The sequence below is a fragment of the Nomascus leucogenys genome, chromosome 8 (assembly GCF_006542625.1).
Source record: "Nomascus leucogenys isolate Asia chromosome 8, Asia_NLE_v1, whole genome shotgun sequence".
Lineage (NCBI taxonomy): Eukaryota > Metazoa > Chordata > Mammalia > Primates > Hylobatidae > Nomascus > Nomascus leucogenys.
Genome location: NC_044388.1, coordinates 2,979,170 through 3,048,391, shown reverse-complemented (window position 1 = coordinate 3,048,391; position 69,222 = coordinate 2,979,170). Strand labels below are relative to the sequence as shown.

Here is a 69,222-nt window from a genome sequence, read left to right as displayed (position 1 = left end):
GGATTAATCCCAGATCAAATGTTGGGTGGAATCGCAGCTGCTGCAGCTGCTGGTGGCTTAACCAGCTGTTCCCTGGGCAGCTGCAATGTTCACCCCAGGCCTGGTTCTTAGGGTGACAGCTCTATCTCAGCTTGAGGCCTTCAGCTCCAAGCTAAGCCAAGGCACTGCTAAATGGATGGCTGGAAAGCAAAAGAGAATAGCAGAGAAGAAGTACCCAGTTCAAAGGACTTCTGTTTGGACATCATATGGTTTGAAATCAGACAACTGTGTTCTTAGGTTTTGCAGTCCCAAGGAGAGATGTTAAGACACGGTTTAGGTTTCTGAGAGAAGCAAAGCCAGGGCTGGTTGTATCACCTTCATTTCTGTTCCGTTCCTATCCTATCCTATCCTGCTCCAATTTCTCTACACTGCTCCCACCATCTGCTCCCATAACACACTCCATGTAGGAGTGGGAGCATTTCCTTCTTGTGATTGAAACTAGAGAAAGGACATTCAAATGCTCAACTGAGGACCAATCTACATAGGGATAAGGGCTATCTAAAAAGTCCTATCCGACCAAGTGTGGTAGCTCACGCCTGTAATCCCAACACTTTGGGAGGCTGAGGCAGGTGGATCACCTGAGGTCAGGAGTTTGAGACCAGCCTGACCAACATGGAGAAACTCCGCCTCTACTAAAAATACAAAATTAGCCGGGTGTGATGGCACATGCCTGTAATCCCAGCTACTTGGGAGGCTGAGGCAGGATAATTGCTTGCACCCAGGAGGCAGAGGTTGCAGTGAGCCAAGATCATGCCATTGCACTCCACCCTGGGCAACAAGGGCAAAAAAACTCCATCGAAAATAATAATAAAAAATAAATAAGTAGATAAATAAGGCCTATCCAATTGCTAGTTTCCCCGAATAGCTGGGATTATAGGCACTCACCACCACGCCTAGCTAATTTTTGTATATTTTCAGTAGAGACAGGGTTTCACCGGGTTGGCCAGGCTGTTCTCAAACTCCCGACCTCGGTGACACGTCTGCCTCAGCTTCCCAAAGTGTTGGGATTACAGGAGTGAGCCACCGCACCCAGCCATGTTTTTTGTCTTTTGTTGTTGTTATTGTTGTTTTGTTTGTTTTGAGACAGAGTTTCACTTTTGTTGCTCAGGCTGGAGTGCAATGGCACGATCTCAGCTCACCGCAAACTTCGCCTCTGGGTTCAAGCCTGCCTCAGCCTCCCGAATACCTGGGATTACAGGCATGCGCCACTGCACCCGGCGAATTTTGTACTTTTAGTAGAGAGGGGGTTTCTCCATGTTGGTCAGGCTGGTCTTGAACTTCCTACCTCAGGTGATCCGCCCACCTCGGCCTCCCAAAGTACTGGGATTACAGGCATGAGCCACCGTGCCTGGCCTCAGTTTGGCTTTTAAAATGCAAGTTTGATTATTCCTCTCAGCAGGATTATTCCCTTGCTTCAAATATTACAATTGCTTTTCATCTTTAGGACAATATTCAAAATCCTTAAAGCAGGCTGGATGCACTAGATCATACCTGTAATCCCAGTGCTTTGGGAGGCCAAGGTGGGAGGATTGCTTGAGTCCAATAATTCAAGACCAGCCTAGGCAACATAGTGAGACCCCATCTCTACAAAAAGAAAAACAAAGTTAGTTCATGCCTGTAGTCCTAGCTACAAGGTACTCAGCAGGCTGAGGCAGGAGGATGGCTTGAACTCAGGCATTCCAGGCTTCAGTGAGCTATGGTGGCACCACTGCACTCCAGCCTGGGAAATAGAAGACCCAGATCACATCGCCCTCTAGCTACACTGGACTTGCTGATGCTCCTTTGATGCTCCTCAGATTCATCTTACCCTTGCTCCCCAAATCCAGCCTTTTGCACATGCTGTACCCTCTTGCACAACTCACACTCACCTTTCAGGTCTCAGTCTAAATGTCACTTGTTACCACATTCAACAACCTCTAACCATTTATGCTTGTCTTGCCAGATTAACTATAAGAGCCATGGGGAGAAGGGATTGTGTCCCTGCCTGCCTCTATTGTCCTATCTCCATCACACAGCACAATAATTGACACATAGTAGGCACTCATGAAATCTTAATGAACTGAAAATAACCTCCTCTCAGGGAGATGCTTATTTGTATACATCCACCAAGTCACATAAAGAGACAACAACAATGCTAATTGGCCACAAAATTCCTTGCAGGGAAATAGACCCTGACCACCTTCTTTCCCACGATAGCTGCCTCAGTCTTCCAACCAAAGAGGAAAGTTCCCTCCAATATTACACAGACCACAAAAGCACAGTAAAAAACATGTAGGCAAGGCCTGGTGGCTCACGCCTGTAACCACAACACTTTGGGAGGCCAAGGTGGGAGGATCACTTGAGCTCAAGAGTTTGAGACCAACCTGGGCAACATAAGAAGATCCCATCCCTTTTTTTTTTTTTTTTTGAGGCAGAGTTTCGCTCTTGTTGCCCAGGTTGGAGTGCAATGGCACCATCTCGGCTCACCGCAACCTCCGCCTCCCGGGTTCAAGTGATTCTCCTGCCTCAGCTTCCCGAGTAGCCGGGATTACAGGCATGCACCACCATGCCTGGCTAATTTTGTATCTTTAGTAGAGACAGGGTTTCTCCATGTTGGTCAGGCTGGTCTCGAACTCCCGGCTTCAGGTGATCCACCTGCCTCGACCTCCCAAAGTGCTGGGGTTACAGGTGTGAGCCACCATGACTATGCTTTTTTAAAAAAACTTAGAATAAAATAAAATAAACATGTAGGCCAGGTGCAGTGGCTCATGCCTGTAATCCCAGCACTTTGGGGGGCCAAGGTGGGAGAATCGCTTGAGGCCAGGAGTTTGAGACCAACCATAAACAACATAGTGACACCCTGTCTCTACAAAAAATACAAAAAGCCAGGTGTGGTGGCATGCACCTATAGTCCTAGCTACTCAGAAGGCTGAGGTGGGAGGATCATTTGAGCCTGGGAGGTCAAGGCTGCAGTGATCCATGACTGCACCCCTAAACTCTAGCCTGGGCAACATAGTGAGACTCTTTCTCAACAAATAAATAGCTGGGCACAGTGGCTCACACCTGTAATCCCAGCACTTTGGGAGTCTTAAGCAGGGGGATTGCTTGAGCCCAGGAATTCCAGACCAGCCTGGACAGCATAGTGAGACCTCATCTCTACCAAAAAATCAAAAAATAAGGTGGGAGGATCTCTTGAGCCTGAGAGGTTGAGGCTGCAATGAGCTGTGATCATGCCACAGCACTCCCACCTGGGTGATGGGAATAAGACCCTGTCTCAAAATAAATAAATAAATAAATAAATAAATAAATAAATAAATAATTTTTTCTTTCTTTAAAAAAAAAAAAAAACGCCCAGCGAGGTGGCTCACACCTGTAATTCCAGCACTTTGGGAGGCTGAGGTGGGCAGATTACTTGAGGTCAGGAATTCAAGACCAGCCTGGCCAACATGGTGAAATGCAGTCTGTACTGGCCGGACGCAGTGGCTCACACCTGTAATCCCAGTACTTTGGGAAGCCGAGTTGGGCAGATCACGAGGTCAGGAGATCGAGACCATCCTGGCTAACATGGTGAAACCCCGTCTCTATTAAAAATACAAACAATTAGCCAGGCATGGTGGCAGGCCCCTGTAGTCCTAGCTACTAGGGAGGCTGAGGCATGAGAATGGCGTGAACCTGGGAGGCGGAGCTTGCAGTGAGTGGAGATCACGCCACTGCACTCCAGCCTGGGCGACAGAGAGAGACTCCATCTCAAAAAAAAAAAAAGATAAAAGAAATGCAGTCTGTACTAAAAATACAAAAAAAAAATTAGCGGGGTGTGGTGGCGGGAGCCTGTAATCCCATCTACTTAAGAGGCTGAGGCAGGGGAATCACTTGAACCCAGAAGGCTGAGGTTGCAGTGAGCCTAGACCTTGCCACTGCACTCCAGCCTGGGCAATAGAGTGAGACTCCATCTCAAAAATAAATTAATAAATAGTCAAATTAAATAACCATGTGAAGTTTCTAGGTCAGAAATACTCATTTTTCAGCTGGGTGCAGTGGCTTATGCCTGTAATCCCAGCACTTTGGGAGGCTGAGGTGGGTGGATCACGTGAGGTCAAGAGTTAGAGACCAGCCTGGCCAACATGGTGAAACCCCATCTCTACTAAAAGTACAAAAATTAGCTGGGCTTGGTGGCAGATGCCTGTAATCCCAGCTACTTGGGAGGCTGAGGTAGGAAAATCGCTTGAACCTGGGAGGCGGAGGTTGCAGTGAGCTGAGATCGTGCCATTGTACTCCAGCCTGGGTAACAAGAACGAAACTCCATCTCAAAAAAAAAAGAAAAAGAAAGAAAGACAGAAAGACAAGAAGAAAGAAAGAAAGAAAGAAAGAAAGAAAGAAAGAAAGAAAGAAAGAAAGAAAGAGAGAAAGAAAGAAAGGATCATTTTTCAAGGACAGCTGATTACTTTCACTAAGTAGAGACCCTGTCTCAGCACTGGTCTCTTTCTGCCTCAAATATTTCTGGAAGCTTGAACTAGTTTGCTAGAGCTAACATAACAAAATACCACAGACTGGGTGGCTTAAATAACAGAAATTTATTTTCTCACAGTTCTGGAGGCTAGAAGTCCAAGATCAAGGTTCTAGCTGATGTGCCTTCTGAAGAGGGCTCTCTTCCTGTCTTGTAGACAGCCACCTTCTCTCTATGTCCTCACATAGCCTTTCCTCAGTGCATGTGCTAGAGCGAGTACTCGAGCACTCTGGTGTCTCTTCTTATAAGGGCACTAACCCTGTAGGATCAGGGCCCCACCCTTATGACCTCATTTAACCTTAATTACTTCCTTAGAGTCCCCTTCTCCAAGTACAGACACAGTAGGGATTAAGGCTTCAATATATGAATTTGACCTGGGGGGAGGAGACACAAACATTCAGCCATAACAAAGTTCCATCTTCCCTCTCCTTCTGTAGTCCAAAAAGAGCTAAGGGTCTTCTTATGCTTTCTGTGTTGGCGTACCAGCCTGCCATAGATTCCTGCCAGAAACCTGTATCAATATATGTATTTCCTTAACTGGATGGCTAGAGAGCTTTAGTTAGGGAGCCAATGAAAATGAGAGAGAAATAACTGTTAGAAAGCTGGGAGGACTTTACAGTGACTCAGTGAAGGAAATGAGAAAAAGTGAAAAACAGCTTAAGGTCCAACAAGCTGGGGCCCCATTCATCAAGGTGGTCTTATTTCTTTTTAAAAAAATTATTTATTTATTTGTTTATTTATTTTGAGCTCTTGCTCTGTCACCCAGGCTGTAGTGCAGTGGTGTGATCATAGCTCACTGCAACCTTGAACTCCTGGGCTCATGCAATCCTCCCATCTCAGCCCCCCAAATAGCTGGGACTACAGGCATGTACCGCCACACCTGGCTAATTTTTAAAATTATTTTTTGTAAAAGGCCGGGCGCGGTGGCTCACGCTTGTAATCCCAGCACTTTGGGAGGCCGAGATGGGCGGATCACGAGGTCAGGAGATCGAGACCACGGTGAAACCCCGTCTCTACTAAAAATACAAAAAAAAAAAAAAAATTATTTTTTGTAAAGACAGGGTCTCACTATGTTGTCCAGCCTGATTTTTTTCTTTTTTTTTTGAGATGGAGTCTCACTCCATTACCCAGGCTGGAGTACAGTGGCGCAATCTCGGCTCACTGCAACCTCTGCCTCCCAGGTTCAAGTGATTCTCCTGCCTCAGCCTCCTGTGTAGTTGGGATTACAGGCTCCCACCACCACGCCTGGCTAATTTTGTATTTTTAGTAGAGACAGGGTTTCACCATGTTGGCCAGGCTGGTCTTGAACTCCTGACCTCAAGTGATCCTCCCACTTTGGCCTCCCAAAGTGCTGGGATTACAGACATGCACCTGGCCCAAGTCTTATTTCTTGTTACTCCTGTTTCATTTTGCCACTTACTGGCTGTGGTGACTTAGCCACGTGACTTAAGCCTCTCTTTGTCTCAATTTCCTCTTCTGCAACACCATCTCAGATGGTGATTGTGAGGATTAAATGAAAATGCAGGTAAAGGCCAGTGTGGTGGCTCATGCCTGTAATCCCAGTACTTTGGGAGGCCGAGGCGGGTGGATCACCTGAGGTCAGGAGTTTGAGACCAGCCTGGCCAACACAGCGAAACCCCGTCTCTACTAAAAATACAAAAAATTAGCCAGACATAGTGGTGGGCACCTGTAATCCCAGCTACTCAGGAGGCTGAGGCAGGAAAATCACTTGAACCTGGAAGGCAGAGGCTGCAGTGAGCCGAGATCATGCCACTGCACTGTAGCCCGGGCAACAAGAATGAAACTCCGTCTCAAAAAAAGAAAAGAAAGAAAGAAAAAGAAAGAAAGAAAGAAAGAAAGAAAGAAAGAAAGAAAGAAAGAAAGAAGAAAGGAAAGAAAGAAAGAGGAAGGAAGGAAGGAAGGAGAAAGAAAGAAGGAAGGAAGGAAGGAAAAAGAAAAGAAAAGAAAAGAAAAGAAAAGAAAAGAAAAGAAAAGAAAAGAAAAGAGAAAATGCAGGTAAAATATCAGAGCAGGGCCTGGCATATCTTAAATTGTCAGTAACCATTAGCTACATATTGTTACACTTCCAGTCTTCTGCTCTGAATAAGTTGCACAGCTTCATCTCAGATTCTGAGTCCTTGCTCATGATGTTCCTCTGCCTGAAATGCCCTTTCCAGTCTCCTCCGCCTACACATGCTTCAACATCCTAGTCAGGCCCTCCTTTCTCCACAAGGCCTTCTCTGTACTAATATGGCATTTACCACTGGTTCAGCTCATCCGAATTAAGTAACAATGTTAAATATTTTCTGTGTTTATGTATACTTCTCCAGGGAAGAAGCTGTTTCTTAACCTTTTGTGTTTTTCAGTGGGGAATACAGGGCTACACTGCAGATGTTCAGTAAATCCTGCTTGAAGAAAGGAAAGAAGGAATAGAAGACTGGATTCTGGGCAGATAAACAGGTCACCTGAAACTTTTAGGCAGTGGTTCTCAACTCTGATTTCTCAATATGCAGAGAGGTATTGCCAGGGTGATCACAAAATGCTTCATAAATTCTCAAAACAAGATTACTTTTAATTATACTTCTTCAGAAAAGTAGTTTCAGGCACTACCTGGACCCCATTATGCTTTCACCTCCTTGAGTACTGAGCTCAAGGGTCACAAAGGTGAGGGACATGAAGAGTCAACTTCGATATGTAAGGAAGTCTGGACTACTACAGAAATGCTGCTAGTATACCTCCAGCTTCTGAAAGTGCTGTGACACAACCCCAGAAAGTTTGCACGACTGATGCTTTTAGTGGAGTGGTGAGGAAAGAAGCGATCGGAAGGCAGCAAAGTCAGTGAGAAGTGGCCAAAGAATAGAAAACATTTACTGAGTGCCTATTCCACATCCAGCACAGTCCTTGTCAACCATCCTGTCACGGAGGTATCATTATCCCCAGATCTAGCTGGCTTCTAAACCGAATCATCATCGCCTATTTTGTTGATGGTGAAAGGTGCTGCAATTGGGAGGTGTTGCATGGCCAAGTGCATATGTACACCTGCTGCACCGAGATGGTGCACATTGCTGCTTGAAGGCAAGTCATGGATTTTTTTTTTTGAGAGCTAGGAGGGGCCTCAAAGGAATAAATATAATAAAGGGAGGAAGTGAGGGTTGAGAGGTAAGCCTCAAGCCTAGAAAGCTACTTACAGGATGTAGTTTAAGGGAAATCAATGAGTTCTCCTTGTCCTGAAATATCTCCCTAGCTAACTTATTACAGTGCTAGGAATCATCACCGTTATGATTTTATGGTTAAAGTTTAAAACTTTAAGATATATGTATTACTGCTGGGCACAGGGGCTCACACCTGTAATTCCAGCACTTTGTAGGGCAAACACAGGAGCCCAGGAGTTCAAGACCAGCCTGGGCAACGTAGCAAGACTCTGTGTCTACAAAAAATACAAACATTAGCCAGGCATAGCGGCATGCACCTGTAGTCCCAGCTACTTGAGAGGCTGAGGTGGGAGGATTGCTTGAGCCCAGGAGTTTGAAGCTGCAGGGAACCAAGGTCGCACCACTGCACTCCAGAGTGGGTGACAGAGCGAGATCTTGTCTCTTTAAAAAATACATGTGTATATATATATATATGCATTATCTGATTACCTGGGAAGGGCAGTAAAACTAAGGGGCCCATCAACGTAGGAAAACTAATTCATTTGTCGGATTAGTCATCACCTGTGGTGACATGACAGGAAGGCACCGGATCTGATAAAAAGAGACAAGGGCAGGTTTAGAAAGTAGGAAAGGTCCACAGCTTGGGATGTGTTTCTGAGGCACGGAAAAACAAAGGTGGCAACAGAGCCTCAGCGTGGGTTGAGGGCAGCGGTGGGTGGAAGGACACCAAAGGTAAACTTGGCCTGCTTCCAAATATTGCCTTTCTCAAGCACTACCTGGAGCCCTATTATGCTTTCACCTCCTTGACAATTGAACTCAAGGGTCATGAGGGTGAGGGACATGAGGCGGCAACTTTGATATATCAGGAAGTCTGGGCTACTACAGGTATACTAGTAGGGCGTCTGCAGCTGCCAGGAACCACAGAGCTAAACTAGGCAGGAGGGATGTAAAAGTGCCATGGTTTGGAAAGACTTTCCCAAGGAGAAGCAGGTGGACTCCTTGACAGCTCCTGATATGTGTGACTCAGCGCTGGCAGCTTAACAAGGCCCACCCATCATCTCTCCCTCCTGGGAGCGGGCTCCTTTGCGCAGGTCCAGTACACCCTTCCATGTCTGAGACCACTTTCCTTCCGTTTCAGAGAACCATATGCATAGGCCTAGAATTCTCTTGAAGGCCACCAGAGGGCGGTGTATAGCAGGGACCCTGTGCGGTGGGAGCGCACAGCGGCTACCGGCGAGGGAAAGCTCCGGGTGGTACCAACAACCCCCGACTATTTCCTCCTCCCCGCCTCACCTCCACCCAAGACACTTCCCTTCTGGAGCAGCCCAGCTTCCTCCAGAGCTTCCATTCCTAACTCAGGGGCACCTGCCTGCCTGGATTCCAGGTGTCTACTGCGTTGGAACCTAAAGGTTCCAAAAACACCCAGGCTAGGGAAGTAGAGCTGGTGATAATGGGAGAGGGAGGAGGAGGCGCTGAAGACCAAGCCAATCAGGGCCAGCGATCAGGAGGGGAGCTCGGGTTGTGATGCTGATATGCCCTTGTTTAGGGAATCTACTTCCCCCACATACACCCAGGCTGAACCCATTCTCTCTCTCTCAGCAGCCCTTCAGTAAGGAAATATTCCAGCATGTTACCGTGTCCCCCTTCCTTTTTCAGGCCATAACTATGTGACGATTGCAAATTATTAGCCAGATTTCCCATGGATCATCAGTTGGCCCAGTGGCATATCAGAAAAAACATCCACCCCATTCAGGCCCTGCTACCAGGGTAGGATGGGGACCAGGACTACTGGCTAACTATAGGGGACTAGATGCTTTCAGTATCAGTACTCATAGGGGCCTGAGCCCCTGCTGGAGCCCCTATAAACAGAGAAGGGGTGTGCACAGTCTTTCCCACCCGGGACAACCCTGGCCCCTTCAGCCGCAGGAGCGAAATGCTGGTCCCCTCTGGGTGGGAGAAGGAAACAGCAGCCTGGAAAAGGGTATGACTCTTGTGGGCTCTGTTGCTTATGGGTTGGGATGCCCCTTCTGAAGGGAGGAAGAGGGTCCCAAAGACCCTGCTGAGGAAGGAGGGGGAGCCGGAAGTAAGGTGTTAACTCAGGTTGGCCACCTTTCTCCCCCTCTCTGGAGGTGAATCACCCTCTGAATGGAAGTGTTTTCCAGTAAGCTCCTGAAAGCCTTCCCTTTATTAGCCCACCTTGTAGGAAAATGTCAGATGTCAGACTGGCTGGCTGTGTCAGACAGTGTTAATGCCATGCCCCAGCCCCTCACCTTGGCAAGCTGGGCAAGGGAATCATTATATTACAATTTATAAATAAGAAATAAAATAAAATTATCGGGTGGGGCTGAGGCACTGGGGGAGAGGCTAAATAGTCCTCTTTAAGGAGTGCGCACCATCAGCCCTACCTACCTAGGACCCGGGATCACCTCCTCTCAGTACGAGGTTGCCCCTAAGCCAGGCATAGCCCCATTTTCTCCCTCCCCCTCCCTCTCCCTCCCTTCCAGTCGGCATCGTCCGCTGCCCACACCCCCATGTCTCAGCCAGCAGGCCCTCGTTTCCTCGGGCGCTTCGAGGTTTCTATGGCTGGGACGCTCAGCCCAGCAGCTCCTCCGCTAAGCGGTAGAGGAGCCGAGAGTACCAATGCATGCCAGTCGGCTGGACGGCCCCGCCGGGGAGCAGCGCCCCTAGCGCGTGCAGCAGTCGCAAGGGGGCAAAAGCGCGGTGCGCCCACTGGTGACTCTCCAGAACCGCGTAGCACGAGGCCAGGACATCGTTCACCAGCAGCGTCCCGTGCGCGGTGAGCGGCGCGAACACGCCCACGGCTTCCTCCCGCGCCACACGGGCCACGCGCGCTGGCCGAAGCGCGTCCCCGCCGGGCGCCAGCACCGAGTCCCCAGCGCGTAGCCGGCGCGCGAACACCGGTGCAAAGTCGCCTGGCGCGGGCGCCGGCCCTCGAGCGGCAAACACCAGGTGCCAGGGCGTGAGCAACAGTTTGCGTGGGGGCCACTCGGTCTCCACAGCCACAAATGAAGCCCGGCGCTGCAAGTCCCGGTCCAGGAAGAGCAGCACCGGCGTGGGCACCACCCGGCCTGACGCATCGGCCGCCAAAACCCAGTCTCCGCGGTGCAGTTCCCGCAGCCCCTTCGGCTCGCCGCTCCACAGGCGCACAGTTGCATTTCCCGGAAAGCAGCCGCCCGCCCGGACCGCCAGTGAGTTATCTGCAGGGAACAACCACAGGGAGGATTGAATCAAGACCAGCGGTTCCAGAATGATTCTCACGGCCAGCGCAGATATCGCCAGTCATGGACAACACAATTTCCCATTAATCTGACTGGTCCCGACCTGGGCATAAAAGGAAGGGTGGTTTTTCTTTCTTTTCTTTTCCTTTTTCTTCTCTTTTCTATGTATGTATGTATTTATTTATTTATTTTGAGATAGGGTCTCGCTCTGTCGCCCAGTAGATGGAGTGCAGTGGCGCCATCTCGGCTCATTGCAACTTCTACCTCCCGGGTTCAAGCGATTCTCGTGCCTCAGCCTCACGAGTAGCCGGGATTACACGCATGCACCACCACGCCCGATTAATTTTCGTATTTATAATAGAGACGAGATTTCACCATGTTGGCTAGGCTGATCTCGAACTCCTGACCTCAAGTGATCCGCCCACCTTGGCCTCCCAAAGTGCTGGCATTAGAGGCGTGAGGCACCGTCTCGGCCTGGACGGGTGCTTTTCAACACTAAAGCCCGCTTGGTCTCCCCTAGGGTGGCAACAGGACTACTGCAGACTCAGTTTCCCGGAGGGAGCCCCCTTTGGGCGGATTTTACCACCCTCCTCCTACTGTACCAGCTTTGACCGACACGTGGACGTGGTTGCGGGACTCGTAGTAGACCCAGTCGAAGCCGGCTTCCACTGCGAGGCGCGCCAGCAACCCATACTTGTTGCGGTCGCGGTCAGACGTGGTGATGTCCAAGGCACGGCCTTCGTAGTGGAGTGAATCCTGAGCGTGGTGGCCGTCCTCGTCCCAGCCCTCAGTCACTCGTAGGCGCACTCCGGGCCACATGTTCATCACGGCAATGGCCAAAGCGTTCACCCGCTCCTTACAACGCTGGCGGGGAATAAAGGAGTCAGTCTCCCCACCACCACCCTGGGGGCAAAAGGGACTTGGATGGGAGGGTTGATTCTTTGTTATTCCGGCCCCACTCCTCCCCCTCCCAGCTTTCGAGTGTCCTGGAGAAATGAGAATCTGAGTCGATGGTAGTCGCCAATCTGCACTCCGTTCCCAGGACGTCGTTGGAGAACTGTGGGGTCACCTCTGAGGTTGAGAGGGGGTGCCCATACCCAGCTCCTTCCCCATTTTTAATGTCCGTCCCTCACCCCTATTGGTTCTGGGACAGCGGCTCAACCTGGGAAAAGGCCAGAGTTAGGAGGGCGAATGGAAGCGTGGTCAGGGAGGGCCTGGTTGCTCCCGGGGAGCCCCTGTTTGAGCCTGGCCCCCGCCCCAGGCACCAGCTCCCCTCCCTCCGCCTGATTCATCTTTTGTTTCATTGCCTTCCCTGGCACCGGGCATCGCTTCCTTCCTTCCTTCCTCCTCCTCCTTTCGGCCCCTAGCATTAACCCTTCGTGCTCTGGGTGCCCCCCACAGAGGTGCCCAAGAGGAGCTGTGCGGGATCAAGGCTGCTGGAAAAAGGATTGGGGTAGCGGGGGTTGCGCGAAGTACAATGGCCATTCTCCGGGATGACTTAACCGAGCGAGAATCCTGAGCCCAGGCCGGGGACGCGCTGGGAGAAGCGGACTCAGCAGCTCCGGCCACAAAGGCGCTTTTCAGCCGCCCCGGCTCAGGGAGAGGAAAGGGCAGAAAGCCGCGCCCCCCAACCCTGCTCCGTCCGGCTAGGTCCCCTCCCCCCCGCGCGGCCAGTCTTCCCAGTTCCAGCTAAGGCTCTGCCAGTCCGGAGAACCCCTATCTCTCCCATCTCTGCTCTAGATGCAGCCCAGAAGGGCGTGGGAGTAGCACCTGAGAATAACGGTCTCCTTGTGCGGATCTGGGGAGCCCCCTGCAGGGTGAGAGTGGAGAAGAGGAAAGGAAGCTGCGGCTGGAAGCCGGCACCTGGGGGAGTGAGACCACAGTTATCTTGGCCGCTCCAGCCTGGGAGCGGGAGACCTTGGCGCGCACCATAGCAGGGACACCGCGGGAGGAGGCGCAGAGGGACAGCTTCCTTTTTTTCTTTCCCCTCCGACCTCTCACCTCGGACTTGGTTTTCTCCTAACAGAAAGACACTTTTCCCCTCTCCTTCTCTAGTCGCCTCCACCCCGCAGAGTTGGGGGTGGGTGGGGGGAAAACAGGAAAAGTGGTAGCTCCTTCCAACTTTGTCTTTTCGTCCCCTAAGGAGGCCCTGAGGCCCTGACCTGCGGGGGCAGCAGCCCAGTGCAGAGCCAACTCAATGGAGGCCTTTTGCAGCCAGGGTGTGGGAGATAAGTAAGACTGAGGGGGATCCCAGGCCTGTCGGAGCCCCTCCTGAGCCTGTCCCTTGTTCTGCCCACTCTGCTGCAGGTGGCAGGCAACCAGAGGAAAGGGCCACAATGTTCCACGGCCAAGGAGGAAAGAAGGAATGCCCCTTTTCCCGTCTCTAGGTAGGAGGAAGGCTTCAGGGCAGAAGCAAAAGGAATTATTTCTCCCCTGGACAGGTTTTCCTAACAAAGTAACCTGGAAAACTATGGCAATTAATCAGAGGAAATCCGTACCCCTCCCTCTCCCCCCACCTCCCCACTCCATACACAATTAGGTGGTGTAATGGAAAGTATATAGGGCTTAGAATCAGGAGTCCTGAATTCTAGTCCCAGCCATGCCACTTTAAATTGTAAGAGTTTAAATTGCTTTTCCTCCTGGGGGAAGTCCAGCTCTCAGATGTAAAATGAGGGTGGCAGTGGGGGTGGGGAGGGTTGGAGGAATGTGATCTCCCAAGTTTTCTTTCAGTTCTAACATTCAAGATCACCGGCCAGGCTAGATGAAGTGGCTCACACGTGTAATCCAGCACTTTGGGAGGCCGAGGCGGGAGGATCCCTTGAGCTCAGGAGTTCAAGACTAGCCTAGGCAACATGGCAAGACCCCGTCTCTACAAAAAATAAAAAATAAATCACTGGCCAGAGGTGGTCCTTCTCTTCCAAGGCATTGTCCACCTCACTCCAGGTGGTTCCAATGCTCAAAAATGGTAGTTGAATTTATCCTAATTATGTAATTTCAAGGAAAGCCCCTGAGATAGGCAGAGCTTGGAAGACTTAGGAGCCCTCTGATTCTCAGGTGGGTCCATCTGTTATTCTCACAGGGGATGACTTTTTAACTTCAAGATTATCGTTTAGACCCTGGGATAGCCCTAGAATAGACCCTAGAATAGATGTGTCCTGGTTCTAGGACACGTTTCCCATGCCAAAAGCAATGTCTGCCCAGCCCCTCCTCAGGTAGATGGTCTGGTGACCTGACCCTTGGCCACCCCTGTCCCAGCCCTTTTCAGTCTCTTCTTTTCGGCCCACAGAGCTTTTCTACAATCAGGTCAGGAGCCAGGCTTCTGTCTGCTGCCTAGCCAGCTCCTGGCCCCCAGCTCACCCCAGCCCTTCCTGCCTGGCTGGGTGGCTGACCCCCGGTCCACGCCTCAGCCATTTCCCGTCTCGCCTGCCGCCATCCTCCTTTCCCCGCCCTCGCTGCCTCCCCCAGCTTCACTCTCACTAGTCAGTCCCTCCTCCCCTCCCCATCCCAGACTATTCTAGTCGGGATCCCTCCTAACCATTCTGTCCAGCCAGCAAGGATTTTTTTTCCCCTGGGGCTGGCGACAAGGGTAATCTCTAAGGCTAAAGTCTCTGTAGGTGAAGCTGGACTCACCCTCCTGGGCTGCCATAGGAAAACGGAGGAGCTGACAGTGCCCGGGCGCAGGTAGGGAGAGGCCCTCCTTACCTCAGTCATCAGGCGGTCGGCACCACTGTTCTCCTCATCCTTGAAGATGATGTCGGGGTTGTAGTTGGGCACGAGGTCCCGGAAGCGCTCGGAGCCCCTCGCCACCCTCCCCTCGGCTGGCCCACTGGCGCCCAGGGTCCGCTCTGGCACGCCGGGGACAAATTGCTTGTAGAGTAGCGGCACGAGCTGCTTGCGCGCATAGCGGCGCCGGCCAACCGGCCCCCGGCCCGGCCCGCAGCTCTGGGCTGGCAGCGCCAGAAGTGCCAAGCAGCATAGGGGCAGTAGATTGGTCAGGAGAGCCATGGATACACCGGACCTCGGCCAAAAGGGAGCGTTCTTGTCCTCACTAACTCTCCTGTCAGTTAGGCATTTCCACAGGCACCAGAGAGGGCAGCAGGCAGAGCTGCCCCCAGAGTGCCCTAGAGCTCTTGTGGCTCCGTGCACCTGGCTGCTGCTAGCTCTGCCCACGTGCCCCGGGAGCGGGGAGGGTGGGGGTGTCTAGGACCTGCTACTGACAAACCATCATAGCAGGGAAGGGGGCTCGTGGGTCAGTGCCAGCCCAGCCCGTCTCTGCTGCAGGACTCTGGTGCTGCCAGAACGCCCGGACTCCGGACTCCGGACTCCGCCTTAAGTGGCCCCTGGCCCCGCCCTCCGCCCTTCTCCCAAGACCGCCCCACCCCCTCCCACCCGGGCGGGGGATCTAGCCGGTCACTGCTGGTCCATTTTGTGACTGAAGTGTGTCCCATCCTGGAAACCAGGCAGCCACCTGCCTAGGAAATCCTTGTAGCTTTACAGTCCTTGGCTGCCTAAACATCCTTCTACCTCCAAGCCTAAACTTGGAACCAAACCACCCTCCTCTGATACTTGAATTGGAATTTTTACTCTCTCAAAGCCTACCCTGGCAGGCCATGCCCTCCGCTGTCATCCAGGAAGTATGGGTTCCAATTTCTGCCCAAGACCAGCCAAGCCCTTTGGGCATACAACCAGAGCCTCCCTTCTCTGTGGTCCTCCCCAGATCTCCCCGACCTTCCATCTCTCCTCACACTCAGCATTAAGCAGGACTGGGAGGCGAGCATACCAGGGGCCCATTTCTCTACCAACTTTACAGTCTCCTTTGGAACTTCCCCAGAACGAGGAACAGAGCTTGGTACTTATTGTCTGGTTTAGGACTTCCAACTTTTTTCCCCTTCTCTTCTTTGCCAGGCATCTAATAGCTGCTGCTTTTCAAATGAATAACTTGTCAGTTGGAAGCTGCTGAAGGGCAGTGGACACTCAAAAGTCTTTGTAAGAGGTGAGGATCACTTCCCTTAACCGTCCATCTAGGCACCTCTCCAGCTTTCTCCCTCTCTGGACTCCTGGGGCTCCATTTTCAGCCACTCAGATCTCATCTCAGAGGCACCACAGCCATTTTCTTTTGTTTAGAAGTCATTTCTTCTAAGAAGCCTTCCTTCATGTCCCAACACTGCCCACCTGTGTTCCCTCAAGAACCATTACTTAACTGCAGTAGTAGAACAGTATTAGAATTATCTGACACCTTACTAGACAAAGCAATCTTAAGCACACACGTATTTATCATGTATCTCCAAGGTTAAGTGCCTACTCTACAGAAGGGTGCTTTGCAAGTATTTGTGGAATCTACACTTTGTGTTTCATACTCACCCTCCCCTCACCCCCTCCTCACCCCACTCTATGGCTAGTACTCATAGCAACTTTGTGTGTGTTAGAAAAAACCAGGCCAGGCACAGTGGCTCACTCCTGTAATCCCAATACTTTGGGAGGCTGAGGCAAGGACTGCTTGAGGCCATGAGTTGAAGACCAACCTGGTCAACATAGTGAGACTCCGTTTCAAAAAAAAACATTAATTAGTGGGAGATGGTGGTACATGCCTGTAGTCTTAGGTACTCAGGAGGCTGAGGAAGGAGGATCACTTGGGTGCAAGAGTTCAAGGCTGTAGTGAGCTAAGATCATGCCACTGCACTCTAACCTGGGTGACAGAGGCCCACCCCCCTCCAAAAAAAGATGGCTGGGTGTCGTGGCTCACCCCAGTAATTCCATCATTTTGGGAGTCCAAGGCAGGTGGATCACTTGAGCTCAGGAGTTCAAGACCAGCCCAGGCAACATGGCAAAACCCCGTCTCTACTAAAAATACAAAAATTAGCCAGGCATGGTAGCATGCGTCTGTTGTCCTAGCTATTCTGGAGCCTGAGCTGGAAGAATGGCTTGAGCCCAGAATGCGGAGGTTGCAGTGAGCTGAGATTGCACCACTGCACTCCAGCCAGGGTGATAGAGCCAGACCTTGTCTCACACACAAAAAAAAAAGAAGAAAGAAAAAAGAAAAAAAAAGCACCCCTTCCTCAAGATGACTGACATTTATGAGAAAACTATCATAGTAACTATCCACACAATGACTATGAGGTGAATAGTGTCCCTGGAAGTTGTGCAATACACAATCTGTATAAGCCTAAGTTTCGCGCTCTTACTCCCAACATAGCACATGGGCTCTTCAAGAAACTGATGGCCTCTAGTAAAAAGCTAGATTCTTCTCTCAGGTAGGAAATGAAAATCCTTGTCAGCCAGCCACTTATTTTACTCTATATCCAATAGTTAAGCCAGGGAGGATAGGGCTGAAGGTGTGAGTGTACCGGGGGAGGTTATCCTACTCCTATGCCCATGTCCTACCCCCAATACTCAAGGTACAGAAACAAGGCCATGGATATAAGGAGGATTCAGGGGACAAGCCAGCTTTAAGCAAGGCTGAGGATGGAGGAGTTTCCCACTGCCCAACTGCATGGCCTAACACCAGATCCAAGTCCCCAAAGGATGCTAATAATATAGATGAAGGGGAAGGAAAAGGATGGTGGGCAGGACACCTCTGCTTCTCTTACTGGGCAGAGGCTGGGCTGGTGGGAGCAAGGCTGTTCAAATACACACAGAGACAGGCACTTTAAAAAAACAAAGCAAACCCTGGGATCAACTTTATTGCTGACGGGTGAAGCCTCCTCCTCCCTATCCCCTTGGTCTTTCAGGTGGTCCAAAGCCCCTCCAGGATAGCACAGTGCTAAGGCTCTGCTGGGCCAGAGGCAAGGGAGACAATCTATCTCCCCAGCCTGCCCTGGCCCAGCCCTTTTCCTGCCCCCACCCTACCCTATTGCACATCAAATCATGTAAACATGGCTATGGGCATGGCCCAGAACAGCAGTGAGGCAGATTGATGTGTAAACAGATTTGGGACCAGGGGCTAGACCCAGTCACCCAGCCCTACCCCATGCTGAGGCCACAGTTAAGTATGGAAAGGCAGGGGGTCCTGGTCCCAAACTCTGGCTCAGATTATGCAACAGTACAGATGGCTCTGCTCCCCTCTGCCACCCACCCTCTCAGATTCCAGGTCCTGAGGTCCAACTAGCCTTGGGCTTCCCTCCAGGCCTAGGCAGCAGATGGTAAGTGTCCAGTTTTTTCCTTCCCATCCCCAGCTGGAGGTCACTGGTGCTGGGTCTTCTTCCTAGATGCCCTGGGGAAACCAGAGACGGGCAGCGGCAGTCTGTCCAGCCCTGGAGAAGAGGAGGAGATAGGCAGTCAAAAGCAAGTCAAAGGTCCAGTCCGTTAGGGACCAGGCAGCCAAGCCACAGAATGTGTGGATGAGGTACGTTACCCACAAAGCAGGAAGCACACCCTCTCCCCTGCTGGGGTGACCCGTGATCCAGAGGGTCCTAGATGACTACCACCCGCCACTAGCCTGCACCCTCACTCCCTCTCACCGAAGGCCCGGATCAGCTCTGCCCGCACAGCTGCAGTGAAGGTCTTCACCAGACAGAGTGTGGTGAGGCCTGCAAAGGCTGCGTTGTACAGGAACACAATGTAGAAATTGCCCAGCCAGTTGAAGCGTCCAAAGTCACCCAGCAGGTCAAAGCGAGTGAGCCCTGAAGTACAAAGGCCAGGTTGAGAGGTGGGCTCCCCAGGCCCTTTTCTGCTACCAGCCCAACTTTCTGCTGCCTCCTGGTGGCCACATTTCAACACTGCAACTGATAGGTTGGCCTCGCCCAATTCTAACCACCCAAGCTGTCTCAAGAGCAGTTCCGGACTGTTCAAAGTGTCAGCAGCTAGGCTTGCTTCAACTTCGCTTCCAGAGTCTGGTATCTTCTCCTCCAGTGAGGCCTCCTCTGGCTCCTGGTGTCCCCAGGAACTCCCAGGGCCTACTACTTGTTCCTGGGCCTGGAATAAGCAGTTCACCAAGTTTTTTTTAGTAGACAGAACAGTGTGGTTGCTGAGTGCTCAGACTGATCAGGCTGCTTTGGTTCATATCCCAACTCCACCCCTAACTAGCTGTGTGATCTGGGGCAATTTCCTTAAATTTTCTGTGCCTCAGTTTCCTAAGAATTAAATGAGACAACACACATAAAGCACTGTCTGTGCCAGGCACTATTCTAACATTTACTGGTCCCCTCACAATATTATCATAAATCAAAAAACTCTGCTCCCCACCTTTAAATATTCTTACCTGCATCCAACCTAAAGGAACTAACTGGAAGAGCCACAAGCCTACTTTCTTACAAATTCTCCTGGCATAAATACAAATGGTAGAGTGGAAATAATATAACGTTAAGAATGAAATAGAGCTGTTTTTTGTTTCGTTTAATTTGGTTTTGTCTTAAGACAGGGTCTTGCTCTGTTGCCCAGGGTGGAGTGCAGTGGCACAATCTTAGCTCACTGCAGCCTCAAACTCCTGGGCCCAAGCAATCCTCCTGCCTCAGTCTCACATATAGCTAGGACTATAGGTGTGCTAATTAAAAAAACTTTTTTTTTTTTTTTTGTAGAGATGGGGTCTCACTATATTGCTCAAGCTGGCCTAGGACTCCTGGCCTCAAGTGATCCTCCCACCTTGGCCTCCCAAAGTGCTAGGATTACAGGCATGAACCACCGTGGCTGGCTCACAGCTGATTTCTTTTTTTTTTTTCTGAGACAGAGTCTTGCTCTGTCACTCAGGCTGGAGTGCCATGGTACCATCTTGGCTTGCTGCAACCTCCACCTCCCAAGCTCAGCAATTCTCATGCCTCAGCTGAGATTACAGGCATGTGCCACCATACCTGGCTAATTTTTGTATTTTTCATAAAGATGGGGTTTCGCCATGTTGGCTAGGCCAGTCTTGAACTCCTGGCCTCAAGCCGATCTGTCCACCTTGGCCTCCCAAAGTGTGAGATTACAGACGTGAGCCACCAGGCCTGGCCCCAGAACTAATTTAAATATGAAATCACATATAAAATACAGAGGATGATGTGGTATTTAGGGTGAGGTAGGAGGGCGGCTGTTACCTCTGCAGCTCACATACTACCTTGGGGTGAACTAGTTACACTCTTGAACTTTTTTTTTTTTTTGAGATGAAGATTCACTCTTGTTGCCCAGGCTGGAGTGCAATGGCGTGAGCTCAGCTCACCGCAACCTTTGCCTCCTGGGTTCAAGTGATTCTTCTGCCTCAGCTTCCCGAGTAGTTGGGACTACAGGCATGCACCACCACGCCTGGTTAATTTTGTATTTTTAGTAGAGACGGGGTTTCTCCATGTTGGTCAGGCTGGTCTCAAAATCCCGACCTCAGGTGATCCACCCACCTTGGCCTCCCAAAGTGCTGGGATTACAGGCATGAGCCACTGCGCCCAGCCACTCTTGAACTTTTTAACCAGTTAATTCTAGATATAGCTCTAAAGGCAGGAGGAGTGAGTGTATTATGTGACACCCCAGTGTATAGAGAAAGCACTAGCCTGGGGTTCAGGAGACAAGGGTCCTAGACTGACTTGACCTTGCCTCAAACTAGCTGTATAATCTGGGTTAATCAGGTAGCTTCTCTGTTTATCATCTTTCAAATAGGAATATTTACTAGATTATTCACTCAGGAGAAAGATTTAGAAAAAAGCGTGTTCCCTGACCAAAAAGTAGAAGTAAATGAGAGGCAGTGGGATGTAGCAAATGTAAAAAGTATGTACTGGCCGGTGCGGTGGCTCACGCCTGTAATCCCAGCACTTTGGGAGGCTGAGGCGGGCGGATCACCTGAGGTCAGGAGTTCGAGACCAGCCTGGCCAACATAGTGAAACGCTGTCTCTACTAAAAACACAAAAAGTTAGCTGGGTGTGGTGGCGGGTGCCTGTAATCCCAGCTACTCGGGAGGCTGAGGCAGGAGAATTGCTTGAACCCGGGAAGTGGAGGTTGCAGTGAGCCGAGATCGTGCCATTGCACTCCAGCCTGGGTGACAGAGTGAGACTCCGTCTCAAAAAAAAAAAAAAAAAAAAAAGTATGTACTTTGACCCTGAAGCTCAGTGTAGGCACTTTACAGAGCCTTGCTTTCCTCATCTGTATAATGAGGATAATACCTACTCATGGGTTTGTTGTGGGAATTAGAGAAAGCATGTACATAAAGTGCCTGCTTTGCATCAGTAAGTACTCAAAAAAATCCAATTCCTTTATCTCCTCCTTTCAATACTTACCCAGGGTTCGAGAGAAGACAGGAAGTGCTGAGCTTAGGACCAGGAGACAGACACAGTTCCCAATTATCTGGATGGAAGCAGGGAAAGGAGAGGTGAGGGTGGAAGAGCTGCAGGCACCTAGTGCCCATCCACATCCCCCGGGAGGCTTCCCTTACCCCCTCCCAGCTACCTGCGTCATGGCGGTGTCGTGCCATCTGGGCCGCAGGCTCCGGAAGAGTGGAGAGCTATAGAAGCCCACAACTGAGGACACCATTAGGTAACTGCCACTGCATTAAGGAAGAACTGGCTGGCTTCTAAGAATTAATAACTCATCTCAAAGGGAACAGGCTCTCTCCCAGCCCACTTCCTTTTTTTTTTGAAGACAGGGTCTCACTTTGTCACCCCGGCTGGCTGGAGTGCAGTAGTGCGATTTCAGCTCACTGCAGCCTTGACCTTCTGGGCTCAAGCGATCTCCCACGTCAGCCTCCCACGTAGCTGCGAATGCAAGCACGCACCACCACGCCTGGCTAATTTTTTGTACTTTTTGTAGAGACCGGGTTTCACCATGTTGCTCAGACTGGTCTTGAAATCCTAAGCTCAAGCAATCCACCCGCCTCAGCCTCCCAAAGTGCTAGGATTACAGTTGTGAGCCACTGCACCTGGTCTCTCTTTATTTTCTTCTGATCAGATTCTGCTGAACCACCAGCCCTCCTTTCAAAATTAAGTCTTTTCCTTCTTTCTGAACCCGAGGTTGATGAAAACTTGCCCCACTTCCCATCAGTGTTGCTCAGAGTCCTAAAGGAGACAAAGTCCAAGAAGTGCTCTGTCTAGAGTCCCAGGAGACAGGTTTGCTGAACAGAAGCAATGATGGGTTTCCAGAAGGATACAAGATGAGTACAACCTGAATGACAGCACCAAAGGAGCCCAGCTTGGAGAAGGAGACCTGGCCTAAGGAGGCACCCTGAGGAGTGGGGCAGTATCACTGTGAGCATTCCCCACCATCAGCACTACCCAGCACCCAGCCTTCCCACTGTCCTTAGCTTCTGCCTCCTCTCCCCAGCTGTGCTTAGGCCCTCCCCAAAGGATATGGTGGGAGGGCAGCCTGGTACCTGCATGCCTCGGGGCATGGCAGCCTCATCGATGAGCAGCTCCAGGATGTGGATGGCCACAATGAGCACAGACAGGCCCTGTGTGAGGCAAGGTCAGACTCCCATCCCACCCCTGACCACAGCTGGACCCAGAGCTAAAGGAATGGGCAGAGACTCTGGTCTAACATTTTCAGTTTCCAAGACTAGCCCTGCTTCCAATGAGCTGTATGGGACCTCATCAAGCCTGCTATTAGCAACAGAGTGCCTTTGAGGATATCATAAGATACATCTCCTCTAGGTGGAAGGATTGCAAAAAGGCTGAATAGGAAAAGGCATCTCTCTTCCTCCAACTGATGAGATCTATTCCCGAGTCCATAGGGGAATTGACTGAATTTCAGTGTTTATTATTCTCATGCCAGGGCAAACCTGCACAACTCCTCACTGGCCCTGTGTGACCTTGGGCACAAGTCACTCAACTCTGTCTCTTCATCTACAAAATGGGGATTGATGTGCTCAACATTTGTGCTCAGCACAGGCAGGACATAAAAGTAGGCACTCAGTGAGAAGCAACCACTATTACTGATGATAACCAGGTCCCTGCATTGCCTCCCCTCTCCCTGAGAAGGCCTCAAGTACTGAGGGTCCACTCCCCACCTCTAGGGCTGGTATACCCACCGTCAGCACCAGCAAGCACAGCATAGCCAGGGGGTAGCCCAGGTTCCGTTGCCAGGCTGAAGCCTTCCGCCGCTTCTCTGTGCAGGGATGGGAGGCTGTCAGCAAGCACCTGGAACCAGGGGCTACTCTCCTTGGGGAAACCCAGGTATCCCAAGCCCTACCAAGCCACATACCCAGCAGGACCCTCTGTGTCTGCAGAGCCAGGACCTGTCTGTGTAGCAGCTCCATGTCTAAAGGCAGCCAGCAGGAAGTAGGATCTGAGGGCAGAGAAGATGGTGTTGCTCTCAAGTCCTGCAGTCTCTGCCCAGGCCAAGCCCACCACCCCAGCAGGGAAGAACTGCAACTCACTACAGATCCTGCGGGTCAGGGCTGCCTCCTCAAAGGCTGAGCAGTACAGCTGCTCCTCCAGGTCTTCCAGCAGCTAGGGGCAGGGGAAAGGAAGAGACTAATTGTCAGAGGCTCCCTGACCCAAAGGCCCCAGGAGAACCCTGTTCTTCCCAGGGCTCCATAGTCCCAGGCCTCCCCCAGACCCTCATTCACCACCCTGTGGCCCGCAACTTTGCTCAGTCCCTCCCAATTGCCCTGTATTCTGCCCTGCATGTCTGGTGACCAGCTCTGCATGATAGAGGCACAGAATACAGGAACCAACAAAGGCTGTAGCTCTCTGCAAGTTGTGTACTACACAATCATAGGGTTGTTTCATTGTTTGGTTCCAGCTCTGCAGGAAGCTCACCCTGCAGGGTCAAAGAGCAAGGAACACCACATACCCGGGGCTTGACCAGCAGCTTCCCAGTGACGGAGAACATGCGGGCGAGACCCAGTGGAGTACACACTGTGGGGACAAGAGCCAGTCACCTGCCAGACCCTGCTCTCCACCCCTTCCCTAACATGCCCCTCCATTCCCTCTCCTGCTAGCCTGGTTACTCTGGTCCAAGGACCCTGCCCATTCCCTCCCAGACCCTGTACACTCACCCAGGAGCAGCAGAACCCCAAGGAAGGAGATGCATGAGTAGAGGTAGGGGAGATAGTACTCCCAGAAGTCTAAGGATAAAAAAAAGAGGCATGTCAGCTCATCTCTCCTTGCTTACTGTCCCCAGGCTGACAGGCCTCAGAGTCTAGACAAGGGCACAGTCCCCACAGGGGTTAGGCAATTAATACAAATGAAGAAAGCTGGCCAGCATTAGCAGAAGAGGGAGTGGCAGGGCCTATAGTAAACTGGAGATCCTAACCCCTAACTAAAGGGTACAACTGCTATTTGGCCCCCATCACCAGGGACTAATGTAGCCAGATCTTCTCCTTGTCAAGCAAAGTTAGATATCTGGATATTAATGTGAAACCTCCCAATTTAAAATGTTAGCAACTGAATAATATATATTTTAAAAACCATTGCATGGGCCCAATGAAACATTTCTGCAGATTGGATTTGGCCAGATGTCTATCAGTTTGAAACTTCAGTCTAAGGGAGAAGGTGCCAACATTTTCCACTTTAGAAGGTTACGGTCATTCCAGGCAGGGGGACATGAGCCAACTGAAAAGCCACGCAGCCTAGAGGAAGCTGGGCCACTCACCATAGAGTGACTCTCGGCTGGCCTTGTTGTCGTCCACAATGGCTGACGCCACCCACACCATACCTAGCACCAGCAGAGTGAGGAGCATCAACATCACCACCGTCTCATAGACCCGGCCCAGGACACCCTACGGGAGGAGGCAACAGGTGAAGAAGGTTAACATCAGGGCAGTGTGGGGACATCGGAGATGGCGGCCGGCCTGAGGGAACCAGAGAGTTCTGGATTCAGCAGATAAGAGAGAGGGTTTTCCTCTTATTCTGCTAAGTTGCTCTGTCTTCCCACTCCCCAGTCTAAGGTCACCCCACATACCAGGTGTTCTTCATTTGCATCTCCTTTCCCCAGACCTATTCCTTGTCGTTGTGTGCTCTGGGAGGCTGACCTCTGAGGTCTGCGTCCCACAAGCTCTTTGCCCTCTGGTTTCGCATCCAGCAGGAGAATGGAAGGTAGAAGAAAGGTGAGTGTATGTTTCCTGTGAGTCCTCCCATGTCTGCCACAATGGTTTTGGCAGTGATTATGACACTAATACAACAGCTCTTCTCTGGGCAGCTTCACATCCCTGGCTTCAGCTATTAGTGGATTCTAGAAATCATTTCCTCCCTTTGTCCCTACGGGCCTAACGGTGGTAATGACTTCCTACTGTCACTAGAGCCTCAAACTTCCTTTAACTAAACCTCTGCAAATAGCCTCTTTATTAAAATCTCTTCAGTTGAACCATGTGTGTGGAATTCCGTTTCCTGCCTGGATGCATATCCCCTACTTACCTTTCTGGAGCCAGCAAAGCCCTCAGACTCAGTGAAGAAATATGCAAAGGGCATAAGGAAGATGAGGGACAGGTTGGAGAAGAGAAAAACAAGGTTCCAGAGGCCTAGAGCAAAAAAGGAAAAGCAGAAGTGGTCAGTAAGGGGAGCAGCAACCCACAAGAGGCTGATCATTTGCAGGAGAAGCAGAGTGGGAAGGTGCGACATATGACTGATTGGCGCACGGCTGCCTAAGTCCACCCGACTCTATCTGCTCTCTGCTCCCTATCCCCACCCCAAGCAGCCTCCAGGAGCCACACACCATGGATGAGGGAGCCGTTGAGCCACTGGATGTAGTAGTTCCGAGGCAGGGAGAGCAGCACCTCATTGCTGATGATGGAGAAGGGCAGGAGCAGGACAGCACCCAGGGAAACTGCCAGGGTAAAGGTGCACAGCTCGAGCCTGGGCAGAGAAGGGGACAGTGTCCTTGCTTAGCTCAGCACTCACTACCCTGTGCTGAAGAAGCCCCATTTGTCCTGAGGGTACCTGTGGCTTCCAGAACCAGCTGCAGCAATCACAGAGCTAAGGAAGGAGCTGTCCAGCTGGGGTTCTATCCACTCCTGCCCCACCCTAGCTCTTTACCTCCAGGGAAGCCCCAGCTCATGGGATGGGCACAGCCTCGGGCATTCATGGGAACCTGGTCACCTGCCATGTCACATACCCAGGCTGTCCCCAGGAATGTGGTCCTCCCATACATGCCTATAAGTTATGCCAGGTATGATGCCAAAACTAGGGGCCTGGCTTCTCTTCTTTGCTCAGGGATATGGATTTCTGAGCTTACCTCTTTTTTTTTTTTTTTTTTTTTTTTTTTTTTTTTTTTTTTTTTTTTTGAGACGGAGTTCCTGTCCCAGCGGAGTGCAGTGCGCGATCTCGCCACTGCAGCCCCCCCGGTCACGCCATCCCTGCCTCAGCCCTCCAGTAGCTGGACTACAGGCCCCCCACCCCGCTATTTTGTATTTTTAGAGACGGGTTCACCATGTAGCCAGGAGGTCCGATCCGACCTCGATCCCCCCCCGCCTCCCAAGGCGGATACAGGCGGAGCCCCGCCCCCTGAGCTACCTCTTTAGCCCAGATAAGCACAGGGTCATCCCATATGGCTATGCCCTGCGCGAAGGCATGAGGGCAAAGGAGGACAAGAGGGAACTGAACCCTAGCTTCATAGCCAAGGTCCATGCCCTGGGCTGCATACACTGAAGACGGGCACTTCTATCTCGTTGGTCCATCAAGGGTGGAGGGCTGCCTTCTGATCTATTGACTCAAAGGAGTCATATCTCTATCTTTCTCTGTATGTACTAGTGAACACTGGCAGCCTGGAATATGGGCCTTTCTCCCAGAACCAAGCATGCCCCTCCCTCAGGGGTTCCCACCTTCCCCACACCCTGCTCTTTTTCCATCAATCTGCATCCCCACTCCACTCCCTATTGGTGGCTGGGAGGTGAAGCCAAGCTGGAGCCATTTCCGGTGACTCAGGCCCCAGCGGATGTTCCTGGCCATGAGGCTCCTACAAGCTCCTGGCCTAACCAGGAAGACAGGAACGGCAGCTTTTCTGAGCGTCCCCAGGGTGAGGTAAAGCCAGAAGCCAGAAATGGGGTGGAAACAGAAACTCTCTCTTCACTGTGTGAGACTTCCCCCTTCTCCCTCCAGCTCCAGGCCTCCCTAGATCCCAGTTCCTAAAGACCACTGATGTTAGGTGCTGAGGCAGGGACACTTACGCAATCTTGTTGACGGTGGCATCTTCATCATCCACTGTAAGAGACAGAGGCACGGGGAAGAGGCAGGAGGACATCAGGTGGCAGCTCTGAGGCCGTTGGTATTACAATGTGCTCCCTGCCCCATCCCTGCCCCCTCAAAGAAGGCAGAGCTGAACAGGAGGCTCCAGGAGACCACACATTATGAACTCCATAGCCTGTTCTCCAGCCAAGGTGGCAGCTTAAAAATCAGTGGTCCCAGGTGAAGAGAATATAGGCCAGACATTCCTATACTTCTTTCCTCCTCCCTACATCTCTCCCATCACAAGTTCCTCTTTTTTTTTTGAGACAGAGTCTCGCTCTGTCGCCCAGGCTGGAGTGCAGTGGTGCGATCTCGGCTCACTGCAAGCTCCGCCTCCCGGGTTCACGCCATTCTCCTGCCTCAGCCTCTTCGAGTAGCTGGGACTACAGGCGCCCGCCACAACGCCCGGCTAATTTTTTGTATTTTTAGTAGAGACGGAGTTTCACCGTGGTCTCGATCTCCTGACCTCGTGATCCGCCCGCCTCGGCCTCCCAAAGTGCTGGGATTACAAGCGTGAGCCACCGCGCCCGGCACAAGTTCCTCTTTATATGCTCAAAGTATTAATATAATAAACAACTAGTCTGTGAGGTTGGTTACATCAGTGGCTGGGTCCAGGAAAGTGAAAAGAGAGGAGGGGGAAGGGGAGATTCACAGAGAAAGTCCCCAAGGGAATTACTCTAGGGTAGCTGCCTTGTTGGGTGGGGACTCACCCTGAGCCATCCTGAGAGGAGGAAAGGCTGGAGCTAGGAACTGGGGCAAGTGTGCCCACACCCCCAATTACACAATGTCTAGGGAAGGAAAGTTGCAATCTGAGCATACTCAGGCTCCCCATAAAGAGAAAGGCCACCATCACCAGGTTCCCCAGTCATCAGGGAGGTCTCTGGTCCTGGCTGTGGGAGCACTAGGAGAGGAGATGACACAGAGTCTGTGCCCGTAATGACATTCATCCAGCAGTTGCCCACTTCAGGTTCACAAAGGGCTTTCACATTAACCATTTCCTTTGGTCCACACAATGGAGTAGGTAGACATCGTTATGCCCATTTTGTAGGATGAAACTGAGGATCAGAAATGTTATATGACTTGCCCAGCAGACACTTCCATCTAGCCGCCCTTGCCCCTGTCTGTGCAGAAAGGGAGGCTGAAGAGGCAAAGGCTCCAGAACAGCCTCACACAGCCACTGCTCCTTTCCCAATGGGCACCATAGGCCCATTCCCCTGAGGTTCGCCCATGGCAGCAGGGACTGTGGCAGGAGGGAGGGAAATTAAAGTACCTGTGGTGAACTCAGCAGGCTTCTTGAAGCGGGTCAGGAAGATGTGGCAGAGGATGTACAGTGTCGCAAACAGAAGTGTTGATATCTGTAGCAGAATATGAGCTGGAATGAGAAGCTGTAACCTTCAGCACACTCCACAGCCCCAAGGGCCTCTCTGTTAATTCCATGGCCATCACTTCCTCAAGATAAGGCTCCATACTTCCAAGGGTTCTATCTGGAAGTATGTTCTGTTCTGATCCCCCAGGTACTTCCTTCTAGTCAGGGCCCCAGGGGCCTCGAAGAAGGGCCAGACAGGGGCTGCCCCATGCACCTGGGGAAACACCACCATGCCCAGCCCTACAAGGACTTCACTGGGAAAAAATAGCTTCAGCCCAACTCTGGTTGGTAAATGGGCAAAGAAAACTCCTAGAAATGCACATGCACACGCATTTCAAACCAGCTACAGAACCAGAGGGAATTTACTCTGAGCACATTATTGGGAATGAAAACAGGTTTGAGGGGAGGAAGATGTCTGCATTGTCCTGGCACCCCATCGCTACCCCACCCTCCTACCTCCACTCACACTGCTGCCTTGACCCAAAGTAGGTGTCATGTTTCTAGACCAAGTCACAACTTCTATTCCATGCTTATTCGGGGGCCTGAAAGATCAAGTCTGCTCTGGGCCAAACCAGAGTCTCATTTAATCCTCTACTCCTAACAGTGGGCTTTAGCTGGGGCCCAATATCTACAGTGCTTCTAGAGCTGGCTGGACTGCCAAGTGACAGTGATGGTGGAACTCAGCCAGGTTAATCTGCATATTCATTCCTACTCTACCCCAAGTAAGCTGCTGCTGCCCAGAGGAGGAGCCATTGGCCAGCTTGGCTCTATAATCAAGAACAGAGAGTCCTGGTCAGGCACGTGGCTCATACCTGTAATCCCAGCACTTTGGGAGGCCGCGGCAGATGAATCACTTGAGGTCAGGAGTTCGAGACTAGCCTGGCCAACATGGTGAAACCCCGTCTCTACTAAAAATACAAAAATGGGTCTGGGCGTTGAGGCTCACGCCTGTAATCTCGGCACTTTGGGAGGCCAAGGTGGGAGGATCATGAGGTCAGGAGTTCAAGACCAGCCTGATCAACACGGTGGAACCCCGTCTGTACTAAAAAAACAAAAATTAGCTGGGTGTGGTGGTGCGTACATGTAATCCCAGCTACTCAAGACGCTGAGGCAGGAGAATCACCTGAATTCAGGAGGTGGAGGTTGCAGTGAGCCGTGATCGCGCCACTGCACTCTAGCCTGGGTGACAGAGCAAGACTCCGTCTCAAAAAAAATTACAAGGCCGGGCGTGGTGGCTCACGCCTGTAATCCCAGCACTTTGGGAAGCTGAGGCGGGCGGATCACAAGGTCAGGAGATCAAGACCATCCTGGCTAACATGGTGAAACTCCACCTCTACTAAAAATACAAAAAATTAGCCGGGGGTGGTGGCGGGCGCCTGTAGTCCCAGCTACTCAGGAGGCTGAGGCAGGAGAATTGCTTGAACCCAGGAGGCAGAGGTTGCAGTGAGCTGAGATCACGCCACTGAGCTCTAGCCTGGGTGAAAGAGCAAGACTGTCTCAAAAAAAAAAAAAAATTACAAAAATTGGCTGGGCACAGTGGCTCATGCCTATAATCCCAGCATTTTGGGAGGCCAAGGTGGGAGGATCACGAGGTCAAAAGATCGAGACCATCCTGGCCAACATGGCGAAACCCTGTCTCTACTAAAAATACAAAAATTAGCCAGGCGTGGTGGCATGCACCTGTAGTCTCAGCTACTTGAGAGGCTGAGGCAGGAGAATTGCTTGAACCCGGGAGGCAGAGGTTGTAGTGAGCTGAGATTGTGCCACTGCACTCCAGCTCTGGCAACAGAGCGAGACTCAGTCTCAAAAAAAAAAAGCCGTGTGCCTGTAATCCCAGCTACTTGGGAGGCTGAGGTACAAGAATCACTAGAACCTGGGAGGCGGAGGTTGCAGTGAGCAGAGATCACGCCACTGCACTCCAGCCTGGGCGACAGTGAGACTAGGTCAAAAAAACAAAAACAAAAACACCAGAGAGTCTCAAGAAGAGAATTTATTGTGTTTGAGATAGGCCAAGAAGACAAGATCAGTCTCACGGGTCTTCCAGTCTCCAGAAAGGGCTGACCCCACAGGGAATACACATACAGCTATCTATACAAGGAGGGAACAATCCACAGAGACGCAGGAGAGCCATCAATCTAGAACAAAGTCATAGCTTTTGACATTAGGGAAGCAGAATAGAAGGAGCCACTCAGATTGTAGCTGCAAGATTTTTATAGCCTGTGTTCTGCCCTGGGCTTGCGTAATAGCCAGGAAGGTGGGAGGGCTCAAAAGGTCAGGTTGGAGTTCCACGCAGTTCCAAGAAGCTAGGTTGCTCTCTAGCCTCTAGATGAGAGCCAGGTGGGGGAGGCACCATAAGTCTTCAGGCTACCCTTAGCCAGCACTGATGTTCTCAGCTCATGGGACTAAAGGACTGGGGAGACATCCAGGAGGCTGCTTCTGTCCAAGGTCTCATCCCTCCCCGTTCTCTAGGAATGTGAGCCTCCAGCCTGACACTGTCTCAAGGCCTGGGTGTGCCTCTGCAACATGCCCAACCCACCATGTGGACTGTCCACCAAGAAACACACAAGGAAGGCTTGCCGAAAGCACACTTCTACTGGAGTTGCACACACAGACTAATATACTTTCCTGTCCTCACAGATAAGAGCAGACCTAATTATGTCCTGGCTCAATTTACCCCTCCAATCAGGCTGCCCAGGGCTGGCTAGAGCTCAGCCTGAGAAAAATGAAGGGAATGACCCCAACAATGGGTTCCCACACTTACTAACATTTCTTTCTGTTTTTCCAAACCATTCCCTTTCCATTTACTATCTGGAGATGAGGGTTGCCCTGGGGAGCTCTGGGGAAGGAAACAGGAGAAAGGAGAGAGGTGAGAATTCAAAGCAAGGTTGAGAAAGATATGACTCCCTAAGCTCCACTGGGTACCCCTACCCCAGAATTGAGTAGTCCACTTCTGTGCGCAAGGTTCAGCTGTCGCTCTAAGTGGCAGGGAGGGCTTAAGGAACAGCAGCCAGGTACCCTCTGAAGCCCTGGGAGGACCACTCACTGGGGAAACCCCGGAATGGCTGAGAGGCTGGGAACCCAGCCTTGCAGGGTTTCAAACAAACACTAATGAGAAAGAAAAAAGACGGGGGAATACTTGGTTGTTCCTCATCTCTACATAATTAGGATCCACCCCAGTAAGACTCCTTTCTTCCAAAGCAGGAGATGACCCAGCAAGTCCCCAGGTTCCTCCCGTCTGCCATCCCTACACCTCCCCTCTTTTCTGGAATCAAGCTCAGTGTGACGACGTCTCCCCTTCATCCAACGTCAGCTGAGTTTGCCCTCAACCCAGTTTGAGAAGCAAACCCATCCTTCCCCGATTATCAGACTAAGGCGGACTCCGCAGGCTCTCAGACCCCGGACACCCCCAGCAGGAAGACGCGCTGGGTGAGGGGTGGGAGGGAGGGGCAGGGGAGGGGCGTGTGGGGGAGGAACGGAAACGACGGCCTTTGTTTATCGCTCAGGGACCCAGCTGATCCCATCTAGGGGATCGCTAGCCGGGCACCCGCCCTTCTGTGCGGACGGAGGCCTCCGTCGCTCGCCGTTGGCCCAGGCATGGTTTGACGGCACTCTGAGACCAGGTGGGCTCAGACCCCAACCTCCCCGTCTCCCGCAACCCCCGCTTCTCCCCGCCGCGGCCCCGCACTCACAATACACTCGCGGATCCTCTCGTGGAATAGCTGTTCTCGCACGGATAGCACTTCGTAGTCAGGTGCTTCCATACTCTGCTCAGCATGACTGGAGCCGGGGTGCCTCTGGGCCCGGGGAGGACGAACGGGGAGGAAGCCGCCGCCGCCAAGCACCCGGACCCAGCCTAGGAGCCTTTCCTCGCAGCCTGCGACAGAAACTCGGGGCAGTCTGGGGCTCAGATACAGTCGTCCGGACGCCCCGCCCTTAAAGGGGCAGGCACCACCCGCCTCGTTTTAAAGGGCTCTGTCCTCCCTTTGCTCCCCCGCCTTTAAGGTCGGGTCGCGCTCACGTTTCAACGCAAACACCCGCCACTAGGCTCGCTACGAGGAAGCGCCGCTGAGGTTCCATCTTTTTAAGCGATCTAGTGACGACACAAGGGATGGGCGGGTTCCTTCCAGGGGGAGGAACTCATTGGCTCCTGCAGAGCTGCCGCTCATCGCTGGAGGAGCGCTGATAGGCTCGCCTTGTGGAGGAAGGCGGGATCTTTTGGGCCTACCGCTGCTCATACTAATAGAGCAACTGTCTCTCTTATCTGGGAAAAGTGACGGTTCCTGGATTTTAGTAGCAGCCAAGATTTTAGTTTGACCTTGGTTAAATGAGCCGTTTGAAGCAGGCCAGCCAGGCAGGATGTGAGGGCACCCTAGGGGTTCTGAAAGGTACCGCTGCCCAGTAACCGATGTTCTGTAGTAGCATTTTCTGTGTTTGTGTTGGGGTGCCCCTCCCCACACCCCCACCCGGCTTTCCCGCTGCCAGGAGTTTTCATTCAGTCATTTTTGTGGAAGGCCTAGTGTGTGCTAGAACAAATACTGAAAAATACTGGAGAGAGGACTACAGAAATACCCTGCAACTTTGTGAAGAAATGCCCACAAGGATCATTGAAGAGTGGGGCTGAGTCAAACATAGCTAACCACTTACTATGTGCCATTCACTTTATAGTCGTTATCTCAGCCATGTTACCCAGGCTGATCTGGAACTCCTAGCCTCAAAGTGATGGGCCCCCCAAAGTGCTGGGATTACAAGGCGTGACCCATCCAGCCTATTATCTCATTTTTAACATCACAACAACCCTTCAGAGGAAGATGTTGTGATTCGGCTTTTATTTATTTATTTATTTTCGAGACGGAGTTTCGCTCTTATTGCCCAGGCTGCAGTGCAATGGTGTGATTTCGGCTCACTGCAACCTCCGCCTCCCGGATTCAAGCGATTCTCCTTTCTCAGCCTCCCGGGTTCAAGCGATTCTCCTTTCTCAGCCTCCCGAGTAACTGGGATTACAGGCATGCGCCACCACTCCTGGGTGATTTGTATTTTTAGTAGAGACGTGGTTTCTCCATGTTGGTCAGGCTCGTCTCGAACTCCCAACCTTAGTTGATCCGCCCGCCTCGGCCTCCTAAAGTGCTGGGATTACAGGCATGAGCCACCACGTCCGGCCAAGAGTGTGTGTGTGTGTGTCTTGGAAGTAGGATTTAGACGAAGGAAGACCTTTTTTAAAGTTATCTATTTTTGAGACAGAGTCTCACTCTGTCGCCCAGTCTGGTGTGCAGTGGTGCGATCACGGCTCACTGTAGCCTCCAACTCCCAGGCTCAAGTGATCTTCCCATCTCAGCCTCTTGAGCAGCTGGGATCACAGGCGGGCACCAGCACACTTAGCTGATTCTGCCATGTTACTCAGGCTGGTCTTGAACTCCTGGGCTTAAGCTGTCAGCCTGCCTTGACCTCCCAAAGTTCAGGGATTACAGGCGTGTGCCAACAGACCCGACCTCCTCTAAATTCTTAAAGCAACATCCAGCTGCATAGTTCAGTGGGCAGTTAAAAATTGGCCGTAGCCCGGGTGCGGTGGCTCACGCCTGTAATCCCAGCACTTTGGGAGGCCGAGGCAGGCAGATCAAGAGGTCAGGAGATCGAGACCATCCTGGCTAACAAGGTGAAACCCCATCTCTACTGAAAATACAAAATTAGCCGGGCGTGGTGGCGGGTACCTGTAGTCCCAGCTTCTCGGGAGGTTGAGGCAGGAGAATGGCGTGAACCCGGGTGGCAGAGCTTGCAGTGAGCCGAGATTGTGCCACTGCATTCCAGCCTGCGCAACAGAGCGAGACTCCGTCTCAAAAAAAAGAAATTGGCCATAGCGTCCCGCGGTGGCTCACGCCTGTAATCCCAGTACTTTGGGGGGGCTGAAGCGGGCGGATCACGAGGTCAGGAGATCGAGACCATCCTGGCTAACAGGGTGAAACCCCGTCTCTACTTAAAACATAAAAAATTAGCTGGGCGTGGTGGCGGACGCCTGTAGTCCCAGCTACTTGGGAGGCTGAGGCAGGAGAATGGCGTGAACCTGGGAGGCAGAGCTTGCAGTGAGCCGAGATCGCGCCACTGCACTCCAGCCTGGGCGACAGAGCGAGACTCCGTCTCAAAAAAAAAAAAAAAAGGCCGGGCGCAGTGGCTCACGCTTGTAATCCCAGCACTTTGGGAGGCCGAGGCGGGCGGATCATGAGGTCAGGAGATAGAGACCACAGTGAAACCTCGTCTCTACTAAAAATACAAAAAATTAGCCGGGCGTGCTGGCGGGCGCCTGTAGTCCCAGCTACTCAGAGAGGCTGAAGCAGGAGAATGGCGTGAACCCGGGAGGTGGAGCTTGCAGTGAGCCGAGATCGCGCCACTGCACTCCAACCTGGGTGACACAGAAAGACTCTGTCTCAAAAAAAAAAAATTGGCCATAAGGCCGGTCACGGTGGCTCACGCCTGTAATCCCAGCACTTTGGCAGGCCGAGACCGGTGGATTACCTGAAGTCAGGTGGAGACCCTAACCCAGCGCTAGAGGAATTAAAGACACACTCACAGAAATATAGAGGTGTGAAGTGGGAAATCAGGGGTCTTACAGCCTTCAGAGCTGACAGCCCCGAACAGAGATTTACCTAACAGCAAGCCAGTCATTAGCATTCTTTCTATAGATATTAGATTAACTGAAAGTATCCCTTATGGGAAACAAAGGGATGGGCAGAGATAAAGGGATGGGTTGGGCTAGTTAACTGCAGCAGGAGCATGTCCTTAAGGCATAGATCGCTCATGCTATTGTTTGTGGTTTAAGAACGCCTTTAAGCGGTTTTCCGCCCTGGGTGGGCCAGGTGTTCCTTGCCCTCATTCCAGCAAATCCACAACCTTCCAGCATGGGCGTTATGGCCATCATGAACATGTCACAGTGCTGCAGAGATTTTGTTTATGGCCAGTTTTGGGGCCAGTTTATGGCCAGATTTTGGGGGGGCTTGTTCCCAACAGTCAGGAGTTCAGGACCACCCTGGCCAACATGGTGAAACCCCATCTCTACTAAAAAATACAAAAATTAGCTGGGCGTGGTGGTGGGTACTATAATCCCAGCTACTTGGAAGGCTGAGGCAGGAGAATCACTTGAACCTGGGAATTGGAGGTTGCGGTGAGCTGAGATCGCACCATTGCACTACAGCCTGGGCAACAAGAGCGAAACTCCATCTCTAAAATAAAAATTGTCCATATATGCACTGTTACATAATATTTGTCCTCTTGAGCTGTTATTTAAATATTTTGTATTGTTTAACTTTACCTTCATTTGTCTTTCCTCTTTTCCTCCTGTCTTCTCTTCAAGAATTAGAAACTTATATTTGGCTTTTTTTTTTTTTTTTTTTGAGATGGAGTTTCGCTCTTGTTGCCCAGGCAGGAGTGCAATGGCGCAATCTTGGCTTACCGCAACCTTTGCCTCCCGGGTTCAAGCGATTCTCTTCCCTCAGCCTCCAGAGTAGCTGGGATTACAGGTGCGTCCCCACGACTGGCTAATTTTGTATTTTTAGTAGAGACGGGGTTCCTCCGTGTTGGTCAGGTTGGTCTCCAACTCCTGACCTCAGGTGATCCGCCAGCCTCAGCCTCCCAAAGTGCTGGGATTACAGGCGTGAACCACCGTGCCAGGCCCATATTTGGCTTCTAATTCACCCCCTTCTTTTCTTCCCCAAAACTTAATCCAGTGCAGTTCTTATAATAAACACTTAAACAGGGCCGGGCGCTGTGGTTCACGCCTGTAATCCCAGTACTTTGGGAAGTTGAGGCAGGCGGATCACCTGAGGTTGGGAGTTTGAGATCAGTCTGACCAACACGGAGGAACCCCGTCTCTACTAAAAATACATAATTAGCCGGTTGTGGTGGCACATGCCTGTAATCCCAGCTGCTGAGGAGGCTGAGGCAGGAGAATTGCTTGAACCCAGGAGGCAGAGGTTGCGGTTAGCCAAACTCGTGCCATTGCACTCCAGCCTGGGAGCGAAACTCCATCTCAAAAAAAATAAAAATAAAAAAAAGACCAGCCTGGGTAACACATGACCCTATCTCTACAAAAAATTTATGAAATTAGCAAGGCGTGGTGGCATGTCCCCTCAGTTCTAAGATACTCAGGAGACTGAAGCAGGAGAATCACTTGAGCCCAGGAAATCGAGGCTACAGTGGGCTATCATGGCACCACTGCATTCCAGCCTGGGCGACAAAGTGAAACCCTGTTTTTATTTTTTAAAAAAAAAAAAAAAAAAAGAAAGAAAGAACGAAGAAAGAAAATTTCCTGCCTACTCTAAGACTACTTTCAGGGTGATTTTGTTCCCAGGACTTTCTGGGTCTTTGGAAAGAGCTTATTTAGCTATTTAGCTAACTCTTTTTTTTTTTTTTTTTTTTTTGGCTCTGTCACCTAGGCTGGAGTGCAGTGGCTCGATCTCTTGTAACCTCTGCCTCCTGGGTTCAAGCAATTCTCCTGCCTCAGCCTCCCGAATAACTGGGATTACAGGCACCCGCTACCATGCCCAGCTAATTTTTGTATTTTTGGTAGAGACAGGGTTTCACCATGTTTGTCAGGCTGGTCTCGAACTCCTGACCTCAGGTGATCCACCTGCCTCAGCCTCCCAAAGTGCTGGGATTACAGGCATGAGCCACCTCACCCAGCCAGAGCTCATCTGACTCTGAACTATAACTTTTTTCTTCTCTCTGGTCAAAATAGGACAAATTTCTAGAAATTTTGGAATATCCCTCTTGTCGAGGGTGCCAGGGAAACCAGAAAACCAGGAATTTCCTAAGCAAGTCCTTCCTGCATCTGAGAACTTTTTGATGTTGTCGTTGGGAGTTAGGAGAAGAAGAATTTTAGAAACACGTTGGCTGGGTGCAGTGGCTCACGCCTGTAATCACAGCGCTTTGGCAGGCCGAGTCGGGCAGATCACCTGAGGTCGGAAGTTCGAGACCAGCCTGACCAACATGGAGAAACCCTGTCTCCACTAAAAATACAAAATTAGCCAGGCATGGTGGCGCATGCCTGTAATCCCAGCTACTTGGGAGGCTGAGGCAGGAGAATCACTTTAACTCGGGAGGTGGAGGTTGCAGTTAGCCGAGATTACGCCATTGCACTCCGGCCTGGGCAACAAAGATTGAAACTCTGTCTCAAAAAAAAAAAGAAAAGAAAAGAAACATGCTTTGAGGGATTCAATTCTAATTCTTCCTCCCTACCTGACCTCTCCAACAATATTTGAGAGAAGAATTGTAATGAAAGATTGGCTTGAGACAGCAAGAAAAAATTTGTGAAATTATAGACTCTGGGAATGGAGAGGTATATTAGAAGTTATCAGGTCTACCTGTTTGTGCTTCATGACATAGACCAGGGGTCCTCAACCGCCAGTTGCAGACCATGGCCTGTTAGGAACCGGCCCACACAGCAGGCGGTGAGGGGTGTGCAAGCAAGCATTACCACCCGAGCTCCACCTCCTGTCAGATCAACAGTGGCATTAGATTCTCATAGGAGCTAGAACTGTGTTGTGAATTGTGGAGCTAGGTTCGGTGCTTCTTATGAGAATCTAATGCCAGATGATCTGAGGTAGAACAGTTTCATCCTGAAACCACCCCTCACCACACACACCATTCATGGAAAAATTGTCTTCCACAAAACCGGCCCCTGGTACCAAAAAGGTTGGGGACCACTGACCGCTGAATAGATGGCATACTGGTTCGTTGTTGGTGCTGGCTAATTTTTAGAAAGTGAACTGCAGTCTTTTTTTTTTTTTGAGACAGGGTCTCTCTCTGTCGCCCAGGCTGGAGTGCAGTGGCACGATCTCGGCTCACTGCAAGCTCCGCCTCCCGGGTTCCCGCCATTCTCCTGCCTCAGCCTCTCCGAGTAGCTGGGATTACAGGCGCCCGCCACCACGCCCGGCTAATTTTTTTTGTATTTAGTAGAGACAGGGTTTCACCGTGGTCTCGATCTCCTGACCTCGTGATCCGCCCGCCTCGGCCTCCCAAAGTGCTGGGATTACAAGCGTGAGCCACCGTGCCCGGCCGTGAGCTGCAGTCTTATTCCCCATCTTTTGCTGTGCCCTCTGTGGTTTTGAGGAATGAATCTACTGCCATTTCTAGAACGCAGCCCTGCATTGGGTTTCTCTTTTCTAAGCTAAACATCCTCAGTTCTCTGAGATACTCTGCCTAGTACTCCTTACCTCTCCTCAACCCTTGGAGAAAACTCCATTGTCTATATTCCTCTTGAAGCCCAGACTGGATAAGAGATTACACAGGCCAGATGCAGTGGCTCACACCCGTAATCTCAGCACTTTGGGAAGCCAAAGTGGGTGGATTGAGCTCAGAAGTTGGAGACCAGCCTAGGCAACATGGCAAAACCCTGTCTCTACAAAAAATACAAAAATTAGCTGGACATTGTAGCATGCCTATAGTCCCAGCTACTCCGGAGACTGAGGTGGGAGGAGTGATTGAACCCAGGGGGTGGAGGCTGCAGTGAGCCGAGATTGTGCTACTGCATTCCAGCCTGGGAGTCTGGGCAACAGTGCAAGACTCTGTCTCAAAAAAAAAAAAAAAAAAAAAGACAATAACAAAAAAAATCAACAACAACAACAAAGAGATTACACCGGGTGAGCAGTGAAGAAGATGATGGGAATACTCACCTGCCTAGCTTTGAGCACTGTTATATAGAAGGAATATCTAGAGTGACAGCTTATTCTGGCAGCTGGGTGACAACCCAGCTCGTGGCACACATTGATTTGGTCATAGTGAGGCAGCAGAAGTTTCTACATGCCAGTATGATGAGATGCTAGGGCCAGAGAGGCTGAGGGATCTTTTTTTGGTTTGAGACATCTTCTTGATGAAGAAGTTTTATTATTTTATTTTATTTATTTATTTTTTGAAATGGAGTCTGACTCCACACATAGGCTGGAGTGCAGTGGCGTGATCTCAGCTCACTGCAGCCTCCATCTCCTGGGTTCAAGCAATTCTTTTGCCTCAGCCTCTTGAGGAGTTGGGACTGCAGGCATATGCCACTGCTCCTGGCTAATTTTTGTATTTTCAGTAGAAACAGGGTTTCACCATTTTGGCCAGGCTGGTCTTGAACTCCTGACCTCAAGTGATCCTCCCACCTCAGCCTCCCAAAGTGTTGGGATTACAGGCGTGAGCCACTATGATGAAGAATCTTTAGAACACAGAAGAAGCCTTCCTATCCACTTCCATTTGATGTCTCTATCCACCTTTTACTGTCTGCCTGAGGCCCCTTAGAGCTTTGGACCCGGGCTTAGTCTGAAAGTGGGGAGGAAGTAGATGGATAGTCATCTCCAGCTTTCAGAGTTAAAAATGTTTTTTTGTTTGTTTGTTTTTTGTTTGTTTGTTTGTTTGTTTTTTGAGACAGGGTCTTGGGGTCTTGGTCTGGCACCTAGGCGGGAGTGCAATGAAGCAATCTCAGCTCACCGCATCCTCAACCTCCCGGGCTCAAGTGATCCTCCCACCTCAGCCTCCCAGGCAGCTGAGACCAAAGGCATGTACCACCACACCAGGCTAATTTTTAAATTTTTTTTAGAGACAGGGTCTCACTAGTTGCCCAAGTTGGTCTCAAACTCCTGGTCTTAAGTGATCTTCCTTCCTTGGCCTCCCAAATTGCTGGTACTACAAGTCTGAGCCATTGTGCCTGGCCCATTTGACTAATCTTAAAAAACAAAAACAAACAAAAAACTGTGGAGCATTTATCTAATGGATTTTTTTTTTTTTTTTTTGAGACACAGTCTCGCTCTGTCGCCTAGGCTGGAGTACAGTGGCACGATCTTGGCTCACTGCAAGCTCCGCCTCCCAGGTTCACGCCATTCTCCTGCCTCAGCCTCCCAGTAGCTGGGACTACCCATGCCTGCCACCACGCCCAGCTAATTTTTTGTATTTTTTTTTAGTAGAGACGGGGTTTCACCGTGTTAGCCAGGATGGTCTCGATCTCCTGACCTCATGATCCTCCCGCCTGAGCCTCCCAAAGTGCTTGGATTACAGGCATGAGCCACCGTGCCCGGCCTGGATTTTTTTTTTTTTAATCTGGTAGATGCTGGGCACGGCGGCTCATGCCTGTAATCCCAGCACTTTGGGAGGCCGAGACGGGCGGATCACGAGGTCAGGAGATCGAGACCATCCTGGCTAACACGGGGAAACCCATCTGTACTAAAAATACAAGAAATTAGCCGAGCGTGGTGGTGGTCGCCTGTAGTCCCAGCCACTGGGGAGGCTAAGGCAGGAGAATGACGTGAACCCGGGAGGCGGAGCTTGCAGTTAGCCAAGATCGTGCCACTGCACTCCAGCCTGGGCGACAGGGCGAGACTCTGTCTCCAAAAAACAAAACAAAACAAACAAAAAAAATTAGCCGGGCATGGTGGTGCATGCCTGTAATCCTAGCTACTCAGGAGGCTGAGGCAGGAGAATTGCTTGAACCTGGGAGGCGGAGGTTATGGTGAGCCGAGATCACGCCATTGCACTCTAGCCTGGGCAACAAGAGCAAAACTCTGTCTCAAAAAAAAAGAGGCCGAAGCAGGAAAGGATTGCTTGAGCTCAGAATTTTGAGACCAGCCTGGACAACATGGTGAGACTCCATCTCTACAAAAAATTTAAAAATTAGCCGGGGGTGATGGTCAGTGCCTGTGGTCCCAGCTACCCAAGAGGCTGAGCTGGGAGGATCCCTTGAGTCCAGGAGGTCGAGGCAGCAGTGAGCTGAGATCGAATCACTGCACTCCAACCTGGACACAAGAGCTAGACCCTGTCTCCAGAAAAAAAACTCTGGTAGGGAAGAAATATATGAATTAAATAATCGCACAAATATATATTTACAAAATATTACAAATGTGAGAAAAGTAGAGGTTCTATGAAAATATATAGTAGAAAATATGGCCTATTCTGACCTAGTCTCCAAGTCTTTGAAGAAATGACATTTGGGCTTTCTTCATTGAAGGGAGAGTATGCGTTAACTGGACAAAGGTGTTGGGGGCTCTTATGGCAATAGAAGGTACCACAGGCAGAGGAAAGAGTATGTTTAAAGGCTCAGGCATGAATGAGGTGATGAGCTTGATTCTGTCTAGTTGGGCATGATAACGTACAGCAGGCTGTCAGTTGGGAGTGGGTGGGGTAGAGCATTTGGGTATTGTTTTGGCTTATGAACTAGATAGCAGAGAGGTGGAAGCTAGCCTTAGCAACACAATGACATCAGTGTCTACGTGATGATGCCCACATTGTCAGGTGGTTATTGACTTTGTACCAATATTGGGTTTAGATTAATGTGACAACATGCTCCTCCCTTACTACATGTTGATTCCAAGGCATTTTTTGTTTTGTTTTGTTTTGTTTTGTTTGAGACGGAGTCTCAGTCTGTTGCCCAGGCTGGAGTGCAGTAACACTAACTTGGCTCACTGCAACCTTCACCTCCCAGGTTCAAGCAATTCTCCTGCCTCAGCCTCCTGAGTAGCTGGGATTACAGGTGCCTGCCACCACGCCTGGCTAATTTTTGTATTTTTAGTAGAGACAGGGTTTCATCATGTTGGCCAGGCTGGTCTCGAACTTCTGACTTCAAGTGATCCACCCTCCTTGGCCTCCCAAAGTGCTGAGATTACAGGCGTAAGCCACCACGCCTGGCCCAAGGCCATGTTTTTTTTTGTTTGTTTTTGTTTTTTTTGAGATGGAGTTTCGCTTTTGTTGCCCAAGGCCATGTTTTTATACACATCCTACCTCAGGGAAGCACCCTACAGGAAGGAGCTGAGGTCAAGAAACTCCTTTGGTGTGGTGTTTTCTGTAGCTTCCTGATTCACAGTGGCCTAGCATGAGGCCCAGCTGCCTCCAGTCATGGACAGAAGAAAAAGTGACAAGTGTGTGAATGCTAGGGATAGCAGGTCAGTCACTTCCGGTTTGTTGGTCATCTTTTCAGCACAGGTCCAAGATGACAACAAGGGCAGAGTTCACAAATCTGAGCTTGGCTCTCCTGGACGGAGAACTCCTTGTCAGTGGTGCCATCTGCAGGGCATTAAGGAATTTGCCAGGAGTTTGATGGGATTGGCAGGGGAATATGGCATCTCCAGATAAAATGCTCTTCTCTCCTCCCTTGCTCAAGCCTCTTAGTTTAAGCACATCCCTAAATCACAGCCTGGGTCCTCGGTAAGGCTGAAAGACTCATGTCCTTCTGATCTTGTGGGGGGGCAATATTTAAGGCTTCTAGTCCTGCAAGGCAGGACACAAGGCTGTGGTATCTCTCCCCTTCATCCCTACCAATTAAATCTGTCATCTGTAAAATGAGGCACTGGGCTCTTTTCATTTTAACAGTAAACTCAAGGAGGGGATGAACAGTAGGTTGTGAAGGAATTTAAGCATTCCGGTGTTAAAAAAAGAAGGTATCTATGTAGTTAGGGTTAGTTATCATTGTTATTATCATCATCCTTTTCATCTCTAAGTAAACCCTTCTTAGGCTTTTAAAAATTTATATTCGGCCGGGCGCGGTGGCTCATGCCTGTAATCCCAGCACTTTGGGAGGCCAAGATGGGTGGATCACAAGGTCAGGAGATCGAGACCGTCCTGGCTAACACAGTGAAACCCCGTCTCTACTAAATATACAAAAAATTAGCCGGCGTGGTTGCAGGCGCCTGTAGTCCCAGCTACTCGGGAGGCTGAGGCAGGAGAATGGCCTGAACCCGGGAGGCTGAGCTTGCAGTGAGCCGAGATTGCACCACTGCACTCCAGCCTGGGCCACAGAGGGAGTGTCTCAAAAAAAAAAATTATATTCATTGGCCGGGCACAGTGGCTCATCCCTGTCATCCCAGCACTTTGGGAGGCCGAGGCAGGCAGATCACCTGAGGTCAGGAATTCAAGACCAGCCTGGCCAATGTGGTGAAACTCTGTCTCTACTAAAAATACAAAAAAATTAGCCGGCGTGGTGGCGGGTGCCTGTAATCCCAGCTACTCGGGAGGCTGAGGCAGGAGAATCACTTGAACCTGGGAGTTGGAGGATGCAGTGAGCCAAGATCGCACCACTGCACTCCAGGCTGGATGTCAGAGTTAGACTTCATCTCCAAAAAAAAGAAGAAAAAGAAAAAAAAGTTATACTTATTTTCTGAATAAATGGCCTATTCTTCTGTAGTAGCTCTGGAGTATGGCTGAGCAGACATGTCAAGACCTGGGATGCACTGCCCCTCATCTCCCAACTTGGACGCACATCTCTAAGTTTACAGGTCCAAGGCCGGGCACAGTGGCTCATGCCTGTAATCCCAGCACTTTGGGAGGCTGAGACGGGCGGATCACGAGGTCAGGAGATCTAGACCATCCTGGCTGACACGGTGAAACTCCGTCTCTACTAAAAATATAAAAAATTAGCCAGGCGTGGAGGCGGGCGCCTGTAGTCCCAGCTACTCGGGAGGCTGAGGCAGGAGAATGGCGTGAACCCGGGAGGTGGAGCTTGCAGTGAGCTGAGATCGTGCCACTGCACTCCAGCCTGGGCAACAGAGTGAGACTCCATCTCAAAAAAAAAAAAAAAAAAAAAAAAAAAAAAAGTTTACAGGTCTTTCCAGACTCCAAAGCCCTACTTGCTACCCCGTCTGAGAAAGGCAGAATGGAAATCTATAGTGTAAAAGGGAAAATAGTCCCAGAAGATTAAGAGGTCCTGATTAGTGACGGAACAAGAGGCTAACCAAATGTCTCTGTTCCCTTGGCCCCTCCCCTGAGACTTGACAAAGAAGCCTGGGCCCTGAAACAGAGTGAGTGTTCCAAAACCTTAGGGCTTAAAGTTTACATTGAGTAGAACAATAAAGAATCTGGCTGGGCCAGGCGCGGTGGCTCATGCCTGTAATCCCAGCACTTTGGGCTGCCTAGGCGCGTGGATCACAAGGTTAGGAAATCGAGACCATCCTGGCTAAGATGGTGAAACCCCGCCTCTACTAAAAATACAAAAAATTAGCCGGGTGGGTGTGGTGGCAGTTGCCTGTAGTCCCAGCTACTCGGGAGGCTGAGGCAGGAGAATGACGTGAACCCGTGAGGGAGAGCTTGCAGTGAGCCGAGATCGTGCCACTGCACTCCAGCCTGGGTGACAAAGTGAGACTCCGTCTCCAAAAAAAAAAAAAAAAAGAAAAAGAAAAAGAAAAAGAATCTGGCTTAAGAGAGAAATTACCATTATTTATTTTTGGCTCCCTAGAAGCATTCTTTTTTTTTTTTTTTTTTTTTTTGAGACAAAGCCTCACTCAGTCGCCCAGGCTAGAATGCAATGGTGCAATCTCGGCTCACTGCAAGCTCCGCCTCCTGGGTTCACGCCATTCTCCTCCCTCAGCCTCCCCAGTAGCTGGGACTAAAGGCACCTGCCACCACGCCCGGCTAATTTTTTGTATTTTTAGTAGAGAGGGGTTTCACCATGTTAGCCAGGATGGTCTCCATCTCCTGACCTCGTGATCTGCCCGCCTCGGCCTCTCAAAGTGCTGGGATTACAGGCGTGAGCCACCGTGCCCGGCCTCCCTAGAAGCATTCTATGGGCATTACCAGGCACTGTACTTGCTGCCCGGGCAGAGGTATAGATAAGACGACTGCAGTGCCATGTCATTCTAGCCATCCCCTCCCCCATGGCCCACAATAATATATCATTTAACCCAAGGCCTTAACTTATAATTATTAGGATTCATCTTGGCCTGGTGTGGTGGCTCACCCTTGTAATCCCAGCAGTTTGGGAAGCCAAGGAGGGAGGATCACTTGAGGTCAGGAGTTTGAGACCAGCCTGGACAACATGGCAAAACCCCGTCTCTACTAAAAATACAAAAATTAGCTGGGCATGGTGGTGCATGCCTGTAATCCCAGCTACTCGGGAGGCTGAGGCAGGAGAATCCCTTGAACCCAGGAGGCAGAGGTTGCAGTGAGCTGAGACTGAGTCACTGCACTCCAGCCTGGGCAATAGAGTGAGACTCCATCTCAAGAAAAAAAAAATAGTCATCTTGATGTATAAAACAATTTTTTAATTTTTTTTTTCCTTTGAGACGGAGTTCGCTCTTATCACCAAGGCTGGAGTGCAATGGCATGATCTCGGCTCACTGCAAGCTCTGCCTCCCGGGTTCAAGCAATTCTCCTATCTCAGCCTCCCAAGTAGCTGGGATTACAGGTGCCCACCACCACGCCCAGCTAATTTTTGTATTTTTTTTTTTTTTTTGAGACGGGTTCGCTCTGTCGCCCAGGCTGGGTGCAGTGCGCATCTCGCTCACTGCACTCCGCCTCCGGTTCCGCCATCTCCTCCTCAGCCTCCCGAGCTGGACCAGGCCCCGCCACCACGCCCGGCTGATTTTTTGTATTTTTAGTAGAGACGGGTTTCACCATGTTAGCCAGGATGGTCTCGAACTCCTGACCTCAGGTGATCCACCCGCCTTGGCCTCCCAAAGTGCTGGGATTACAGGAGTGAACTACGGTGCCCAGTTTAAAATGTTTTATTGTATATTTTTGAGAGTTTCACTCTGTCACCCAGGCTGGGGTGCAGTGGCATAATCTCAGCGTGAGCCACTGCACCCGGCCACTGATTTTGTATTTTTAGTAGATTTGGGGTTTCGCCATGTTGGCCTGGCTGGTCTCGATCTCCTGACCTCAGGTGATCCACCTACTTTGGGCTCCCAAAGTGATAGGATTACAGGCGTGAGCTGCCCCACCTGGGCCTCTCAGTTCTTTAAAGGTGTCTGCAGCTCGGCACACCCAGCGACTCATGCCTGTAATCCCAGCACTTTGGGAGGCCAAGGCGGGCAGATCATGAGGTCAGGAGTTCGAGAACAGCCTGGCCAACATGGTGAAACTCTATCTCTACTAAAAATACAAAAATTAGCCAGGCGTGGTGGCGGGTGCCTGTAATCCCAGCTACTCAGGAGGCTGAGGCAGGAGAATCACTTGAACCCAGGAGGCGGAGGTTGCAGTGAGCCGAGACCGCACCACTGCACTCCAGACTGGGAGACAGAGCGAGACCCCGTCTCAATAAATAAATAAATAAATAAATAAATAAATAAATAAATAAATAAAGATGTCTGTTTTCCCTTAGAGCCTGTGATGGTTACATTTCTGTTGCTATACTAGGCCTGTAGGCTCCCCACCAAAGCTTTTTCTCTGAATTGTTCATGCCAAATCAGATTATCTTTGGAGCTGAGAGTTACAGTCATCCCTTAGTATCCCTGAAGGATACCAAAATCCATGAATGCTCAAGTTCCTTATATAGAGAACTCTGGTGTTTGCATGTAACCTGCACACATCTTCCTGTATACTTTAAGTCATTTCCAAATTACTTATAATACCTAATACAATGTGAATGCTATGTAAATAACTGTTATACTGTATCATTTAGTGAATAAAGGGGACAAGTACATGTTCAGTTCAGACACAACTATCCATTTTTCCAAATATATATTTTGAGATAGGATCTTTCTCTGGCACCCAGACAGAAATGCAGCAGCACAATTACACTGGCTAATTTGTTTTTCAGTTTTGTAATGGCAGGGTCTCCCTAGGTTGCCTAGGCTGATCTCAAACTCCTGGGCTCAAGTGATCCTCCCGCCTTGACCAAAGTGCTGGTATTATAGGCATGAACCACTATGGCCGGTTGCTTCCAAGTATTTTCAATCCAGTTAGTCAAATCTAGATATGGAACCCACAGACAGGGAGGGCTGACTACATTTTGTAAATTTATAGGATTTCTGGGCTAAAAAAAAAGAAAAAAAACTAGGAGAATTGTAGACTTCTCTACTTTTTTTTTTTTTTGAGATGAAGTTTTGCTCTTGTTGCCCAGGCTGGAGTGCAATGGCGCAATCTCAGCTCACTGCAACCTCCGCCTGCCAGGTTCAAACAGTTCTCCTGCCTCAGCCTCCTGAGTGGCTGGGATTACAGGCATGCGCCACCATGTCTGGCTAATTTTGTACTTTTAGTAGAGATGGAGTTTCTCCATGTTGGCCAGGCTGGTCTCAAACTCCTGACCTCAGGTTATCCACCCGCCTCAGCCTCCCAAAGCATTGGGATTACAGGCATGAGCCACTGCGCCTGGCCTCTACTTTTTAAAAAATGCCTCATGTATTCTTTCAGTCTTGAACCAAGGAGACACCAAGGTCTTCAGCAGCCATAATTTTCCTGTGCTTTCTGGATTTGAAATCTACATTTTCTCCTAGGTTAAATCCTCTATTTACATTCTCTGTGCCTACAAGTCTGTTACATGTAGCCAAAATACTTGAAAAGGATGTAAACCATGCCAAATGCTATAAACTTTTATCCTAACCTTTACAAATGTTGCCACTTTATTCTCATGTAACGCAGTCCTCTCCCACCAATGCATATGGCTTATTGTTTAGCCTTTCCTAGCATGACTTTTATTGACCACCATGAGTTCTGGTCCTACTTTTTCCTATCACAACAGGGCTGGAAACAGCCTTTACCTCACCACCCTCAAATATTCCTACAGATGTTTTCCCAGGTCACTGTTTTTTCTTAAGACAGGATCTGTCACCAAGGCTGGAGTGCAGTGGTACAATCACAGCTCACCACAGCCTCAATCTCATCAGCCTCTCCAGTAGCTGGGCTTATAGGCGCATACCACCACACCCACATTTTTGTATTTCTTTGTAGACAGGGTTTCATCATGTCACCCAGGCTGGTCTTGAATGCCTGGGCTCAAGTCATCTACCCGCCTCGTCCTCGTGCCGGGATTAGAGGCGTGAGCCACCATGACCAGCCAAAGATCACTTGGAAATTTCTTAATTACACTAACAAGGTTAGGCCATTTTAAACAGCAGCATCTTAGCGGATATTCAAAACTTGCACTTCCTATACATTACTCATTAGTAACTACCCAGCCATCCTCTGAAGAGCTAAATCTGCTTTAGATTAGCAGAATGACTTTCCCCACCCCCTATGCAAGGGTTGAGGTGGTAAACTAGTCTGAGAATCTAGGGCTTCTGCCTTTCTAGTCCCTTGAGCTCCCTTTTCCCCACAGGTGCCGGCAGAGTAAGTAGGATCCTTGACACCACCAGCATATTGCAGACTCTCTATACTCCAAGTATAGATGAATCTAAAAACCAAGGCACTTCTAGAAAAAAACACAGGAAACAAAGCTTTTGATGTTAATGACTTTACTTTGAGACATGATGGAAAAATATTACAGGTACACATGGAAAAGACATGATCACCAAGTGAAAACAATCTAACCAGAAAGCTTTAACGCCCGTCAGCTAAGGTGAAGCTGAAATTCTGGGAGCATGACATGCTGCAGGGCCAAAAGGAATGGATAATTAGTATTCCTCTCCTTCTTCCTCACCCTCTCCTTCAACAGAATCCACACCAACCTCCTCATAATCCTTCTCAAGGGCAGCCATGTCTTCACGGGCCTCTGAAAACTCACCTTCCTCCATCCCCTCACCCACGTACCAGTGAACAAAGGCACGCTTGGCATACATCAGGTCAAACTTGTGGTCCAGGCGAGCCCAGGCCTCAGCAATAGCTGTGGTGTTGCTCAGCATGCACACAGCTCTCTGCACCTTGGCCAGGTCTCCACCAGGCACCACAGTGGGAGGCTGGTAGTTGATGCCAACCTTGAAGCCAGTGGGGCACCAATCCACAAACTGGATGCTGCGCTTGGTCTTGATGGTGGCAATGGCAGCATTGACATCTTTGGGAACCACGTCGCCACGGTACAACAGGCAGCAAGCCATGTATTTACCGTGGCGAGGGTCACATTTCACCATCTGGTTGGCTGGCTCAAAGCAAGCGTTGGTGATCTCTGCTACAGAAAGCTGTTCATGGTAGGCTTTCTCAGCAGAGATGACAGGGGCATACGTGGCCAGAGGGAAGTGGATGCGGGGATAGGGCACCAGGTTGGTCTGGAATTCTGTCAGGTCAACATTCAGGGCTCCATCAAATCTCAGGGAAGCAGTGATGGAGGACACAATCTGGCTAATAAGGCGGTTAAGGTTAGTGTAGGTTGGGCGCTCGATATCGAGGTTTCTACGACAGATGTCATAGATGGCCTCATTGTCCACCATGAAGGCACAATCAGAGTGCTCCAGGGTGGTGTGGGTGGTGAGGATGGAGTTGTAGGGCTCAACTACAGCTGTGGAAACCTGGGGCGCCGGGTAAATGGAGAACTCCAGCTTGGACTTCTTGCCATAATCAACTGAGAGACGTTCCATGAGCAGGGAGGTGAACCCAGAACCAGTTCCCCCACCAAAGCTGTGGAAAACCAAGAAGCCCTGAAGACCGGTGCACTGGTCAGCCTGTAGGGGAATAAAAAAAATGTAGTATTTTAATGCCAGCACACATTATCTTAGAATTTCTATTTAAACTTTTTAGATTATGAACCATGTCTCATTGATGTAAGCATGAGGAATTGGCAAAACAGACATGTCCACAAACTGTCCATAACCTAGGGACTATCTGATTTAGAAGTCCAATTAATATAGCAAGCAGTCTATTCCACATTTTGGTAGGTGCCAAAGAATGAATGATGTCAGTCACTCCACCCAACTTGCACTGGAACCACCGCACCGCATTAAATGCATATTTATATGTGATACTTACCAGCTTGCGAATTCGGTCCAACACGAGGTCAATAATCTCCTTGCCAATGGTGTAGTGCCCTCGGGCATAGTTATTGGCAGCATCTTCCTTGCCTGTGATGAGCTGCTCAGGGTGGAAGAGCTGGCGGTAGGTGCCAGTACGAACTTCATCTGGAGGAAGGATAGACGGATGGAGGGAGTGGGTGAGTGACAAGAGAAGCCCCTGGACAGACCTCCTGTCCCAGCATCCTGGGATCTCACTTAGGTTACTGAGGTCAACTCACCAATGACTGTGGGTTCCAAGTCCACAAACACAGCCCGGGGCACGTGCTTGCCAGCGCCCGTCTCACTGAAGAAGGTGTTGAAGGAGTCATCTCCTCCCCCAATGGTCTTGTCACTTGGCATCTGGCCGTCGGGCTGGATGCCATGTTCCAGGCAGTAGAGCTCCCAGCAGGCATTGCCAATCTGGACACCAGCCTGGCCAACGTGGATGGAGATGCACTCACGCTGTGGGAAGGAAAAAAGATATCACAATTTAAACCAATCTACTGGTGACTCTCAAGTGGAACAAAATACTCATGCAATCTTTTATTTTTTAGAGATAAGGTCTGTCGCCCAGGCTTGAGTGCAGTGATGCCATCTAGGCTCGTTGCGGCCTAAACCTCCTGGGATCCAGTCATCCCTCCACCTCAGCCTTCGGAGCAGCTGGGACCACAGGCACAGGCCACCACACCTGGCTAATTTTTTCATTTTTTTTGTGGAGATGAGGTCTGGCTGTGTTACCTAGGCTACTCACGGTAATCTTAAAAACGAATTTCCTTTTTTAAAGCGACATAAGATGTACTACTCTTTTGAGAACAGCTACACTATAGTCTATGTTGCTTTTAATGAATGTTACTTTCCCATCCTAAACCGAGAAGGCCTCCTTCCAGACCAAGACAGCTCAGTCACAGCTTCCTCCTTTGGAGGACCAAGACAGCAAGGTGGGCATCCGTCCAGCGCTCAGGCCCCAGAATCCCACTTTAGACTAGGAGGCCACATTTCCGGGCAGCTCCTAGCACGGGAAGCACGTGGCCAGACCAGCGCAGAAGAAATGTCTGTCCGCAGGGACAAGGGCGGGGCTCTGCAGCACAGGATGAATGAGCAATTCCGGGCGCGCGCTCTTGCGCCCCCCGGCGGCGCTGCAGAGGCACGAAATGGCCACGTCTGCAAAGGCGCTGCCCAAGCCGCCCATCCTCCCTTGCCCGCCGGCATCGGGCTCAGCCTAACACCTCCACAGCAGTCTGAGCGCAGTAGGGGATTATCGGCGGCCCAGATCTGGGTCAAGATCCGATTTCCGTTCTCTCAAAACCCCTTACTGCCACCACCTGCTCCCCTGAATTCCTAACGCAGCAGGGAGAGAGACAGGTGGCCTCTACAGACTGTTGTGTACGAACTGTCCTAATACACTGGGGTAGAGCGGTACATTGACAGAGAGCTCTTTCCCAGTCCTCTTATTGCTTTCATCAAAAAAAACTCAGGTTAACAGGAGACACACCCTGTAGCCCTAGTCGCGTCGCGACGCAGAGCGCATGCGCAAACCGCAGTGGCGGTTTCCCGCCCAAGAGCGGCGGGAAGGTAACGGTCGCGCGTGCGCGCTTTTGTCTCCAGCCGCTTCCCACCCCCACTTTTCGCGCTCAAGAGGAAGTGAGGGCTGGAAGAGTCCGCGCGCGCGTCCACCCAAGGCGGGGGAAGGGCATGCGCTGGAAAGGGCTGCGGGGACTCGAGGGACCGCTCCCAGGACAGAGTTACGCGATAAAAGAGAGCTCCGGATACCGCGGAGGGCAGCCCGAGCCCCCATCCCTTCCAGAGTCCGAGAAGAAATCCTGGCGCCCCTCGACCTTTCCGGGCCCCCGCTCTTTACACACACCGAGGTCTCACCACTCCCGCCCTGGCCTCTCGCCTCGTTTTCCGCCCTCCAAACGGACGGCTCTGAGGCCAGCCCTCCCCGGCTGTATACAGGGCCCCCGCGCCCCGCCGGCTCGCTTTTCCCTGCTTCCCTGAAAGCAGCCGGGAGCCGCACGGCTTACTCACCATAGTGGCTAGGGATTAGGAGGCGAAGGCGACAGGAGCAGACACCGGGTCCCGGTTACCGTCCCCGACAAGCTAAGAGTCGAGGTAAGTAACGCACTGGGGCGGGGCCGGCGCTGGAGCCTCTTAAGTAGCGGCTGTGGAGGGGCGGGCGGGCACAGGCGGCGCCGCGGTCGCTGGCCCCTCCTCCGGCCCTGCGCGCCCACTCGGCGCCCGGCCTGGCCGCCGCAGAGGCGGGCTCCGAGCCCCGAGCCCCCTCCCCTCGCGCGGCCGCGGGGTGGGGTCTGCAGCGCCTGCCGGCCGCGCGCGCCAGTACTGCAGTGTGCGGCGCATGACTGTCAGGGCCTGGCGAGGGGCGGGCGCGAGTCGGAAAGACACCGACCAGGGAATGGGCGACGAGGCTTGCCTTAATTCGGAGGAAACCCAGGACTTGAGAGAGCCATACAATTTGAAAGACGAAGCACCGTGAAATGCAGAAAGTTGTGGTTCGGATAGCTCAGCTGATTAATTTCATGTTGCCACAGTTTGTCAGTGAGTTTTGCCTTTTTATTTTCGCAGTTCCTTTAAAGGCAGTGCATTCGGTACTTACCTGATACTGTGAAAAACGCGAGCTTTAGAAAATCGATTGGTGTGCGTGGTTTACTGTAATGACTTGTTCTCCAAAGTAAGAGTACCAAACGCTGGAAGCAAATAGTGTTTCAGTCATTCGAAGAGTCGTGCCCAAGCATTTAACATTGAAGCTGTTAAAAGGGCAAACAAAGTAGGCCCCAATTTTAGATCTAAGCCATCAACTTTATGGAACAGTCCTAGGGGCTTTTTGAAAAGGAGATTTAAAAACACATTTCAGAGGCGGTAGCTGAGTTGAAGAAGTGAGGAAAGACTTGGATAGGGAGGAAATAAATTGACACTGAAGGATGTTAGGAAGTAGGGATTCCTTGTGCAACTTAAGAGTTTTGTAAATAAGACGGCTTGGCCTTGTGTCAAGATACATCAACTGGTTATAGCTTAGTGCTTGGAGGCCCACATTATAGGAGTAGACTAGTTCTCCCTCCGCCCCGCCCCTGGAAAATCTATTTCAAGACCATAAACCACATTGCTAATCCTTGGAAATGCAGAAGGTGGTTAGGTTTAAAATGTGGCTTTAAAATGGTCCTAGCAGAAACGTATTGATGTTACTATTCAGAATATCTGCCCAGTATATGAGGAAGAAAAAGGTTAAACCTAAAACACTAAAAATTCATAGTTCATATTCAGTTATTAGCCTATTAAGATTTGGTACAGCCTTCATCCTTCATTTTAGACAAATAACAAATTTATATGGTTAATAAGTGTATTTTGTAAGGAGTTATATATATGTATATCTGTATATGTGTGTCTCCACCCATCTGAACCTGACCTGCAAACCAAGAGGTTCTTGTTTATTTCTGATAGTTTTGGTAGTCTTGTTTAAAGGCATTTGATTCAAAATCCAAATTTGCATACATTTTTCCAACTGGATAGAGGAGGCAGGAATATATTTGAATATTGTTCTCACTTATTTTGTCCCTCTTCTTATTCTTAAAAAAAAAATTAAGCCTGTCAATTTTAGCAGTGGGGGGTTGCATATCAATTTTAGTGACACTAATGTTAATAAGTTCTGATAACCCACTACCGTCGGACCACCACCACCCTTACTTACTCTTATAAACGAATCTGAAAATAATTAGCTTGCTTTAACGGGAAGAATGGATGTTAGGGAACCACCCTGCTGAACTCCATTTTGCTGTCGGCTCTGAATAAAGCTATTTTATCCAGAAAAGCTATCTCTGGGCAAATATTTTGAATAGTTCAGTAACCGCAATAGGTTTCTGCTAGCACCATTTTGAAGCCACCCTTTAACCCTAACCACCTTATGTATTTCCAAGGATTGGCGATGTAGTTTATGGTTTTGGGATAGATTTTTCTGGGGGAGGGGAGAACCTCCCTTCTAGCTCTCTGCAGATTATCAGAGCCGCCACTGCAGGGATTTGCTCCCATGGGCCTATATGTCTCCCCAGATACCTTCCTAAAACTATTAGCTTTTATCTGTCTGTGTATTCCCCTGTTGTGAATGAGGAAGTATTTGAAGGGTTTTTTTTTAGGTTCTTGATAATAAATACCTCAGGTTTCACAGAGTAATCAAACTAAAAGAGAACTTCTTTTTTATTTCATTTTATTTTGTTGAACGAAACTCCATCTCAAAAAAAAAAAAGCAGGGGGTATATTGTTACGTGATATTGGGACATCTAAACATTTTGTTGTCGTAGGAGTTTGTCCTTGCTGGCATTATTAAACTTCTTCCTTAGCTGTAAACATCTTATGACCATGGGTTGTATCTGGTAAGGAATATGCTTTGCTAGTCTAAATTTGGAATTGATTTTGAAATTGTGTTACCCTAGCCCTTTTTTTTTTTTTTTTTTTTTTTTTTGAGACACAGTTTTGTTTTTGTTGCCCAGGCAGGGGTGCAATGGCATGATCTCGGCGCACTGCAACCTCTGCCTCCCAGGTTCAAGTGATTCTCCTGTCTCAGCCTCCCAAGTAGCAGAGATTACAGGCACCTACCACAACACCCAGATTATTTTTGTATTTTTAGTAGAGAAGGGATTTCACAATGTTGGCCAGACTAGTCTCGAACTCCTGACCTCAGGTGATCCACCCGCCTCGGCCTCCCAAAGTGCTGGAATTACAGGCGTGAGCCACCGTACCTGGCCCTGTTACCCTAGCTCTTATGTTCCTGTTTCCCTAACATAATACCTCCTTTACTCTTCTCCTCTACTCCTCTAATCTTAAGGGGAGATGAAGGGTGAAGGTCATTTTTTGTAACTTCTTCCTGCTGACAGTGGACATTGATCTTTGGGACAGGATTCTCTCATAAGATTTTGCATTTGGTGGGCCAGGCACGGTGGCTCACGCGTGTAATCCCAGCACTCTGGGAGGCTGAGGCAGGTGGATCACGAGGTCAGGAGATCGAGACCATCCTGGCTAACACGGTGAAACCCCATCTCTACTAAAAATACAAAAAATTAGCTAGGCGTGGTGGTGGGCACCTGTAGTCCCAGCTACTCGGGAGGCTGAGGCAGGAGAATGGGTGAACCTGGGAGGCGGAGCTTGCAGTGAGCTGAGATTGTGCCACTGCACTCCAGCCTGGGCCACAGAGCAAGACTCTGTCTCAAAAAAAAAAAAAAAAAAAAAAAAAAGAATTTGCAGTTGGTTTCTAGGGAGCCAGGGGAGGTCCATGTTTGCAGGATGTTCTGTCTGATGATTTTTTTTTTTTTGAGAGAGAGTGTTTTGCTCTTGTTGCCCAAGCTGGAGTGCAATGGCACAATTTTGGCTCACTGCAACCTCTGCCTCCCAAGTTCAAGCGATTCTCCTGCCTCAGCCTCCCAAGTAGCTGGGATTACAGACATGCGCCACCACGCCCAGCTAATTTTGTATTTTTAGTAGAGATGGGCTTTCTCCGTGTTGGTCAGGCTGGTCTCGAACTCCCAACCTTGGGTGATCCGCCCACCTTGGGCTCCCAAAGGGCTGGGATTACAGGTGTGAGCCACCACACCCAGCTGATTTTTTTTTTTTTTTTTTTTTTTTTGAGACGGAGTCTCGCTGTGTCGCCAGGCTGGAGTGCAGTGGCACGATCTCAGCTCACTGCAACCTCTGCCTCCCAGGTTCAAGCGATTCTCCTGCCTCAGCCTCCTGAGCAGCTGGGACTGTAGGCACATGCCACCATGCCCAGCTAATTTTTGTATTTTTAGTAGGGACGGAGTTTCACCATGTTGGCCAGGACGATCTTGTTCTCTTGACCTTGTGATCCGCACACCTGGCGATGTTATAATGATTCAATGGGCATAGCCCTGCCCAGTACTGGAGGAGTAAAAATCTTTGGATGCCTGATCTGAGGGGCCTAAAGGCAAGATGTCTTTATTTCCCAGGTCAGAAGATGGTATGGATGGAAGCCTTGTGCCAGCATCTTCTTTATGTTGGATTGTTGTAATCTAGCAGACACAAACTTCAAGAGGTTAAACAAGCAAGGGCAAAAGATTAGTAATAACAAGATAGTGATCAAAGGTCGTAGGAAGAGGAAAAACCAGTTGATACTCAGAGGGTGCTTTTTTTTCCTTTTTCTGGTTTTTTTTTTTTCCAGATGGGGTCTTGCTATGTTGGCCAGGCTTATCTGAACTCCTGGCCTCAAGCGATTCTCTTGCCTTGGCCTCCCAAAGTGCTGAGATTACAGGCCTGAACTACGGAGCCTTGTCTAAACTCTACTTTTATAGGGTTTTTTGTTGTTGTTGTTTTTTTTTTTTTGAGACTGTCTTGCTCTGCAGCCTAGGTTGGAGATGGAGAGCAGTGGTATGATCACGGCTCACTGCAGCCTTGACCTCCTGGCTGAAGCAATCCTCCTACCTCAGCCTCCCAAGTAGCTGAGACTACAGGTGCCCAGCAAATTTTTGTATTTTTGTAGAGGACAGCCATGTTTCCCAGGTTGATCTCAATCTCTCCTTGCAGGCATTATTAAGCTGCTTCCTGTCAGGCGTGGTGGCTCACACCTGTAATCCCAGCACTTTGGAGGCCGAGGCAGGTGGATCACCTGAGGTCAGGAGTTCAAGACCAGCCTAGCTAACATGGGGAAACCCTGTCTCTACTAAAAATACAGTAATTAATCGGTGTGGTGGCGGGCTCCTGTAATCCCAGCTACTTGGGGGGCTGAGGCAGGAGAATCAATTGAACCCTGGAGGCAGAGGTTGCAGTGAGCCGAGATAGTGCCATTGCACTCCAGCCTGGGCGACAAGAGTGAAACTCCGTCTCAAAAAAAAAAAAAAAAAGCTGCTTCCTTAGCTATAAACATCTTATGACCATGGATCATGACTGGCAAGAAATGTACCTTGCTAGTTTTAAGATGGAATTGATTATTATTATTATTATTTTTTGAGACGGAGTCTGGCTCTGTTGCCCAGGCTGGAGTGCAGTGGTGCAATCTCAGCTCACTGCAAGGTCTGCCTCCCGGGTTTACGCCATTCTCCTGCCTCAGCCTCCCGAGTAGCTGGGAATATAGGCGCCCGCCGCCATGCCTGGCTAATTTTTTGTATTTTTAGTAGAGATGGGGTTTCACCGTGTTAGCCAGGATGGTCTTGATCTTCTGACCTCGTGATCTGCCCGCCTCGGCCTCCCAAAGTGCTGGGATTACAGGCCTGAGCCACCAAGCCCGGTCTGGCTCCCCTATGCTTCTGTTTCCCTAACTTTTTTTTCTTTTTTTTTTTTTTGTCTGAAACAGAGTCTCTCTTGCTCTGTTGCCCAGGCTGGAGTGAGTGTGTTGGTGGGAACTCAACTCACTGCAGCCTCCATCTCCCGAACTTAAGGGATCTTCCCATCTCAGCCTCTCGAGTGGCTGGGACCATAGGCATGCCACCACACGCAGGTATATATATATATATATATATATATATATATATATATATTTTTTTTTTTTTTTTTTTTTTTTGTAGAGATGGGGTTTTTCCATGTTGCCCAGGCTGGTCTCAAACTCCTGGACTCATGTAATCTGCCTGCCTCGGCCTCCCAAAGTGCTGGGATTACAGGCATGAGCCACCACACGCAAATGTAACACATTTTTATGCCAGAATAATATTGAATAATGATAAATGTATTTTGCCTCTTTTTCCTTTTTTCTTTCTTTTTCTTTTTTTTTTTTTTTTTGAGAAAGGATCTTGCTTTGTTGCACAGGCTGGAGTGCAGTGGCACAATCTCAGTTCACCGAAACCTCTGCCTTGTGAGTTCAAGCAATTCTTGTGGCTCAGCCTCCCAAGTAGCTGGGATTACAGGCATGTGCCACGACACCTGGCTATTTTTTATATTTTTAGCAGAGATGGGGTTTTGCCATGTTGCCCTGGCTGGTCTTGAACTCCTGGCCTCAAGTGATTTGCCTGCCTTGGCCTCCCAAAGTGCTAGGATTTCAGGCATGAGCCACCATGCCCAGCCTGCCTCTTCTTTAGTACCTGACAGGAAAGTCTGACTTTTTTTAAAATCCATACTTAACCTACATAGGTATATTTGTTTTTTTGTTTTTTTTGAGACGGAGTCTCTCTCTGTTGCCCAGGCTGGAGTGCAGTGGCACGATCTTGGCTCACTGCAACCTCTGTCTCCCAGGTTCATGCCATTCTCCTGCCTCAGCCTCCCGAGTAGCTGGGACTACAGGCGCCCGCCACCATACCCAGCTAATTTTTTGTATTTTTTTTAGTGAGATGGGGTTTCACCGTGTTAGCCTGGATGGTCTCGATCTCCTGACCTCAAGATCTGCCCACCTCGGCCTCCCAAAGTGCTGGGATTACAGGTGTGAGCCACCAAGCCCAGCCAGGTCTATTTGTTTTGTTTGTTTGTTTGAGACAGTCTCGCTGTGTCTCCCAGGCTGTAGTGCAGTGGCATGATCTCGGCTCACTGCAACCTCTGCCTCCCAGGTTTAAATGATTCTCCTGCCTCAGCCTCCCCAGTGAGTAACTGGGACAACAGGTATGCACCACTGCGCCTGGCTAATTTTACATCCGTCTATCTATCTATCTATCTATCTATCTATCTATCTATCTATCTATCTATTTTTTGAGACAGAGTTTTGTTCTTGTTGCCCAGGCTGGAGTGCAATGGCGCGTGATCTCAGCTCACTGCAACCTCCACCTCCTGGGTTCAAGCGATTCTCCTGCCTCAGCCTCCCAAGTAGGTGGGATTACAGGCATGCGCCACCACGCCCAGCTAATTTTTTTTTTTTTTTTTTTTGAGACGGAGTCTGGCTCTGTCGCCCAGGCTGGAGTGCAGTGGCGCAATCTCGGCTCACTGCAAGCTTCGCCTCCTGGGTTCACGCCATTCTCCTGCCTCAGCCTCCTGAGTAGCTGGGGCTATAGGTGCACACCACTACACCTGGCTAATTTTTTGTATTTTTAGTAGAGATGGGGTTTCACCGTGTTAGCCAGGATGGTCTTGATCTCCTGACCTCGTGATCCGCCCGCCTCGGCCTCCCAAAGTGCTGGAATTATAGGCGTGAACCACCACTCCTGGCCACGCCCAGCTAATTTTTTGTATTTTATTTTTAGTACAGACAGGGTTTCTCCATGTTGGTCAGGCTTTTCTCGAACTCCCGACCCCAGGTGATCCGCCCACCTCGGCCTCCCAAAGTGCTGGGATTGAAGGCATGAACCACTGCACCCAGCCACCCAGCCTATTTTTTTTTTATATTTTTAGTAGAGATAGGGTTTCATCATATTGGCCAAGGTTGGTCTCAAACTCTTGACCTTGTGATCCACCCGCCTTGGCATCCCAAAGTGCTGGGAGTACAGGTGTGAACCACCACGCCTGGCCTCTGTTTTTTTTTTTTTTTGTTTTTTTTTTTGAGACAGAGTCTTGCTCTATTGCCCAGGCTGGAGTGCAGTGGTGCCATCTCAGCTCACTGCAGCCTCCGCCTCCCAGGTTCAACCGATTCTCCCACCTCAGCCTCCTTAGTAGCTGGAATTACAGATGTGCGCCACCATCACCTGGCTAATTTTTGTAATTTAGTAGAGATGGGGTTTCACGATGTTGGCCAGGCTGGTCTCGAACTCCTGACCTCAAGTAATCCACCCGCCTTGGCCTCCCAAAGTGCTGGGATTAATTATAGGCATGAGCCACCATGCTTGGCCTCTATTTATTATACATACCTATACACACACACACACACACACACACACACACACACACACACAAGTAAATAGTAGTTATCTATGTCTGGAACATAAACACAGTAGTATTTACTGTCTTGACACTTTTTTTTCCTCCCCTAAGACAGAGTCTCACTCTGTCACCTAGGCTGGATTACAGTGGCATGATCATGGCTCACTGCAGCCTCCACCTCCCAGGCTCAAGCGATCCTCTCACCTCAGCCTTCTCAGTAGCTGGGACTACAGGCGAGCACCACTGTGCTTGGCTAATTTTTTATTTTTGTAGAGGTGGAGTCTCATTGTTACCCAGGCTAGTCTTGAACTCCTGGGCTCAATCGATCCTCCCACCTTGGCCTCCCAAACTGCTGAGATTGCAGTACAGGCCACTGTGCCCAGTCTGTCTGCACATTTTAATTGATTATATAGGCCTTTCTTTTGTTGTACTCTTTCAGGCCTGTAACTGTTTGCTTTGAGTCTTTGGTGTAGTGGGAAACCCTGTGATGCAATTAGGGTTACTCTCATTTTTGCTACATAATATCATGGCCATTTGCTACTGTTCTAAGCAGTGGGTAACTGTTTTTGATAGTTTCCATATTGTGGTTTAGACACAGAAGTTTACAAAATATTTTGTTCATTTCTTTTTTTTTTTTTTTTTTTGAGACGGAGTCTTGCTGCATCGCCCAGGCTGGGGTGCAGTGGTGCAATCTCGGCTCACTGCAAGCTCCGCCTCCCAGGTTCACACCATTCTCCTGCCTCAGCCTCTCCGAGTAGCTGGGACTACAGGCGCCCGCCACCACGCCCGGCTATTTTTTTGTATTTTTAGTAGAGCCGGGGTTTCACCGTGGTCTCGATCTCCTGACCTCGTGTTCCGCCCACCTCGGCCTCCCAAACTGCTGGGATTACAAGCGTGAGCCACCGCACCCGGCTATTTTGTTCATTTCACTAGTTCTACAAGTAAAAACAAAATAACAAACGGCAACAATTTACCAAGTGTTAACTATTTATAAATATTTGACCTTCATTCTTATTTATCCCATTATAAATTTACATCTGCTTTTCCACAGATAGATGGTATTGGGGAAAGAAAATTGACTTTGGGCTGGGTGCAGTGGCTCGGGCCTATAATCACAGCACTTTGGGAGGCCGAGGCAGGTGGATCACTTGAGGCCAGTAGTTAAGAGATCAGCCTGGCCAACATGGCGAAACCTCGTCTACTAAAAATACAAAAATTAGTTGGCCCTGGTGACATGTGCCTATAATCCCAGCTACTTGGGAAGGCAAGGCACGAGAATCGCTTGAACCCAGGAGGTGGAGCTTGCGGTGAGCACAGATCACGCTACTGCACTGCAGCCTGGGTGACAGAGTGAGACTCTGTCTCAAACAAAAACAAAAAGAAAAAGGGAAAAAAATAGAAAATTGACTTTCGTGGTGTCAGATAGGACTAGATTCAATTCTAGCTTTGTCAGTTAATAGTAGTATGACCTTAGACCCTTAATTATCTTTCTCAAGCTTCATTTATGAATGGGAATCAGTATTAACTTGGAATCACCTTTTTCTCATACATTCAGTCCCATTAGATCATGTTGTCAATTTACTTTCAAAATATGCCCACTACTTTTTATCACACCACTCTTATTTCACAGCTCTTACAGAATCTGAAATTACCTTGTTTGTACATTTATTTACTTGTTTAAAGTTTCTTCTTTTATGTAAACTCCATGTCTCTTTTTGTGGAAGTCAATCTTGGTTGCCCTTTCAAAAACTACCTTCTTCCATTCCTCCTTGCTAAGACAACCTCCTTTACCTGCCACTGTTTAAAGGGTATTTGTAGGGCTGGGCGCGGTGGCTCACGCCTGTAATCCCAGCGCTTTGGGAGGCTGAGGCGGGTGGATCACAAGGTCAGGAGTTCAAGACCAGCCTGGCCAAGATGGTGAAACCTCGTCTCTACTAAAAATACAAAAAAATAAGCCGGGCTTGGTGGTGGGCACCTGTAATCCCAGCCACTCAGGAGGCTGAGGCAGATAATTGCTTGAACCCAGGAAGCGGAGGTTGCAGTGAGCCGAGATTGCGCCACTGCACTCCAGCCTGGGCGACAGAGCGAGACTCGTCTCAAAAAAAAAAAACAAAAGGGGTATTTGTGTGCTCAGTCCCCGGGGACAAATCAATGCAACTTTGTTTCCCTTTGCCAGATACTTGCTTTTTCAGTTTCCTTCATGATTGGACCCGATTCTGACCAATGGGACATAAAGAGGCAAGTCAGCTGAGGAGTTTCTGGGAATGGTTTTCTTCTCTGATAAAAAGAGTTTACCCCGTTGAGGAAGTCCCTTTTGTTCCACCCCTCTCCCTTTGCTTTCTGCCTTTGGAAATGTTCTTTGAAGATATGATGCCTAGAGCCAATACTTAAGACCTTGAGAAGGACCAAAAGACCAAAGAGAATCATAAAGATGCCAGTTCAGTGCAGTGGTCTGATATTGTGAAGCTATCGACCCGACCTTAAAACCAACCTATCTCCACATTTATTAATTAAATGATAAATTAAAGAAGCTAAATAAATATTAATGAATAAAGGAAACAGTAAATGTCCTTATAATGTAAGCCAGTGCAAGCAGGCTTTATCTCTAGAGACAAGAACAATACCTGGCACAGAGCAGGTGCTTAAATATGTAATTTTTGTTGAATATTGAACTTTGTGATTGATTGGATATGGGATGTGAGGTAAAGTAAGGAATGGAGGTTATTTTGTAGGTTTCTCATTTATTTTATTTATTTATCTATGTATTTATTTATTTATTTATTTTTGAGACAGAGTCTCACTCTGTTTCCCAGGCTGGAGTATAGTGACACAATCTTGGCTCACTGCAACCTCTGCCTCCCGGGTTCAAGCGATTCTCTTGCCTCAGCCTCCCAAATAGCTGGGATTACAGATGTGTGCTACCACACCTGGTTAATTTTCGTATTTTTAGTAGAGACCGGGTTTCACCATGTTGGCCAGGCAGGTCTCGAACTCCTGACTTCAAGCTATCCGCCCACCTCGGCCTCCCAAAGTGCTGGGATTGCAGATGTGAACCACTGTGACCAGCAAAGGTTTCTCCTTTAAATAACTGGGTGAATCATGGTGCTTTTCACTGAGATCAAAATATTGAAGAAAGAAGTGGGCGAGAAGTAAGAAAAGGTCAGTTTTTAACACATTTTGAGGTTTAAGTGTCTGTAGTACATATGCTTAGAGATGTCCATTAGGCAAACATACTTGCAGATATGGAGAGGGGAGAGAGATACAGATTTTGAATCTTCAGTATAAAAATGGTAATTAAACTATGGGAATGGATAAGACCACTCGGGGGGAATGTGTACAGCTAGGAAAGTGGTGCTTTTCTTTCTTTTTTTTTTTTTTGATACAGAGTCTCACTCTGTCACCCAGGCTGGAGTGCAGTGGTGTAATCTCAGCTCACTGCAACCTCTGCCACCTGGGTTCGAGCAGTTCTCCTGCCTCAGCCTTCCAAGTAGCTGGGATTACGGGTGCTTGCCATCATGCCCAGCTAATTTTTGAATTTTTAGTGGAGACAGGGTTTCACCATGTTGGCCAGGCTGGTCTTGAACTCCTGACCTCGTGGTCCACCTGTCTCGGCCTCCCAAAGTGCTGGGATTACAGGCGTGAGCCACCGTGCCCGGCTGAAAGTGGTGGTCTTAATAGAGAACCCTGAAGTAGATAGAGAACCTGGCCTTAGTAAGGAATTGAAAGAATGATCACATTTAAAGTGGAGAAAATGAGGTTATAAAAGGAGTCTGGGGCTGGGCACGGTGGCTCACGCCTGTAATCGCAGCACTTTGGGAGCCCAAGGCAGGCAGATCACCTGAGGTCAGGAGATTGAGACCAGCCTGAGCAACATGGAGAAACCCCATCTCTACTAAAAATACAAAATTAGCTGGGCATGATGGCGCATGCTTGTAATCCCAGCTACTTGGGAGGCTGAGGCAGGAGAAGCACTTGAACCCAGGAGGCTGAGGTTGCACCATTGCACTCCAGCCTGGGCAACAACAGTGAAACTCCATCTCAAAAAAAAAAAAAAAAAAAGTGGCTGGGCATGGTGGCTCACGCCTGTAATCCCAGCACTTTGGAAGGCCGAGGCAGGTGGATCACAAGATCAGGGGATCAAGACCATCCTGACCAACATGTGAAACCCCGTATCTACTAAAAAAATACAAAAATTAGCCAGGCATGGTGGCGTGCACTTGTAGTCCCTGCTACTCAGGAGGCTGAGGCAGGAGAATTGCTTGAACTCAGGAGGCGGAGGTTGCGGTGAGCCGAGATTGTGCCACTGCACTCCAGCCTGGGTAATAGAGTGAGACTCTGTCTCAAAAAAAAAGGAGTCTGGGCTGGGCGCAGTAATCCTAGCACTTTGAGAGGCCAAGGCAGGCGGATCACCTGAGGTCAGGAGTTCAAGACCAGCCTGGCCAACATGCTGAAACCCCATCTCTACTAAAGCTGGGCATGATGGTGGGTGCCTGTAATCCCAGCTACTCAAGAGGCTGAGACTGGAGAATCACTTGAACCCGGGAGACGGTGGTTGCAGTGAGCTGAGATCGCACCACTGCACTCCAGCCTGGGCGGCTGAGTGAGACTCCGTTTCAAAAATAAATAAACAAACAAACAAAAGGAGTCTGAGAAAGAATGATCAAAGAGGAAGAACTGGGGGTTTTACAATCCAAGTAAAGAGTATCAAGCGAGTACAGTGTCAAATGCTGCAGTGTCAAATCCTGCAGGTTAAATAGGGTGAAGACTAGAAAGTGTCCATTGTATTAAATATAGAGAAAACAGTATGGTGTCTATTTTTATTTATTTACTTATTGGACAAGTATTTATTGAGAGCGTACCATGACAGGTACTCTTTATAAGTGTTGGGTTGATATAACAGTGAATAAGTCTTGCTGGAGTCGTGAGAAGGGACATGCTTGCCTATTCCTAATCTTAGAAAGCTTCTGATTTCTCACTTTTAAGTATAATGTTAGCTGCAGGGATTTTGTAGACATTCTTCATCAAGACAAGAAAGTTCCCCTCTATCTTAGTTTACCAAGAGAGTTTATCATGAATGAGTATCGGATTTTGTCATATGCTTCTTCTGCATCTGTTGATATGATTATGTGGTTTTTCTTTCTTTTTTCTTTTTTAAACAGTTTTGCTCTGTTGCCTAGAATGGAGTGCAGCAGCACCATCTCGGCTCACTGCAACCTCCACCTCCCAGGTTCAAACAATTCTCGTGCCTCAGCCACTGTATTAGCTGGGATTATAGACGCATGCCACCACACCCGGCAGATTTTTTTATTTTTAGCAGATACGGGGTTTCACCATGTTGGCCAGGCTGGTCTTGAACTCCTGGCCTTAAGCCATCTGCCTGCCTCGGCCTCCCAAAGTCCTGGGATTGCAGGTGTGAGCTACTGCGCCTGGCCTTTTTCTTCTTTAGACTGCTGATCTGATGGATTATATTAATTGATCTTTTTCTTTCTTTTTTTTTTGAGACAGGGCCTTGCTCTGTCACCCAGGCCGGAGTGCAGTGGCATGAACATAGCTCACTGCAGTCTCGGTCTCCTGGGCTTCAGGAATCCTCTCACCTCAGCCTCCTGAGTAGCTAGGACCACAAGTGTATGCCACCACACCCTGCTAACTTTTAAATTTTTTGTAGAGATGGGGTCTTGCCATGTTGCTCAGGCTGGTCTTGAGCTCCTGAGCTGAAGTGGTCGTCCCACTTCAGCCTCCCAACGTGCTGGGATTACAGGCATGCGCCACTGCTCCTGGCCTTACTCATTTTCAAATGTTGAACCAGCCTTGTATACCTGGGATAAATTCCACTTGGTCTTGGTATACAATTCTTTTTATCCAGTGTTGGATTTGATTTTCTGATATTTAATTAAGGATTTTTGCATCTGTGTCCATGCAAATATTGGTCTGCAGTTTTCTTTTTTTTTGTAGTATCTGTCTGGTTTTGGTATTACGGTAACACTGATCTCATAGAATGAGTTAGGGAATAATCAATCCCTCTGCTTCTTTCTTCTTAAAGAGATGGTATAAAATTGGGATGTTTCCCCTAAAAGTTTGGTAGAATTCAGATTAGCTAGGCATGGTGGCGTACGCCCATAATCCCAGCTACTCGGGAGGTTGAGGCAGGAGAATCACTTGAGCCCAGAAGGCAGAGGTTGCAGGGAGCCAAGGTTGCACCACTGCACTCCGGGCTGGGGAACAGAGCAAGATTCCATATCAAAATAAATAAATAAATAGTTTGGTAGAATTCATCAGTTAACCCATCTGGGCCTGGTGCTTTCTGTTTGGGAAGATTATTACTTATTGATTCAATTCTTTTTTTTTTTTTTTTGAGACGGAGTCTCGCTCTGCCACCCAGGCTGGAGTGCAGTGGCGCGATCTCAGCTCACTGCGACCTCTGCCTCCTGGGTTCAAGCGATTCTCCTGCCTCAGCCACCCGAACAGCTGGGACTACAGGCGCGTGCCACCATGCCCAGCTAATTTTTTGTATATTTAGTAGAGACGGGGTTTCACCGTGTTAGCCAGGATGGTCTTGATCTCCTGACCTCGTGATCTGCCTGCCTCAGCCTCCCAAAGTGCTGGGATTACAGGCATGAGCCACCGCACCCGGCCGATTCAGTTCTTTAATAGATATAGAGCTGTTCAAATTGTCTTTCTTCTTATGTGAATTTGGCAGATTGTGTCTCTCAAGGAATTTGTCCATTTCATCTAGGTTATCAAATCTGTGCTCATAGAGTTTTCCTTTATTTTCCCTTTAATGTTCATGGAATCTGTAATTATATCCTCTGTTTTATTTCTTTTTTCTGTTTTTTTTGAGACGGAGTCTCGCTCTGTCACCCAGGCTAGAGTGCAGTGATGTGATCTCAGCTCACTGCAACCTCCTCCTCCCAGGTTCAAGTAACGCTCCTGCCTCAGCCTCCGGAGTAGCTGGGACTACAGCATATGACACCACGCCCAGCTAATTTTTGTATTTTTTGATAGAGATGCGGTTTTACCATGTGGGCCAGGCTTGTCCGGAACTCCTGACCTCAAGTGATCCACCTGCCTCAGCCTACCAAAGTGCTGGGATTACAGGCATGAGCCACCACACCCAGCCTTTTATTTCTTTTTTATTACTTTTTTGTAGAGATGAAGCCTCACTATGTTGCCCACATTGGCGTGCAGTCGCTATTCACAGATGTGATAATCATATACTGCAGCCTTGAACTCCTGGGCTCAAGGGATCCTCCTGCCTCAGCCTGTAAAGTAATTGGAACTATAGGTGTGCCACCTTGCCCAGCTCCTTCACTTAAAAAAAAGTTTAATTTTAATTTTGTAGAGATGAGGTCTTGCCTTGTTGCCCATGCTGGGCTTGAACTCTTAGCATCTAGTCATCCTCCCACTTTGGCCTCCCAAAGGCCTGGGATTATAGACATGAACCACTATGCTCAGCCTCCTTTACTTTTTTTTTTTTTTGGAGACGGAGTCTTGCTCTGTCGCCCAGGCTGGAGTGCAGTGGCGCAATCTCGGCTCACTGCAAGCTCCGCCTCCCGAGTTCACGCCATTCTCCTGCCTCAGCCTCCCGAGTAACTGGGACTACAGGTGCCCGCCACCATGCCTGGCTAATTTTGTTTTTGTATTTTTAGTAGAGACGGGGTTTCACCGTATTAGCCAGGATGGTCTCGATCTCCTGACCTTGTGATCCACCGGCCTCGGCCTCCCAAAGTGCTGGGATTACAGGTGTGAGCCGCCGTGCCCGGCCTCCTTTACTTTTTTGACCTAGTTTCTCCTACAGATCTATAAAGAGTTGTTGGCAGCTCTAGATGCACTGCCTATGACTTAGCCCTGCTCTGCATGGAGCAGTTAAAAACAAAAAGGACCCTTGCCCAGGAGCCAGTGGAGACCACATGGGGAACCTGGACTTCTACTTCCACCTGGTGGTAATGGTTACCCTTTCTTCTCCTTGCTGGGTGGGTGTCAGAGAAAGCCAAGTAGGCAGTGAGGGCCTTCATGCCTGCTTGTTTGAAATAAGGCACTTGAGCTTGGGCAACAGAGTGAGACCCTGTCTAAATCCATGGGATCACTGCCTTACCATTTCACAAGTAAAAAAGATCCTGTCTTTTTGTTTTGTTTTGCTGTTGATTTTTTAGTTTGTTCAGCTTTTACTTGTTGTTATCATGGAGTGGTGACTTCCAAGCTTCTTTTATGCTGGTCTGGAAACTGGATGTGTATATCTTTTCAAAGCAGTAACAAGAAGGTCAATGAGGCCAGAGCAGAGTAGTGAGTGAGGGGGAGAGCATTATGAAATGAGATTGGAGAGGTAGCCAGGGTCTAGCTCATGTAATAGTGTTATTAGGCATGGAGAGATTTTGTGTTTTATTCTAAAAATGATGAGAAGCTATTAGATAGTTTTGAGCAAAGGTGTGACATGTTCTATTTTAGATTTTAAGAGCATTACTCTGGCTTTCGTGAGAGTAAACCACAGGAGGTTAAGAGTGGAAGAAGGAAGATGAACTAGAAGGGAATGGACAGTAATGCAAACAAGAGATGATAGTGGCTTGAATCAGGGTGATATTATTGAGGTGGTAAGAAGTGGTGGAAATGTGAGTTGTTTTGTTTTGTTTTTGAGATGGAGTCTCGCTCTGTCACCCAGGCTGGAGTGCAGTGGTGTGATCTCGGCCCACTGCAATCTCCGCCTCCCGGGTTCAAGTGATTTTCCTGCCTCAGCCTCCCAAGTAGCTGGGACTACAGGCGTGTGCCACCACGCCCGGCTAATTTTTTTTTTTTTTTCATATTTTTAGTAGATGTGGGGTTTCACCGTGTTAGCCAGGATAGTCTTGATCTCCTGACCTCCTGATCCGCCTGCCTTGGCCTCCCAAAGTGCTGGGATTATAGGCATGAGCCACCACGCCCGGCCCTCTGAGTATATTTTGAAGACAGAACTGACAGGATTTATTAATGAGTTGGCTGTGAGAAAGAGAGGAGTCAGTCATGACCCCTAGATTTTTGGTCTGAGCAACACTGGGGAATACTAAAGGAGGAACAGGTATAGAGAAATGGAAAGAATCAAAAGTTTGGTTTTGGACATGTTAAGTTTGAGATGCAGTGGGTTAAATATAAGTAGAGATGTTGATTAGGCAGTAATAGTTGGTTAAAAAGTGCAGAGGGGAGGTCATGTTGGAGATAAACTTAGAAGTCATCAGTATAGAAAGTGGATAAGATCACCTGGGGAACAGGTGAGATCCAACTGGGCGCAGTGGCTCATGCCTGTAATCCCAGCACTTTGGGAACACCAGGCGGGCGGATCACAAAGTCCGGAGTTCGAGACAAGCCTGGCCAACATAGTGAAAGCCCATCTCTACTAAAATTACAAAATTTAGCTGGGCATGGTGGCGTGCGCCTATAGTCCCAGCTACTTGGGAGGCTGAGGCAGGAGAATCACTTGAACCCGGGAGGTGGAGGTTGTGGTGAGCTGAGATTGTGCCACTGCACTCCAGCCTGGGGCACAGAGCGAGACTCTGTCTGGAAAAAAAAAAAAAAAAAAAAAGGAAGGGGTCCAAGGACTGAACCCCAGAGCACTCTAGCTT

General features: G+C 49.5%; 3 protein-coding genes across 5 annotated transcripts; all 3 read right to left on the bottom strand.

Moving 5' to 3' along the window:
* Positions 1-9,828: 9,828 nt before the first annotated feature.
* Positions 9,829-15,229, bottom strand: DHH (desert hedgehog signaling molecule). Its single transcript, XM_003252196.3, has 3 exons — positions 14,616-15,229; positions 11,516-11,777; positions 9,829-10,892 (listed from the first exon to the last, which is right to left on the bottom strand). Exons 1-3 carry the CDS (start codon positions 14,916-14,918, stop codon positions 10,267-10,269), a joined length of 1,191 nt encoding a protein of 396 aa, XP_003252244.2. The 5' UTR covers positions 14,919-15,229; the 3' UTR covers positions 9,829-10,266.
* Positions 15,230-17,558: 2,329 nt separating this feature from the next.
* LMBR1L (limb development membrane protein 1 like) lies at positions 17,559-32,434 on the bottom strand. Of its 3 annotated transcripts, none has more exons than XM_003252191.4 (17): positions 32,018-32,434; positions 28,233-28,317; positions 26,905-26,938; positions 25,455-25,594; positions 25,157-25,260; positions 24,396-24,522; positions 23,800-23,868; positions 23,595-23,659; positions 23,176-23,248; positions 23,001-23,084; positions 22,828-22,904; positions 22,174-22,251; positions 21,952-22,025; positions 21,255-21,345; positions 21,086-21,152; positions 18,371-18,532; positions 17,559-18,163 (listed from the first exon to the last, which is right to left on the bottom strand). In XM_003252191.4, the coding sequence occupies exons 1-17, from the start codon at positions 32,087-32,089 to the stop codon at positions 18,093-18,095; spliced, it is 1,473 nt and encodes a 490-aa protein (XP_003252239.1). In that variant the 5' UTR covers positions 32,090-32,434; the 3' UTR covers positions 17,559-18,092. The 3 variants fall into 3 exon arrangements, with proteins under 3 accessions (XP_003252239.1, XP_030672496.1, XP_030672497.1); XM_030816636.1 differs by having other exon boundaries at positions 21,952-21,965; XM_030816637.1 differs by lacking the exon at positions 32,018-32,434 and having other exon boundaries at positions 27,816-28,316.
* A 15,988-nt stretch (positions 32,435-48,422) lies between these two features.
* Positions 48,423-52,168, bottom strand: LOC100604350 (tubulin alpha-1B chain). Its single transcript, XM_030816635.1, has 4 exons — positions 51,935-52,168; positions 50,146-50,368; positions 49,884-50,032; positions 48,423-49,579 (listed from the first exon to the last, which is right to left on the bottom strand). The coding sequence occupies exons 1-4, from the start codon at positions 51,935-51,937 to the stop codon at positions 48,599-48,601; spliced, it is 1,356 nt and encodes a 451-aa protein (XP_030672495.1). The 5' UTR covers positions 51,938-52,168; the 3' UTR covers positions 48,423-48,598.
* Positions 52,169-69,222: the final 17,054 nt, after the last annotated feature.

What these genes read in the sequence shown, in the direction of transcription:
- DHH (XM_003252196.3), bottom strand. Translation starts at nt 14,918, where the DNA reads ATGGCTCTCCTGACCAATCTACTGCCCCTATGCTGCTTGGCACTTCTG. An exon ending in CCGACCGCCTGATGACTGAG is followed by an intron (nt 11,778 to 14,615) that starts GTAAGGAGGGCC and finishes ATTCCCCGCCAG; the next exon opens with CGTTGTAAGGAGCGGGTGAA. An exon ending in CCACGTGTCGGTCAAAGCTG is followed by an intron (nt 10,893 to 11,515) that starts GTACAGTAGGAG and finishes TGTTCCCTGCAG; the next exon opens with ATAACTCACTGGCGGTCCGG.
- LOC100604350 (XM_030816635.1), bottom strand. An exon ending in CTTGGAACCCACAGTCATTG is followed by an intron (nt 50,033 to 50,145) that starts GTGAGTTGACCT and finishes TCCTTCCTCCAG; the next exon opens with ATGAAGTTCGTACTGGCACC. An exon ending in TGGACCGAATTCGCAAGCTG is followed by an intron (nt 49,580 to 49,883) that starts GTAAGTATCACA and finishes ATTCCCCTACAG; the next exon opens with GCTGACCAGTGCACCGGTCT.
- LMBR1L (XM_003252191.4), bottom strand. Translation starts at nt 32,089, where the DNA reads ATGGAAGCACCTGACTACGAAGTGCTATCCGTGCGAGAACAGCTATTC. An exon ending in TGGGGTTCTGCTGCTCCTGG is followed by an intron (nt 23,660 to 23,799) that starts GTGAGTGTACAG and finishes TTGTCCCCACAG; the next exon opens with TGTGTACTCCACTGGGTCTC. An exon ending in CCATGCCCCGAGGCATGCAG is followed by an intron (nt 22,026 to 22,173) that starts GTACCAGGCTGC and finishes CCCACTCCTCAG; the next exon opens with GGTGCCTCCTTAGGCCAGGT.